The following is a 72,089-nucleotide window of genomic DNA, read 5'->3' on the forward strand; positions in this document are numbered from 1 at the left end:
ATCCATACTCTAACACGATCAATAAGTTCCTCTTTCTCCCTTCTGTCAACGACACTCTAGCTAACATGCCTCATTTTTGCATACTGTTTCACCACCCACGTCACTCTTGTTGTGTAGACTATTCTTTTGTTGCATGATTGGCCTATCTTGCCATCTTTGATATCCAATAGTATCTTCTCGTACTTTCACAATCTCTCAAACTCCGTCCCCTTCGCTACTCCCCTAACACGTTTACTACTATTTTCTACTATATCACAATCACAAAAATTCATACATTTAAGCTGATACAAAGACATCTATAAAACACTGAGTAATTACTTAATGAAAATATTAAGGACTAGAAAACATATACTTACCCTCGGCTGTTGTACTAGCCTCTGCAGGATCAGTACATGGAGGCAACTCAGCTAAACATGGGCCATTCGGAGGTTGAGTGAACAGAGTGAACCTCAGCATCATCTCTCAATGTCCAAGCTGCTGCTGCTGGCTGCAGGTATCGAAGTGTAGTCAACATCACTTTTCCTCGGCCTCTCCCTCTCTTTGATTGAGTCATTTCTTCTGCACGTTGATCTCACATTAACCTCAGTTTCCCTTAGCAAATAGCAAGTTAAACTCAACATTGAGATTACAACTACATATGGAGATAGGCAAGGGCCAAAAGTGTTTATGCCATAAAAGGATGTAGTCTACAAATAGAAATACTGAATTTGTGCAAAAGGATGAAGCCATCAAAGAATGAAGCCATGAAAGGATAAAGCCATAAACAGGAGTTTCTGACTCTGTGCAAAAGGATGAAGCCATAAAAAAGATGAAGCCATAAAAGAATGAAGCCATAAAAGGATGAAGCAATAAAATCAGTTTCTGATTCTGTGCAAAAGGATGAAGCCATAAAAAGGATGAAGCCATAAAAGAATGAAGCCATAAAAGAATGAAGCCATAAAAGGACAAAGCCATAAAAGGAGTTTCTGATTCTGTGCAAAAGGATGAAGCCATAAAAGGAGTTTCTGATTCTAATCAAAAGGATGAAGCCATCATCAAGGCCTACCAAGTAGTAAAAGCTTCACAGATTTGACGCTGGACGTTGGATATACAAGCTTGTATCTTTCCTGATATCTTATGATATCTTTCCTAGCCAAGCAAGATCACTTCTGATATCTTTCCTCTAGAGGAGCATTACATGTAAATCCCTTCAACAAAGTTTCTTGTTTGTACTAGTACTCTCAGACCCACCTAGATATTTCATGCATTGGTAATGAAAATATGCATTTCTCCCGCTTCATTTTTCCTCCTCCCGCGTAGGTGCAAAGCAACTGTCTCGACTCAAAGAATGTAATCTACTGGGTACCGAATGTCTACAAATACCAATTCTGAACTTGACTTGACAACTATGATTTAGTAGACATTACTGTTTCTTTTAACACTTGTTTAATATTATTTGGACAGCCTTGCTACAGAACGTACGTCTTTTTGTGGGGAATACTTGGGCTGCAGAGCATAGCAAGGTTGTACACTTGGGCTGTTGTGGGGAATAAATATATTTCACACATTCATAATAATGAGAAATAACATAATGTCCAGTATATATATATATATATATATATATATATATTGTTTCAAACTTTTTCTGCATACATGTTAAATGGAAAATACTGTGTCGTATGGATTTGTTGCAAAGCCATGTTTGGCTAATGCATGGTCACGTATACAATGCTATATATTTGTGGTTTATAGTACTATTTACTGGTTAAATGCTATATTTTCATCGTAACTCAATATTAGTCAAATATTAATGGCCGAAATATTTCAGCCATTAATATTTGACTAGGCTGATTGAAGGCTCGAAAATAAATCCCTAATTGATGTTGGAAAAAACTGGTTTCAGTGTTTCAATACATCTGAGACACTCTCATTAATTTGTATTTTAAAGGTTTTATTAAGTCCATTTTTTCATCCTTTAGCTTTCCAATCTCAGGTTGAAGCAAAAAAAGCAATTCCTAGAGATGATCAGAATATTCTGAGCAGAAACAATGGTAGCATGCATGGGTCTCCTAGACCTACCTGCACAAAGAAGATATTTGTAGGAGGTTTAGCATCCAGAGTCACAGAAAACGATTTTAAGAAGTACATCGATCAATTTGGGATAATAATAGATGTGGTGGTGATGTATGACCATAATACGCAAAAGCCAAGAGGATTTGGGTTCATTACATATGATTCCAAATTAGCATAAGAATAACATTCATATTGTGAAAAATGACACAGCATATTGCTAAAGGAAAATCATTCGACCCAATTCATGCCTGCATGGCTTTTCTTTCCTAGGCAATATTTAGTACTCATCCCAGTCACTTGCATTATATATAGAAACATAAAAACTTGGACACAATATGAATCATACAAAAAATTACAAAATGAATTCCACAATCAGCCATCAGTAATAAATTTTGCTTTGTATTGTTAATGCAACTACCATATTATACAACACCAATACAAATCCGATACGAAACTCACAGTTCAGCTATATTAACTACTAGTGTCATATTTCTGGTGGACCTTCTACAAATATAATACAAAACCATACAAAAGGATAATATTCGAGAAACATTTGAACCATCATCCAAATCATGGTGCTCATGCCTGCATGGATAATTGCAGCAAGTTGGGTGAAGTCTGTGCATCATTGCCTGTATCAAGCAACAACAATGGGGTTGGATAATAGGCGACAAAGTTATAGAAATTCCACAACCAACCAAACAAAGCATCTATAGATGCAGTCAACATCCAACCAAATACTTATTTTGATATGGCTTCCCAAAAATCATCAATACACAATACTTTCAAATCATACAAAGCTTCCCATTACATGCAATCAATCAAACTACACACCTTGTCTCTTACCTTTTTTTATCACCTAATAAGATCAACATAGAATCCATAAAATTTACTTATTTGGTCTAACAAACTCCATCCAATTCCACACATTTAATATATACAGATTTGTCCACAATTTAGTAACCAACACAATCACCATACTTTTCTTTGAATTACTACAACTCCATTTAAGCCCAACACTTCAATACAATCCATCTCAATCCAAACTGAAACACATTCACAACAACATCTCAATACAATGAATTAGGAAGCATAATCCTAAAACCAAACATAAGCCCAACATAGACACACAATATGAATCATTTATCACTTAAGCCCAACCTAAATCTAAAATGCAAGAAAACTAATTTGAACACAATTTGTCAAGACACTTCAACCAACATGTAGTTGGTCTTTCCAGCTTCATACACACACCAACAACAATCCCAATCAACATATCAAAACACAACACCATACACATTTGAACTTACCCCTCAATCACAAATAATATATCAGTAGCTTTTAGAAAAACCATACAAAACCATCATATCTCCAATCCTTCTAATGTAGCCTCTGCTACTATACTACCATCTCAACTCTCAAATGGCCACATGATAGTGATAATCAGGAAAGGACATTTATTGTACAAGCTGATTTAGTAGCAACCATCAACAGGAAAACAAATACACTTAGATCTAACTATAGTTGTTGTTTATTTCGCTATTACAAGAGATCTAACGATCATGAAATACTAAAACTTGTACAAATGGAGGAGTGAAGAGAGATACAATTAGGCTTGAGTAGCTACTTGAACGTCACACCTAGCCTCATTCATCTGGAAATTGCAGAAGAGATATCGTTAAATAAGAATTCAAATAGAAGGATATATAACTAATAGTAGCATGTTAAATGAATCTAATAAATAGTTCAAAAAGGTTGGGTTTAACTAATAGCAAATAAATGCACACCATCGTCAGACGAAGTCTCACTACTCGTTAAAAGATCTTCACTGCTACCAGTCTAGTTATCATTGTTCTCATCTACCAAATCATTAGTGAAGTCTTCATCAACGGGAACGGATATTGGTTCATGCAAACTTGTATTAGCAGCAAGCTGGATTGGTTCTAAGTCAGACCTATGCAAGGGAATCGTGATGCCATCAGCATCATATTGGGGTTCTACTTCAACGTAGCCCAGTTTAGTCTCTTGGAAAGCAGCAAAATCCCGATTATGCTCTTCATCGCCATCATCATTGTCCAATGATTTAATTGGAACATCATACATGTTCCTATTGGTCACCCTTTGAACGACAGACCAATTACCACTCAAACTAGTGTCTTTAAGATAAAACACTTGGGTTGCTTGACATGCAAGGGCGAATGGCTCATCCTTATACCATTTGCGAGAAGTGTTGACACTAGTTATGTGGTCCCTAACACGTATTCCTCTCTTCCTATCACCGACATCGAACCAGTCACATCTAAAAAAATATACATGACGCCAACCCATGTACCGTAATTGCAATATGTCAATCAGAACACCGTAGAAATCAATAGGCTTTGATTGGTGTTCCACTTTAACAACCACCCCACTATTCTAGGTTCAGTGATATTGTCCTTGACACGCTATGTGGAATTTGGTGCCATTCATTATGCAAGCCCCATATGAAGCAACCCATGGGTCTAGTCCACAAGCGAGTGCATATATGTCATATGAGACATAATCAGGATTTGCTGCACGCAGTTCTTGAATCTGTCCATAATGGGGTGCAACAAGTTAGAAATACTCTATAAAACATCAATATGAAATTACTTGGGCACCTTGATTCTATAGGTAACCTACTAGTGTGCGAAACCAAGATGGAAATTCTCTTTAATGTCTAGGCTTTACATTTTCAGGAGAAATTTATGTCACCTTCGTATTGTGCTCCCTATATATCGAGAAAACACAAAAATTAGTGTTATAAATGTGTTGGTTCAACTATATTTATAACCTAGAAGTAATGGAAAGCACAAAGTACTTACTCTATGTAATGACCAATCTCTGGACAATTATTTAACACGTACCAACTTGCTTTTGCAAGTACAGTCTAGTCAAATCGATTGGAGGTTGGGGAGCCCAAAGGTCGTACCTTTTGTGAGAAAACAGAGAAACATTCAGATTTTGTATCCTTATCTACATCCTTATTTTGATTGTCCCGATTATATATGGTCTCAACATCATGGATATACACGAAGCAAAAGGTCAATCATTCAACATGAACATAGGCTTAAGCAATTAACCCTTTCGGACGAGCCTTATTTCTAACATAACGCTTGAATTTTTTCAAATACTGTTCAAAAGGATACATCCATTTATATTGAACTGGCCCAGCAAGGAAAGTCTCACAGGGTAAATGAATGACGAGGTGTACCATTACATCAAAGAAGGCAAGTGGAAAAATCATCTCAAGCTTGCAAAGGATAATTGCAATGTCATATTGTATTTGCTTCAATACTTCTAATGTCAACGTCCATGCACACAAAGCCTTGAAGAAGGAACTAAACTCGGTCAATGCAAGTCGTATATCAGGTCGAAAAAACCCACCAATTGCAACTAGAAGTAATCTTTGCCTGATGACGTGACAGTCATGATTTTTCATTCTTGATATCTTTCCATCACCAACTGAAACACATCTAGAAATGTTTGATGTAAAGCCATCTGGAAATTTAATAGCAGCAAGCCATTCACAGAAACGTCTCCTCTGATATAAATCCAACCTGTAGGAGCCAATGACCATGGAGTACCCAGTAGTTGAAGGTTGTAGATGTAATTCCTTCCCTAGCCCAAGCTCCATCAAGTCCTTATAGGCAGTAGCAATGTCTTTGGTTTTTCCTTTAATATCCATCATGGTTCCTAAGACATTCCCGCATATATTTTCTTCAATATGCATAACATTGAGATTATGTCGTAAAGGCAACATTGACTAGTTAGGTAATTCGAAGAATATACTTTGTTTTGTCCAATTCAATTCATCTGGTCTGCATTTTCTCTTTCGAGAACCTTTGCCAAATTCTACATTATCAAGCTGCATAAGTTGCTATAGTACATCATGTCCCATGAGTTTTGGATGAGGCAACCGATCATCCTGCATTCCATTGAATGTAGCCTTCTTCTTTCTCCAACTATGTGCGGCGGACAAGAAATGACGATGGCCCATATAACAGTGTTTTCTCCCATGTTTCAACCACATGGAATCTATATCCTCATTGCATAATGGGCAAGCCATCTTTCCCTTTGTACTCCACCCTGATAGATTGGCATATGCGGAAAAATAATTAATAGTCCATAAAAGTGTAGCATGTAAGTGAAAGTGTTCAAACTTTGATGCATGATAGGTATATACATCTTCCTCCCATAACTCTTTTAGTTTATTGACTAAAGGTTGCAAGTAAACATCGATGTCATTTCCTAAACCTTTGGGGCCAGGAATGAGCAATAATAGTATTAAGTACGGATCTTTCATGCATAACCAAGAGGGCAAGTTATATGGCACGAGTATCACTGGCCATATGCTATAAGGTTTACTCATATTATTGAATGGGTTGAATTCATCACTGGCTAGGCCCAGTTTGACATTGCGAGCATCTTCTACAAACCAACTGTGGTCTTTATCAAATTGTCTCCACATCTTAAAATCAACAGGATATCTTAAAGTATTGTGGTCATTAACTCGTTGTTCTCTATGCCATTTCATGGATTTTGCTATATCCTTCAATATAAATAGTCTTTGTAACCTCGGTATAAGAGGAAAGTATCGTAATACCTTTAGGGGAATCTTTCCCTTTTTCCCACGAATTGTCACCCACCTTGACTCATTGCATTTAGAACAAGCTTGTTTGTCTGCACTATCTTTCCAAATATCATGCAGTCATTTGGGCAAGCGTCAATTTTAACATAACTAAAACCCAAACCACGCTCTAAGCGTTGAGCCTCATGGTATGAGTTAGGTATTTGAATTTCAGAAAAAACTGCTTTTAACAATTGTGAAACCATGTTAAATGACTTGATAGTCCACCCACCGCATGTTTTGATATGAACTAGCTTGACTATAAATGAAAGCTTTGAGAACTTTAAGCAACTTGGATAAAGTGGACGTCTCGCATCCTCTAACAATTGGTCAAAAGTTTTTGATTGCCCTTCACTCATTGAAGGCTCTGAAGTAGTATCATGTTCCCCGGATACATGGTCCATGAATGATCTAGCCGAATGTCGTCTATCATCTCATCCATATCATCAACAAAATTCTGACCTTCATTAAATGTATCTTCATCATTGTCTGACGAATTCACACTCCAACTTTCACCCTCCCCATGAAATATCTAATGTGTATAACTTGGATCAATACTAATCGTGAATAGATGATCTTCGACTTCATTGATTGGCAAGAAAAGGTTATTATGGCATCTCCGACATGGAAAACTGAAGGTAGTTCTTCCAGGTGCATGAGCTTTTGCCATTGTGAGGGGTTTAGCAATCCCTTCACCGTATTCACGTGACGTGAACCTGTTTGGCACGTGCATCCAACTCTTGTCCATTTGAACCTCAATCGATAGTATGATATTTCAACCTTAAATTATATAGTTAAGGTATCTGGTAAGAACGATTGATGAACGAAGATCAGAGTAAGGAAATGGTATCCTTATCTACCGTTGATAAAACTACATTGTAGTTAGGAGATTTGGTTGTCTTGACAGGCAAAGTGTACAACCATTAGTAATGATTTAGTAAGGTACATTCACTGGATGTACATATCAAAATGCATGGATAATTGTAATTGGGGAATGCAATATGCATAGTTGGCCATACCAGCAAGTAAATGTTGAAAGTGTCATTCACTATTTAACAAATATTCATGGAAAGCAGAAAAGACTATAACTGTGCACTAACAAGAGAAGCAGATCGCATACTCAAGTTTATGTATTGTTACAATAGGGAAAAAGAGTATAAAAACCGAGAATATAAAAACATAGTTTAATTATTGCACCCTTTGTATAACCCAAATGTATGATGAAAAAATTGGCAATAAACTGATGCACATCGTGCACCCAAATGGAAAACTTAATGTGTCAAGTAAAAATTGGTTCAAATTGTCGAATAATGCCTCGTGAAGATAATTGATCATACGGTCAAGTAAATGATCTCTAACTTTCTTGTTTTACTTGAACATGAGATCCAATAAGCATGGTTATATAAGATAGCAGTCTATAAGACTCTTAGAGCACTGGCATTGGATTCATTAAATTCATCTTCAAAATTTGATGAAAAGTACATGTTTTCCATATATCTAAAACCTCCTTATCCATAACTCCACATTGGATTAGCCATTGGATTCATCAAAATAATAATATAATATTATTTTTTTAATAATATTATTTTTTATTTTTTATAATATATTTTACAATTACACTAATATATGTTAATTAATAATTTAATTTAATACTTAAATTTTTATTTTTGAATTAATTTTTTTTCTCAACCTAATTATCCAACAAACACATTTTAACAACCATTCTTCTACCCAACAATCATATATAGAATTTATCAACACATTTACAATTCTTTCATCCAACAAACATATTACCAATATTTCTTCTACCCAATTATCATATCTAAAATTCTTGAAATCAACAAACACTTCCACAAACTCTTCTTCTCTACCTCACATCTACAATTCTAAAAGCTAACAAACACATTCATTCCACCATGCACAATATCAAGCATTCATATCCATAATTCTTGAAATCAACAAGTAGATGGTGCCAACCATTCTTCTTTTACCAATTTTTTTAGTTACAACTAATAGTCTCGGATTAAGCTCTATAAATAGATCCATCCTCTCATTACTTCCCACTCATTAAAAACCAATCTTTCTTCTTTCATTCCATCAAATACACAATTCTCCCAATTCCCTATGGATCCCTTTGAGAGTATTGATCATATGGAAGATGAAGATTATTTTGATCACGAGGAGTATATGATACAAGCAATGGCCCTACATAGACAACAACATGCAGTCGAGGGAGCATCTGCTTCACGTCGTCGTAATTCTCAACCTCGTATGTTCATCCGACGTAATCCATTGGAAGGTCATGAGCGCCTTTGGAATGATTACTTTGCTGAGCCGTCAATATATCTGCCAAACGTATTTAGGAGGAGGTTTCGAATGCATCGTAATCTTTTTTTACGCATACATTCTGCAGTTGAAGCTCACGATGATTATTTTGTCCAAAAAAGAGACGCCAGTGGGAGACTTGGATTGTCCTCCCTTCAAAAGATAACTGCAGCAATTAGGATGCTTGCATATGGGGTTACGACAGATCTTATGGACGAGTATGTAAGAATTGGAGAAAGCACCGCACGATTGAGTATGAAGAAATTTGTAAAGGCGATCGTGTCAATTTTTGGGGGTGAGTACTTGAGGTCTCCAACCAATAGTGATATAGCGAGGTTACTAGAAGTCGGACAAAACCGTGGGTTTCCAGAAATGTTGGGTAGCATTGATTGCATGCATTGGAAATGGAAGAACTGTCCTAGTGCTTGGAAAGGTATGTACTCTGGTCACGTAAATGAACCAACTATTATTTTGGAGGCTGTTGCATCTTATGATCTTTGGATATGGCATGCTTTTTTTGGTTTGCCTGAGTCTCATAATGACATCAATGTACTCGATCGATCTTTTTTTTTTGCCACGTTGGCCGAAGGTCATGCTCCTCCGTGCAACTACACAATCAATGGTCACGAATACACAATGGGATATTATCTTGCTGATGGTATATATCATTCATGGGCAACATTAGTGAAGACAATTCCTGCTCCACATGGAAAAAAGAAAAAACATTTTGCTGCTTGTCAGGAGTCTGCAAGGAAAGATGTGGAGCGAGCCTTCGGAGTACTCCAAGCTAGATTTGCAATTGTGCGTGGACCTGCTAGATATTTTCAGCCCGAGTTCTAAAAGACATTATGTACACATGCATTATCTTGCACAATATGATCGTTGAAGATGAGCGTCATCAATATCTCGGGGCTGACCAGTTTATTTACGAATCCAATGATGATACTCCACATGAGCCAATTTCACGCGATAATATACCTGAATTCATGGAGTTCATTGCTCAACATCATCGAATTAGAGATAGAGGCACTCATTCTCAACTCCAAGCTGACCTTATCGAGCATTTATGGAATTTTCATGGCCGCTCATAATTTACGAGTTATGAAGTTTATTGCCTTTGTTTATTGTCGAGTACCCGTGGAATATGCATGGAGTTCACTGTTGTTGTTTATGACTATTAAATAAGTTTATTAGTTATGATGTGTCGTTGTTTATTGTTTTAAAGCTTTTTATTGGAATATTGTTTTAAAGCTTTTTGGAATATGAATGTCATTTGAAATATTGCAAATTCATATTGATGCTTAAAAAAAATATATAATAGACAATGCACATTCTGTGGTTGCATTGTTTATTTTTAATTTTATCATTGTTGCATTGTTTATTTTATCATTTTAAGAAAATATATAAAAGACAATGCACATTCATTTGGCTAATATGCCAAAGTATGATACATATGAATGCACATTCCTTCGGTTTATTTTATCCTATCCTGTTTTGTCCTATATACTTTTATCATTGAATAGTCAAAATGTGACAAAATGTACCAGGTTTCTAAGTATTCAGATTAGCAACAAACTGAGGGAAGAAGAGAACGAAATCCACAACAAAATAAACTAACATGAGCCAAGAGACTGCTGGCTGTCCAGCCTCAACAAAATAAAGTCTCTAAAATCCACAACATCAACTAACATTCAAGAGACTGCTGGCTGTCCATATCAACAAAATAAAGTCTTTAAAATCCACAACAACAACTAACATTCACATTACAAGTGGCTGTCCAGCCTCAACAAAATAAAGTCTCTAAAATCCACAACAACATCAACTAACATGAGCCAATTTCAAGTGGCTGTCCAGCCTCAACAAAATAAAGTCTCTAATCCACAAAACATTAACTAACTGTCCAGTCATCTATTTAAAACAAAACTAACATTCAGTAGTACTAGTGGCTGCCCAACCACATGTTTTGGATATACATATGGCTGCCCAGCCACTAAATACTGGAATTTTGGGTTGTAAATGAACCAACAGTTACACACCTCCATGAGGTATGGATGGAGATGTGTCGAATGTACCTTCGGAATTATTCAAAGAGTTCTCATAAATTTTCTTCTGAATATTCAGGAAATAGGCTTGTTGCATGACGGTCATATTAGAAAGATCCTTACTCATGATCTCCGTCTTGAACTTCCTCTTATCAAGTTCTAGTTGTGCACCTCTCACTTCATCAGCCTTCGTCACCCATGCTCTCCTCTCTCCCATGAACAGTCGCCTATCAGCGGTCATTTTTTCTAACGCACCGTTGAAGTCAGCATCACATGCTTCCTGGGCCTTCCGCTTCCTCAAGTTATCTTTCTCAAGTTTTTTGCCTGGAGGCCTCTCAACATTCTCCTCCACAACGTCATCGGGAACTTCAAAAGACTGCTCATTGGCTGGACGTTTATCGGGTGGTTTTCTTCTTGTATTCAGATTGTTCATGTGTTGCTGCCATTTGGGTTGGTGTCTCAATTGACACCAACAATGCTCCACTGTGAAATTCCCCTTCTCTATCTCTTTGTACATTATTTTAGCTTTTTCAATCTGAAAAATTGAAGGAATATTGTCAAAAAAATAAATATTCGATAAAAAAATACATTATTTAAAGGAAAATGTTACATACCTTGTCTTGCTCGGTTGCACCACTTGGGTGCAATGATTCTACTTGCGCTAGAAATGCACAAAACTTGTTTGTGCATTTCTGGATCATGGACCAACGATTGATCAATGACCCTATCGAACGATTTGCAGTATTTGGTTTTTTATACTCGTGATAAAACTCATAAATTTTGTCCCACATTTGAGTGGATTTTTGATCGGTACCCCGTATGACATCAATGCTAATGTTGAGCCAACCGGATACAAGTAAGTTATCATCCTCAACAGTGAAAGATGCACCTCTCTAAACTTTTTTTGGAGAATGCCTCTTTTCACCGTGAAAATGAGTTGTTTGGATCATAACATTAGAATATTGCTCATATGTTGGAATGCAACCTTCTCCTCCACTTTGTAAGAGAGTGGTGAAGAAGGGATCCTCCTCAGATGGACTGCCCATCTTTTAAGAATCAAACAATAGATGCAAGGCAGCACAATAAGCACAAAAAATTAGATACACGGCAGTACAATAAAATAGATACTAGGCAGCACAAGAAAATAGAGCAGTGGAAGCACATTTTAAAAAAATATCAAACCATGTTGCATGTTGGTTTATACACATCATTAACATGAAGAGAGAATGAGTTTATGCTTGAATAAATACATCAAATACACAACTCAACAAAAGAGAGTCACAATTCCACAAAAACATAAATGCTTGACTGCTGCCCAGCCACTAAATACAACTCAAATACACAACTCAAATACTGGAATGCAAGTTCAGAATTAGAGATAGTGGCTGCCCAGCCACTAAATACAACTCAAATACTGGAATGCAAGTTCAGAATTAGAGATAGTGGCTGCCCAGCCACTAAATACAACTCAAATACACAACTTGGATACACAACAGCAAGTTCGGAATTAGAGATAGTGGCTGCCCAGCCACTAAATACAACTCAAATACACAACTCCACGAGTATAGGCACACGGACCTCACATTACAAGATGCATTTTATTTGTATGAAAGGATTTATTGGTTTGTTACAATGGTACCCCTAACCATAGGAAATTTTATGATACCATTCCTTCATAAAAAGTGGTTCCAATTATACAACTCTACCAAACCAACCAAAAAAAAAAAAAAAAATCTCATAACAGCCACAACCCAATGGAGTCACCTATATAGAATACTCTAGTTCATAACATCAACTTATTATGGGTATGATCTTCCACCTTCCATTGCCAAAATACAATATGTATAAAACAATCCCTACAGCTGTAACAATTTAGAAAGGACTAGTCATATCTACACTATACTACAAAAGTTCTAGTCATATCTACATTCATACAAAAGTTCTACAATTCAGCCCCACCCAATATAAGGATTTAACACAATCAGTCTAGGCTTAATATACACAATATAAGGATTTAACACAATATAAGGATTTAACACAATCAGTTACTTTATGTAATTTTATCCAACACAATCAGTCTAGGCTTAATATACACAATCAAAACTTCATGTAATTTGATTTCCTAAAGACTAATAAAACTTGAGGTTTATCCAAAAAATCATTAAAGTTGCAAACTTGTTTGTTCATAGCCTTCGGTAGTACTAGCACCAAAACGTAAAATACAGAGAGCTCTAAAATCAGAATATATCTTGAATATTAGGCATGGACGGCAGGTACAGAGAGCTCTAAAAGTTCTAGTCATGGACGGCATGGACAGAGAGCTCTAAAATCAGCATATATCTGGGCAAGAAGAGAACATTGACAGCCCCCCAAAAATGGGGCCGAATCCCCTCTTCCACCATCTAAACTAACATGAAGATCATATAAATTCATACAAAATCAATTTGTCCCCAAGAAAAAGGTCATATAAAATCATATAAATGATCATGCAAAATTTTTCATACATGCATATATGATTAATATATATATATATGAGAGAGTGAACTCACGGAGATGGAGAACGTTCAGAGCAAAGGGAGAAAGGATCGGCGACGGTGTGCCTATGGAGGTGATGGAGGTTCTGTTTCACCTGAAACACCTCGTACGAACTTCAACATCTGCTTCACGAAGATTCACGGGTCACTTTCTCGGCAAAGTTTATGATACAAGCTTCGGGAAAAACAGGAGGAAACGGAAGGAAGAAACGGAGAGGAAGAAAGGGAGCGGAAGAAAGAAAGGGAGAGGAAGAATCGAAACGGGAAGTCGAGATTTGGGAGTTTCGGGGTGGAGAAGAAAACAGAGAAGAGAGGGAAGACCGAATGGTTTGCCAGATTCGGGAAGAAAGAAAGAGAGAGGAAGAATCGGAAATGGGTTCGAGGATTTCTGGATTCCGGGGTAGAGGAAGAAGGAAGAGAAGAGGGGGAAGAAAGAACTGGAGATGTGTCGATTCAGGAAGAAAGAAAAGGAGAGGAGAGGAAGAAAGAAAGGAGAGGAATCGAAAGGGATTGGGGATTTCGGGATTTCGGGGTAGAGGAAGAATGCAGAATAGAGAGGGAAGAGAGAACGGCTTTGCGTGCGAAATAATTGTTTCGTAATAAAATAACCGGATAGATGTTGAATAGTAGGTCGCCAAGTTTGGCAATAGAGGAGAGTTCACTGTAGCTAAAAGCTTAAGATTTAAGAAAAAGGTGAATCCAATGCTAGGTATTTTGAGTTAAATTCTTCAAATTATAGACATTGGACTCATTTGCCAGTGCTCTTACATGCCACAAAGTAATTACTTTGGGGCACGTCAGAGTCATGTCAGAGTTAGAGTAATTACTTGCACTTTATCATAAGAAGCATAACATCAGAAAATTCTGAGACAAATGTTCTAAGACACTTTACTGGAATAGTAGATAAAGCTGAGTAATTCTCTTGAATTAATTTTGCACATTCCAAGTCTTGAAATACATAGTTGGATTTGGGTCTTTTCAAGATTTTGGGAATGCAATATGCATAGTTGGCCATACCACATTACCCACATTAGTTGGTTCTGTGTTTCAATGTGAACCAACTTCCTTTTACAACATGGAAATAGAGTTTTGACTCCATTAAAGTTGTGGGTATCTGCCACAGTACTGTTGTTCACAGTTTTAGGAACAACAAAGCAATATCAGCCCCTTGTTTAATAATTAAAGCGGAAAAATACGGAGTTAAAAATGTTGAGAATAAGTTATTGTTAGAAAAAACTAATTGTTTTGAATAGTTGAAAGGGATTGAAGATGGCATGTTGAATGCAAAAAAATGTACTACACCTGCCCCAAGATTCCTTCAATCCTTTACATGAAACCTCAAGTGTACCCTTAATCGAGTATGTGGTTGGAAACTCAAGAACAAACTGGATTCTCACAGCTCCAAGATGGATTTACATGAGAGAGCAGGTCTCTCCAAGATGGGTTTAGATGCCTTTAATGACAATGCATCTATAGTTCGCATTAATAAGATCAAGTCATTGCAAGAGTATAGATATTGTATGATACAATCAGTATGCCAACACAAAAATTATGCTTTCACATGGTCTAAAATATCTCAAATAATGAGTCTATGTGGAGAGCTTATAATATATTATATGTTACAAAACCCTCGGTGTTGCATAATTCATTAGCTGGAGAAAAATTATGCCATCGATTTATTATTATTTTAATCATCAAGAATAAATATAAATAAAATGAAACAATTATTACAGTAATAATTTATTCTTTTATTAAAACCCTCCTAATTCATTTGATCCAATTTGATGACAAGACAAACGTCCTGAACTTTTGCTGTATCGCTATTATAATTAATATGACTTAATATTCTTCGAAGAACAATATTATAATTATAGTTTGGATTTAATATAAAAATGGCCTTAGATTCATAGCATATGGCTGAAATTTATCAAAACAAGCATTGCGTAGGATTGGAGCTTTGATCACCGTCCGTTTAAATGAACCAAATCAAACGATATGGCAACAATTAGTAAAATTTCTTCATTTTACTCTTAGAAACTAATAATTTACACAGAATAATGTTATTTGATACAATACTGAAATGGTGAAGTATCTGAAAGCAATATATATGTTAGGCTTCTTTTTTTTCATTCTCATATTATGTTCAATTCATTAATATAATTCCTGCTATTGTAACCTGGAACCTATGGATTCGGAGGTGTAGTGCTAGGATGGAAGGCAGAGTTGATTCGGTGGAGGAGACTTCTTACAAAACTCTGGATTGCAAAACTAAGTGAGAAGTTTAGTGGAAACCAGAATTTTTCTTTCCAAGATGAGAAGATGCTTGCATGCTGATTTGAATTTTCAACCGACAGGTATAAACAAGAAAAGAATGAAGGTTGTCTACTGGCGTCGTCCAAAGCAAGGTTGGTGTAAATTAAATACTGATGGAAGTAGTAGGGGAAACCCAGGTGCAGCTGGTGCAGGGGGTGTTTTACGGGATAATAATGGTAATTTGATACAAGCTTTCTCTTCTCCTCTCGGTCGACTTGGATTGAATTATGGGTTTACTGATAGGGGTGAGAACTCTCTGTCAACTTGGATTGAATTGTGTGGAAATAGAGTTGGACTCAATGATAGTAGTCAATTCGCTTTGCTCGGCTAAGTGCCCTGTTTGCTACCTGGAGGACTATTGGCATGAACTTCTCGGATTGCTTAGAGGAAAATGCTTCACTATTTGTCACATATATACGCAAGGAAATACTACGGCAAATTATCTAGCTCGTCTTGTGTCGGAAGATGATGCTGCAACGTCTTCATGGTGTTTGAGAGGATTTTTGAGAACTGACAAAACTGATCTCCCTTGCTTTAGACAATGCTAATTTCTGTAGTGGCATGTGGTTTTTTCATTGTTTTGTTGGAAGCCTGCATTTGTTGTTTCTTTGGTAATTTCGTTGAGTTGGTTGGACATGTAACCACTGTTTTCCTCCGGCATAGGTGAGAGCTTGTAAATAAATTTGGAGACGGATCACTTTTGAACATATGGCCCAGACTCTTTAAAAAAAAAAAAAAAAAAAAATCATATATATCAATAATAGGATTTAAATTAATGCAGACAAATGTTTTGATTGTATGTCCTACATAAAACAATGAAAATATAAATAAATCCAAAGAAAAAATATCCTAAATACACAGAAATATCCTAAATAGAAACAGATTGTGTATAAAATACTCATGTGAAAGTAATGAATCCACGAAACTAAACATACAAGTTATGAAGCATAATTCCCCAACATGAGTATCCTATTCTCCCTAAAAGGTTGCATAACCATTCCACATAGTTAGAAAATGATCTCACAGCCCATCGGCTCTCAAATTTCACCAATTACAACGAAATATTGAACCAAGTTCCTTTCAATTCAACGACATTATTCGCAAATGACCAATATAAATAATTTATTTGCTTTATGAATGCTAGGGCAAATGGTAGCACATGTCAATTGGTATGGTGATAGCTTAATTTAAACCAACCCCTTAAACTTTTTTTAGGTGAATATGAAATAGAGAAATGGTCCCAAACTAAAAGTAATTGAAAGCAAGAACACACCCTTCTCTCTCTATCTAAAATTCAATTCTGTTTGGAAATATTTGAAAGAGAATTGATTAAAATGTCTAAAAATCAGAACCAACCTTCATTAGTCTGGGTGTTGGTGACCATAAGGTCGAAACCGATACCCATACCCAAGTGTTTGGATTCAAAAAATTTTTCATTCAAGATACCAATTGAGATGAAAGGACCATCCAAGGGGATTGAATCGTAATCTCTTGCACTCTTAAATTTATAATACACCATCAATATAATTTTCTTTTACTTTCTGAAAAAAATAACAACAATAGCAAACAAGAACAAACCATATCTTCAAGATAAAGAAAAACTGGTTCTTCCAACTTGAACAATAATCAGACAAGCGCATAAACAACAATTCTTCAAGAATCGGTCTAGTGGGAGATGGTACAGAATGAAACGAGATCAAATCTACGCAGAGAGGTATGGGATCAAACAATAATCTTCAAGATCAAGGACTTGAACACTGATTGGCTGCAAAAGCCCTAATCTTCAAAATATGAAACTTGAAGTGCTTCTGCACAACAAAGGAGATCGAACACCAAAGGCTCATGGTGGCATTACCATGAGAAGTGTGATGGGGCTGGGCGTGAGTTTTGATGGAGGAACTGAAGGGCAAAATCGGTGTCTAATCAGCTTGGTGGTGCAGGTCACCGTATGACAGCTGTGCTTGGGTTTGTGTGATGGCGATGAGGGGCTGGCACTGCCAATGTGGTGATGGTGCAGTGGTCGTGCACGATGCGGTGGATCAAAACAAAACAAAAGGGCAAACGACGATGGGGAAAGTGGAGGGTGAGAAGACAATGAGGATGACATTGGACTTACATCGAATTCTCACTAACTCCGTAGAGACAAGTCAATAGGCTGATCTCCCCGTACCAAGCAAAGAAGGAACTGCGCACGAGCCCAACTGAAAGTGGCCTTTTGTTCCACTAGGTCTATGTTTGTTGTAACTATGAGTTGCAACATCCTGAAAAATAGGAGTTGCGTGTTCTGGTAGAATGAGTTCTTCATCTCGAAATGGCGTGCGATATCTCTCCGTGAGAGCCTAAAAGTCCTTGTCATGGTCATCATCATGACCAACAGTTCCAACGCATCTGGTGCTTCCTTTAAGACTGTCGGCTTGTCATCAATATGGGTCCTTGCCTACCAGATATCTCTACATCTAGTGCTTCCTCAACCTGATCCATTGAAGTCTAGGACTTTGATACTTGATGAATCCCTAGTAGCTAGGCAAAGACATTTGTCAATACCTCGAACTCAACAACCTGCACAGATATGGTGTGAGTATCTTCGGACTGTGGCATGTCCCGCATTTGGATGTAGAATTCCAAGACCATCTTAGGTATATCATCCCCTTGCATGGGCGCATACGCTGGTCCACTTTTTGGCGACAAAGATGGACCACAGAGTCCTACCCTCCCAAGTAATAGAGTTGAACTCTTCAATTTTGAAATCGCATTCCCATAACTATTTGAATCCAGATCCTAGTAGGGTCCATGATTCCTTCCCTAGTACTACGTTTCTAAGTTGTGAACTATTGAGTCATTATAGATATCCTGTAAAAAAGACATAAATAAATCCATCAATATCTTTGTCATTATATAATTTTATGAACTATATCTAAAGTAATTGGTTAAAATGAAAAATGTTCGAACGGTTGTTTGAACTAGGATAAGTACGTTCACACTAGTTAAAATCATGTGAACTTATTAACTAACATTCAAATTGCAAACAATACGTGTGAACTACAGAGTTAACATGCGAATGATAAATTAAAAGTTTGAATTATATATGAGAAAGTTTGCATTATTAACATGTATTGTGCAAGCGTTAAAAGCTATATCGTTCGAACCTAACACATATTTTGGATTGCACGGACGTGCATTCAAATGTTTGGATTTAGTTCAAATGCATGACATAATGTTCAAACTTTGTCATGGGATTTGGGTATAGTACGAACGTATTATCTTATCGTTTGCACGTTATATGATTGTTGAGATTTCATATTCACATGTGAAAACTTAGAAAACTTGAAAATGGTTGTGTCAACTCAGCCATCTACAAGTCTTGTATTTCTTGGCAATAATGGACGAATGGAAACTGTAGGAATGAAGGGTACATTGCGGATACCCTTCCTATGGAGTTCATTTTCCATTTTTCAAACACCGTGGCCAGAAAATGGCAAAACCATTTTGGCACGAAATGGATTTTTGTTAACATCGAAACCCACATAAAAACTAATTCCCCACGTTAAGATTACAAAGGAGAGAGGCTCTAACCTCTTTGATTTGATGGAGACCGGTTTTGATGGCTATATGGTGGCGCTAAACTAAGGAGCATTAGTTCGATATGTTTGTTTTGGTGGAAATGAGATTTCACATTCAAATGTTGGTCATATTAGCACGTAACGTTCAAGCGTAACTTAGATTGCATTCAAATGTGTGTCTTCTCAACTTCCTTACGTGTGGATGTAAATGATAATGTGCGAATGTACATGCGAATATTTTGTACTTATAAACAACCACAATCATGGTTTGCTTCAACCTTATCATAAGGTTACATACCCCCGTTCATGACAGTTAAAGTTGCAGTGCACCTAACATGCGTATAAGAGTAAGCAATATTTGCAGCGGATAAATTCTTTTCTTCTTTAAGCAATACACATTGTACCAAAAGTACTATAGCCCAAAAATATAAACATATTTCATAAATCACATAACAAATTGATATCCAAAAGAGTTACAACAGTTGTCCTACATGTCTATAATAAAATCAATACTGGAGACGTGGCTCCATAATTACAGACTTGAGAATAAAACTACTGCACTAAATTGATGAGCCACTCACGCAACTCGTCTATGATATCTAAAATTATATCCAAAAAGTGGATAACCGAAGTTATCAGTTTCTCGTTGTCGTGCTTTGGACTATTCAACCTCGTCCAGTCTGCCGTGAGTGGGTTCTTGAGATCCTGACACATCGTCTACCATTTCGAGGGGAATAATAGTTGGGAATACCAAGTGAGATTTTTTTTAAAATCTCGACAAGTAAACTACTAAGCTTCCAACAATAAACATATGGATGCATGACAATAAAATGGCATGGATACATCATGATATGGACATAAACATGTGTGACATGACTTGGCAAACAACATGACATATGCTTGAGTTGAGAAAATAACGTGACTGCACATGGACATAACGTGACCTGATTGAACTAAATATGACATAACTTGACATGAACATGAAACCCTGTTCAACATATACATGGTTGATTAAACGTGAAACTGCGGATGCTACATAGGTCCCATTGATCTGTGTGCTCCTGCCGAAACTGCATCACATCACAGGCATCTATGGTAGCTGTGAGTACGTCATGATAATTGAACTGATTTGAAACTGATAAAGATGTAGTTGGCACCACCAGCGTTGGGTACCTTACTTCGCTCTGGTAAGTAGTTACTTAGGTCACATTCGAAGTTTGTTGACGATAGTTTGTCAACCTAGGAAATTCAACAACTAGTTTAGACACTCCAGTATGGACAAAATAGCTCCACCAGTGTGATGGCCAGAGTTTTGTCTAAACTTGGCCCTTAGAATTGTTCTAGGTTGCCATGGTATTTTAGGAGCCTTAGTTACTTTAAAAGGCCTTAGAAGCCTTTGATGTAGTAACTTAAGCCCAAAAGAAGAGTAGCTCTAGTTTACCTTAGAATTTCGGCCTTATTGGGAATTTAGGTTCGATGGTTTAAGCCCATGATCCAATTCTAAATTTTCTAAGTGTTATGTGACCCAAGAATGATATACTTTGAACCTAGTCTTGAAAGTGGGCTAAGAGGAAAAAAGAGGTGTAAGAAAGCACCAAGATGGGCTTACATGCCTAGCCCATTGCTTTTTGTCCAGAATTCAAGTTTCAAGGTAGGTTTCTTGGAAATGGGAGCCTAGGGAAGTGAAATGGTGCCTTTCTAGAAGCTTTGCATAGGAAACTGAAGAGAGGCCTTTGGGATTTCGAATTTTGCTAAGTTTTTGCCATGTGTCAAGCATGCACCAAGTTTCTAGAAGACTTTTGGGATGAGACTATATCAAGGACAAGTTTGCCCCTAAGGTTTTCAGTTAGCATACCCCCCAAGCACTCCATTCGCTTGCCACTTGTCACTTAGCGCATTTTGGACCAATGAGATGTGAAGGGTCACCCAGGGAATGAATATTGGGAAGATGAAGCAACACCTTTGGAATGGAAAAGTGAAAGGGACGGCTAGGGCTATGGCACACGCCTAATGCCACTTGTCCTCCATGCCAAGAGTTCCTTGTTGGGAATAGGTAGGGGTATGAATTCAAATCGGAACCGGACCGGTTTTACCGGTTTTGAACCAGTCCGGTTCGGGACCGGTTCTTAGAATACGAAAACCGGCCAATTCCGGTCCGGTTCTGGTTTAGAGATTTTTTGGACCAAACAAGACCCGTTGATAAAAAAAATATATTTTTATATATAAGTTTTATATAAAATATTATATATATATATATTAAATATTAATATATATAAGTTTTATATATAATGTATAATTATAAATTTATACAATAAATGTTAATTTATAATTTCATATATATATATATATTCATATATGAAATAATTTCATATTATAATTTATAAATTATTACATTAAATGTTAATACAATATATAAATAAGTTTATAAATAATACTAATAGTCTAATATTTTTAGACTATAGATTATAGTTATACTTATAATTAATACTAAAAGTTTATAACTAATACTAATATTAAATATATAATTTATAACTAATATTAATATATAACTTATAACTATACTAATAGTCTTAAAAAAATTGGAAAACCGGACCGGACCGGACCGGAAGTACCGGTTTAGGAGAGTAACCGGTGCGTAATCGGTTTTGAAAAATACAAAACCGGTACATACCGGTTCGGTCTTAAATTTTGTCCAAAACCGGACCGGACCGGACCGGTTACACCCCTAGGAATAGGAAAGGACATGCATGGTTTTACCAAGTTACCCCTTGAGAAGATGTTGACTTGTTAAAGGAAAGGAAGGGCATAAGAGGGAAATGAGATTTTCGGCCAAAGAGGGAAGCCCACACGCCACGTCCAAGAATGCCCATTCCCAATGCAATCAAAGTGGGGAACTCCAAGAGGTTTTCAATTTTTGAGAAAGGAAGAAGAATAAACCTTGTCACTTGTCCCACATGCAAGGGTTTTGATTCAAACAAGGAGCGAAGTGAAGGGTCTCTATATAAAGAGAAGGGTTAACGTCTAGGAGGCTTTTCCCTTACCATTTTACACAATTCTCTCAAGTTCCTTTGAAAGCTCTCTCTCATTTTGTTGTGTTTTCTCTCCAACCAAATAAGGGAGAATCCTTGCAAGAGAAGAATTTTGGCACTATCCAAGGATTTGCAAGGTAAGGTTCGGTTTTTCCTAAGTCTTGCTCATACACAAATCTTTTCTCAATCCAAAAATGAGATTCAAATCTCATTAGACTTTGAGAAATGATAGAACACACACTTCCTACCATTTTCTTGAAAATGATCTAGGGTTTCTAAGAGAAACCCTTGAGGCCGAATAGTGAAGGAAGGGATTTATCCTCCATGTTTCGAACATCACATGTATTCTTGGCTACCTTAGTTTTTGTTTTACCTTATGAGTGAAATGAAGAGGGTTTTAACCTAATAACCCTAGAAGCCGAATAGTTTAAGACCAAGTGATGCCCTAGAAATACACACATGCACTCAAGAAAATGAGATAGGGTTTTAGATGCTCTTTCTAATATGGTATGTTCGGATTTACAGCTTGCTAGTATTCTTTTATGAGGATTTTGTAAGTATATACTCAACCTACTATTGGTTAATACTTGTATATGATTGTGTAAATATTTTCATTACCATGTTTGTTTCGGTTGCTATTTCTTGATTGCTTGTTTGATTATATTAATATGATCTTATATCAATCTATGGAAGGAATTATATACTTTGAAATTGTAATGAATATGCCATGAAATATTTGTATATGTTTCGGTTTGCACATGTTTAAGAATGATGGAATATGTATCATGATATTTCGGCCATACCATGTCTTGAATGATTCGAATCTTAGGCAAATGTTATGATTTTAGTTTTGTTTTACTAAGTTATGATTTCTATGTTATTTGCTTGAAGATTGGAACATGCTTAAGTGATGAATTTCATGATTTTTACCCCTATGTGTTTCGGCCTAAGCAAGTTCTTATGATTCTATGAATGTGTTTGAATGTTTCATGTGTTTCATGTTAACATGCCATGAACTGAACATGTTATGCTTGGTTATTTCATACATGACATTCCATATGTCACATGTCAAGTATAAGTACGTATGTCGTAAGTTCCATGTCTCATGAATTTGGGGAAAATATTTTTAAAGAAAGGTGTTTTCCAACGAAAAGAGTCTAAATGTTTTATCACGACTCCAAGTGCTTGGGCGGGGGAATGTCATAGTGGAACTCCTCTGTCTACTCTGGAATGCTTAAGAATGGAGTGGTAACCCTTGGGTCAACGAAGAATAATCGACGAGCCTCGAATGGATTCTTTTTAAAAAATGCTGGAGCGAGGAAGCACCTAAAGCTAGTGAGTGCATAAGGCATGTAACCTGACGAAGTAAAGTCGAGTTAAGATGATTCTCTGTTTATGACGTATTCATCACGGTGTATGGACCGATGATGGTGTAGTAAATAGCAGGAACACGCGGTGCAAGGAGGGGATCCATGTTGTGTCCACCCTCTGAACAAGTATAAGAGCTCATATGATAAGGATCACTCGATGAAAATCTTGTGATATGTTTTGATAAGACAAGTTCTGAATAAGATCACGTGAATAAGAAAGTTAAGAAGTTTTTATGAAAATTTTAAGTCTCTATTACAAGTTTTTTTGTAAATGGTCAAGTGCATAAGTCAAGTACATGTCCATGCACGCATATCATGATATACTTTTTGTATGCTTGTATTAATTGTGGTATGTTATGTGATTACTTGCTGAGATATTTTGAAATCTCATTATGGTATTTTCCACTACTATTCCCCAACCGGAATGGTAGAAGTTATAACAAGTTTAGTAAGAAGTGACGATGACCAAAAGGAAGAGAACGGCACCTCCTCCAGAGAGGATTGTGCCTAAAGTGGCCATGAATCGGCCCGAGCCCTCCATCTGGGAGCGACTTGAGGCCATTGATCGAGAGATCACGGGTATACTTGAATTCATCGCAGAGTTCAAGCGGCATAACAACCGAAACAAGGATAAGGCTTTAGAAAAATGCCTGAAGCCCGAATCTTCATGAAGAGTACTAGAGTTTAAGTATTTTTCGGAAAGAAGGAAAAAAAAAAAAGAGAGAGAAGGAAGGCATCAACATTTATGACCAACTTTTGTGGACTTAGGTTTCTTTTGCGGGGATCCGGTGTTTTGGGAACTTTAAAATTATGCTTCATGTTTTCTTTTGGGATATTATGCCTTTAAGGCCTATGTTTATGTTTTGGACAATGTTTTGGGTTATGATATTAGTTTATGGTACCATGTGCTTTGCAATTGCTTATCGCATTGCTTAGTTTATCTGACTTTTATTAATTTTTCCGCTGCATTATTATTGCATACTACTAGTGTACTTAGGTGTATAACATATTATCTGTCATGTACAAGGGGTGTGTAGCCTTGTGTTACATGTCCCGGCGTCGTAGTCACCGTCCAATCCCATGCAGGGGCTGGGGGCGATACAAACAGGAAAACTCTCCATCCTAGCATTTGGGGTCATGATAAAAATAAAGGACTTTGAATGACTAGAAAATATTTTATGACATATTCAAAGCATGTGATATGGCATAACATGTAACAAAATGAACATGTGACATATTGCGTGACATATCATAGCATGTAAACAATAAGCATGAATTGTAATAAATGACATGGCATGGTATATTAATATTATAACAATTTATAATAATTATAAGTGACAAGAATAAAATAGTAACAGTCTTACCACCGTACATACAGAAATACACTAAGAGTAAGTTAGAGGTTAACTTACAATGATTAACATTACAAACAAGGAGCGTAAAAGTTGTGAACTGAATTAGATATTTCTATGGTTAGACTATTTCACTGAATATTTAGAAACATAAAAATTAATAGCGTATGGCTAAAATTGGAAAGTTACACCTATAGTTATGGGAAATTAGAATTTTGCCTCTAAAATAAAAATTTTGCATACTAACTCCAAATCTTATCAATATTTATAGTCCTCATGTAAATCTTGTCCTAAAACCACATATCAAATCAGAAGAATATAACACACAGCACAACTAGGAGGAACACTCCTTGGCCGATTCATGTTTATAGGCAAAAACATGATTTTTGTTGCAATTTGACCAACAATCAACTAACATGCTTAAACTGGTTTTTGCAACACTCAAAAATCACATCCTAGGTTTTAAAATCATGCTAAAATATCAACATTCACATTTCACAAAAAATCATAAACTCATTATATCAACAAAAGTGCCAAAACACCAAGTTTAGGTCAAATATAACCAACTCTTGATGTTCTTGGTCTAACACATTCTAAATCAACTCCAAGGACTCCGAAAGTCCATAAATACTCTCCTAACATGTTCATCAGTCAAGCCTAAGTGATAGCAAACTTGATTAAACAACCAAAATCACAAAAATACAACCTACACAATCGGTTTGCATGAAAACCTCAAAACCTTGTATAGCACGTTTTGGACTTGGAACAAAATCACTAGATGCAACAAATCATCAAGAAATATAAGCATATACCTCTCTCTCTCTCTCTCTCTCTCTCTCTCTCTCTCTCTCTCTCTCTCTCTCTCTCTCTCTCTCTCTCTCTCTCTCTCTCTCTTTTCAAGTGTTAGGGTCACATGTCCAAAAATGACACCTCCCCACCTTTATAAGAAACATTCACTTATAGCGGAAGAAAACCGTAACAAATGGAACTAGCCCACTCAAGAATCTATCAAAGAATAGAAAAGGCAGAAAGCACCCCTTAAAAACAAATAAACCCAGCAGTAACCAACCAATCATAACCTATGTCTTACATATGCCATACCTATTAAGTCTAACCTGTATAGCCCTCTCACCACACGTGGTAATTCCACAGACTCTAAAAATAGCAACTCCTCCCCCAACGCACCCACCCTTGCCAACTCATCAGCCACTTTATTCTCTTCCCTAAATATATGCTTCATAGAGAAGTCAAGACCATCCAACAAGGTCAACACCTGATCCCAGAAATCCCATAAATACCACACTATACAAACTTTATTCATCAACCAAGAAACCACAATCAAAGAATCACATTCAATATCAATGAAAGAATAACCCAACTAACGGCAGATTTTTATTCCCTCTACAACTGCCCGAAGCTCCATTTCATTATTAGTACAAGAACCAAAGAATCTTGAAAAAGAAAATACAAATCTCCCTTCATGATTCCGAAGAACTCCACCTCCCCCACCAGGTCCCGGATTCCCAAAGGAGCTGCCATCTAAGTTCAACTTCCATCTTCCAATCGTAGGCTTCATCCATTTAACACTTATAGCTTTATGGGGCTGCGGCTCCATAGGTTTTATCCCCAACCTAGCCAGAACCTGCAGATCACCAACCGAGAGCCTCTTCACCTTGGCTACTTTGGTTACAAGTAGTTGCACCCAATATATAATCGATTTTCAAACCTGCTGGACAGATTCACATTTGTCTTCCATGCGCGCAACACAGTGCCTTTGCCACACCCTCCATGTAACCACTATAGGAATTAAACCCAACAGAGTACCAACCTAAGAATTTCTGGATGCTCTAGAAAACCACAACTGAATTCTATCTCTCCAAGTTTGTTGTGCCAAGAAAGGAACACCCACCTCAACCAACACTTTCTTTGAGATTGCCTGTACAAACTCACCATTTCCAAGTACATGTTCCAAATCTTCCTCATGCCCCTCCTCACAACAATTGCACCGAGAAACAATAGTAATTCCCAGCCGACGAACTCACTCATCCACACTTAGTTACCCAAAGGATGCTTTCCATATAACAATAGACATTTTTTTTTCCAGAATGAGACTATGCCAAATCCAACTTGCCCAATCAAATCTAGGCATCTTGATCCTTAGGACCTCCCATGCCAATTTTACCGAAAATTTCCCCTACTTTTCTGGGAGCCAAATCAAGACATCCTTCTCATTTCTTAAAATTCCCACTTGTAACATAATCTCACTTGCTCTCTACGCACCCACCATCAACTCAAGTCTCTCAACATTCCTTCTATCATTTACAACCATTTCTCTAATTGTAAGGATTAGATTCTCTACCAATGCAGTCTCTTCACACAATGATCCTTGATCCATGAATTTATCAAACCACAAAGATATATTTCCAGCACAAACCTTCCATTTAGAATTTTGCAAAAGAATAGGAAGTCCCTCCACTATCCTTCTCCAAAACCTAGACCCCTTATTTTCATCAAGGGACAATGAAACATGCCCCAGTTTAACATATTTAGCTTTAAAAATTTTTTTCCAAAGAGTCTCCATGGTTAACAAGTTCCATCCAAATTTTAGAAACAAAGATCTTTGTACCTCTTCTAGATTTCTTACCCCAATACCCCCTTCCTCTACTAGCAAACACAACTTGTTCCATGCTCTCCAATGCCTCTTGGTTCTACCATCTTGCTCCCCCCAGAAAAATTTTGCAAATAGACCATTAAGCTTTGTAATTACAGCTTTAGGCACTTACAAAACCGAAAGTAAATGAAGCGGTAAAGTCGTAAGAACATGCCTCAACAGAACCAATCTTCCCCCCTGAGACAATAGTCTACTCTTCCAACCCGATAACTTCTTTTCTACTCTCTCCAGCAAAGGCATGAAATGCCTAATTTTTAACTGACCATCCACTATTGGCACCCCCAAAAACATAAAAGGGAACAACCCTTCAGAGAAAACAGTTTCCACCAATATCTCCTGAGCTCTACTTCCAGGCAAATGTTTAGAGAAAAAAATCGCAGACTTGTCATAATTCACTCTTTGCCCTGACCAGCATTCATAATCTTTCAGAACACCCATCCCACACCTAACCAACCTCCTACTACCATTTATGAAGACTATCACATCATCCGCGTACAATAGCTGATTGATTCTTGGGACATTCATGGGATGAGAAAAAGGTTGAACACCCCTCTCCAACAGCCTTATGTTTAACAATCTTGAGAAAACCTCTTCCATAAGAATAAATAGATATGGCAACAGCGGATCCCCCTGTTGGAGCCCTCGTTTTGACTAAAAAAAATCCCGATAAGTGCCATTCATCATGATTGAAAACCACACTCTAGAGACACATTTATCAATCAACTTTCAAAAAGAAACCGGGAATCCAAGAGTTCGTAACACTTGATCTAGAAATCTCCAATCTACTCTATCATACACCTTACTCATGTCAATTTTTTTAGCATGATATTACCCCCCTAACCTTCCTGTGTAATAAACCTGTCATCTCTTGTGCAAGAGAAATGTTCACAAAGGCCCCTTGTTCAGGCAAAATAATACTTCCAATCAACCCAGCCAGTCGATTAACCAGGAGTTTAGAAAACACCTTATAAATAACGTTGCAGAGACTTATAGGTTTGAACTTATCAAAACTATGTGGATTTTTCACCTTAGGAATAAGCACAATAAACGATGCGGTGAAAAATCTAGGAAATTCCATACCTTGAAAAAAGTCCTTCACAACAACCATAATGTCATCCTTCACACAATTTCAACAAGCCAAGTAAAAAGCAAACCCAAAGCCATCAGGCCCTAGGCTGCTGTCCACACCAATGGATGATAATCCCATTTTTACCTCTTCTTCTGTTGGGTCCAGCAGCAAATCCCGTATATCTGCATTTGTTAAAGGTTGAGGGAATAAGTAATCAAGGTTTGGCAATTGACCCACTTCCTCCTTAGAGAGGAAATTCTCAAAATATATCACAGCTTCCGCATGCACACTTTCTGGGGAGTCCAGGACTAGGCCATCTGAAAGCCTCATTTCTTTCACACAAGAGCTCTTCCGCCTTTGTGCGATAACCGCATGAAAGAACTTTGAATTTTGATCCCCTTCTAAACCCCACTTGATCTTTTCCTGTTGCACCAACCGAATATCTTCCCTCTTGACCCAAATCTCAAGATCTACCTTAGTCACTAAATATTCCTCTTCCACCTCCTTAGAGAAATTTGATTGTAGCACCCCCTCGAGAATCTCAATCTTTTCCTCCAACTCCCAAATAACCCCATCAACTCTTCCAAAGACCCTTGTATTCCATTCCCGAATATAAGCATACACCTCATATTCAAGTTGTAAATTAATCTAAGAATTAAACCTAGCATGACATGACAAAAAGTTCATCCAAACAACAACTCATACTTGAGAGCCTCTAGATTGAGTTTTACACAAACTGATCTTGTATGTATAAAATCACTCCATCAAAGATCTAAACCAATCTTCTTCAAAAATAAACTCTTTAACACATAGATCAAAGCCTCAAGAACAACATATGTGAAGATCAAAGCCTCAAGAACAACATATGTGAAGATCAAAGCCGTTAGATCAAGTTTCCATAACCAAAAATACAACTTCACCAAAATAGAAACAGTTTTGAGTCATCAAGTTTCTGACATTTCAAAATCATAGAAAAGTCTTTTATAAAAATATTAACATGCTATGAATCCAAGCCTAACTTTCATATTAACATGTTAACACTTCACCATAGCAAAATCTACCCAAGATTTTACCAAAAACATCACAAAGCTTTCAAAGTTTCACATAAACATTAGAACTGTGACCTTTGCATCATCCAACCAGAATTTCCCCAATCACAACTCCATGAAATTTTTTCCAATTTATACATAAATAAACTAGACTCAAAATAGAATAAAATACATGAAGATTGTGTCCCAGAAATCGGCTTACAAAGGGCTGAAAATGCAAGGGCAAAAACTACCTCAAGAGCTCTCTCAGTTTCTCTCTAGGAAAGTGATGGAAAAATGCTAAGTGTGCAATGAAAATGCATGGGGCGTTTGATATATATATATATATATATATATATAGAGAGAGAGAGAGAGAGAGAGAGAGAGAGAGAGGCTGACATGAGAGTGGTCGAGTGACCCTTGGATGAGAGGGTGGCAGCTGAAAGGAGGGGGAGAAAGGGGCTGCACAACTGCAATCTCTAGTTGCAAATTGGCCAAGTGGATGGCTAGGGTTTGTGCAAACATTTTTATTATCGTGAAGTGACTATTGGAGGCTAGCAAATGAGTGGTGTGTCAGCCATACCCTTGGCCTTGGGAAAGGGGAAAAACTTCCTCAAGAAGCTTAGCTTGATGGTGCTTTTTGGTAGGCCAAAAATGGGGCTAACCGAGTGGGCATCAATTAAGGGTATAGATATGGTTTTATTTAGGCTTTGGGTTGAATCAAATTCAAATCAAAATTTTCTTGGTCCAATGTAATTACCAAGATATAAAAGAATGGTTAAGGGTATATGAATGTATAATTTAGAGATTAATAACATGTGAAAGTGATTTAATACAAGTGATTAAACACTTAATCAAAATCGATCATTTAGAGTTTGGAAACCAAGTTTAGGGTTCCGGCCAACACATAGGAAAGGTTTTGGTTGAATTCCAATGGGTTTGGGTTTCTTTAGGATTGAAACCCTCTTTGGTTTTCTAAATAGTGTTTTGGTTGGTTGGAATAATATTTGACTTAGGTGGCATGATCACAGACTTGATTTACCCTTCATTCTCCATGTGACAAGTGTCCTATTACTATTCCAATGAATGGCTAGGATTGTGTCATGTGTCCAACCAAAAAGTAAATCTAGTGTTTCTAAGTGGATTTGAACATTCTACATGGCAATTTAATAATCATTTAAACCAGTTGCCACATAGCGCTATCTTGGGTGTAACTATTCACCTAAAAAATTATGAAATTTATTATTACACCATAACATCCGAAATAGTCACACGAGTCTAGTGGTGCGATTCATTTTGCAAAATTTGAATCTTAAGTACCTTAATTAAATAAAAAGGCCCCTATTACTATTCATCTGGAAAATGAGAAACGAAACATTGCACCTTAAAATCATAAATATTCAACTAAGGCTAATGGTGCAATTTGTTTCTCTAACTTGTACTCCTAAGTGCCTTAAATAAATAGAAAGGCAACTCTGTCATCATAGCAGGTTGGGATTCAACTATGCTTATAGACTAAAACTTAATCATCGGTCGCTCGATTCCTGAAGAATTTCACGACGTCCTCTAAAGTCTAAAGAATTCATTTGGATGCTTATAGTTATTGTTATTTTTAGGAAACATTTTTGCATTTGTCTCGTCATTTATCTACTCATCAATACATTGAAAATATCCCTAAGATCAAGAATTTATTATAAATCATAAAGGTTTAGATTTTCAGGAATTATTACAATATAGTTTAGGTAACTAAAATAAGCTACTTGAAAAACCAACAAATTTATGCAAATACTCGAAAATAAAACAAAGTATATTTAGACTTTTAAGGCCCTCACTGATGGAGGTGGCCGCACAGACCGAATTGGGCTTTTAACTATCTACTTACAGTAGTTGATGATAGATAGAGTAGGATGGAAGTTTTATGACTTTTAAAGTTTTGATATTCACTATAAGAAAATTGATCAGTTATAGTTAGTTATTTTCTGTGAAAATTATTATTTTCTATTAAAATAAGTTTGTTTTACTCGCAAATAGTCATTCTCGGCGCTTATAATTTGTCACAAATAATCATTTTTCTTGTAGTGATTGGAATTTTTATTTTGGAGGATCTTCGGTTGATGATATATCTTTGAAATAAGAGGTCAAAGAATTCACGATTAAGAAGTTTTCATTTTCAACAATTGTGAGTTTTTGGATGTCACTCGATTTTTTTTTTTTTTTTACGGGAAATAGATTTCATTTCATTCATGAAATTGAAGTTACAGCTGTGATTGATAAATACAAGAAAAAATCCAGATTACAAGCCAAACTACTAATCTGTTAGGAGCTTCCCCGCACTCAAATTTGTTTGTGACAGGTATTATCTTAATTTCTATAAGCTCTCTACTGACAAAACCTTATGACAAACAACAGAAAAAAAATTACAGACACTTGAAAACACTGGAAAACCAAAAATACTCTCGATTATTATGATAGATGCTAAGGTGTTTTTTTCATTTTGTTAAAATTTAAGAGTGAAATAGTTATTAAATTTTTATTCATGTATCCTAAAGATATTTCTAAAGTATGTGATTAAAATGAGTATGATATATAAGATAATAACAAATAAATTAACTGTATAATTAGAAATGATGTATCAAATAAATGATTCAGTCAAGTTGACCCAAAAATGATATGAATATTATTAATCAAGTTAATCGGGTTAATTTGTTTACAATTAATTCAGATTTAATTAAACTAGACAAAGCCCTATTATATATTTTGCATCCTATATATATAAGAAAAAAAAAAAAAAAAGATGAGACATATAACTAGAGTACAAAAGATAAAGCAAAGGGCGGGGACTTGAAGACTAGGGAGAGGCAGCAACCGAGAGAGGGGTTTCTGGTGTGGACTGGGATGGACTTCTATCCTTTCCTTTTATGAGAAGGGCGATTAATTAAAGACATGCATGAGCTATGATCAAACACAAGAGTTGGAGATTGACAATCTTATTACAAATAGCAACCGACTGCCGTTAATTAATAGACAGTATAAAAGCTATTTTCCTTTCCGTAAATGGGAACTTGAAATTACAAGCTCTATTAAAAAGCTGGTGTCGGATCAGCAAACTAACGCAAATATATACTAGGAATTAAAACTACTCTCATGTGTATAATAATTTGGTGATGCACGCTAAAGGACCGTGATCAAGATCAGATAGGAGGTACTGCGTATTGATCATGAGAAAATCCAAGTAATCCAACATCATGAGCTAGCACCATGATGATCATGATCAGTACTATTGTATATATTTTCCAATATCCTCGCTCGCTCTTTATGTCATCCTCAAAGTGGCCTGGCGCCTTAAGATACTTAATTCAAGCCGTCGATCGAAAGATACCAATTATCAACACAATCGAGTTGCTTTAAATTAAGGTTCCATGCACCAATTTATGAAACATATATCATTGTCATGACTTTAATTTTCTCCCGTCAACTTATCAATTAACTTTTCTGGGGTATGACTCTCCCAGCCAATAGATATTGTTCCTCTTCACTCCATGCTTTGAGACGAACGTACGTACAATAAAAAAGAAATATATAGCATACAATATATCTATAATATTTCCAAGAAAAACAAGTGAATTTAGATTTGAGTACTCGTACATCATTTATTTTCGCAGGGAGCGGTATTACTAGTGAGATAAAGACAATTTACCTTTGAGTACACATGATCTAGTTTGATCCAAATATAAGAAATTATAAAGAGGAAAAAGTAGAGATCTAGCTAGCTAGATATTTGTATGTAATTTAGTAACACTAACAATCATTCATCAACTCTTTGCTATAGGAATGGGATGAATAAACAACGCTTGCACGCGGTCCTTAGTCTCGCGGTCTCCAATGCCATGACCATCTCCATACTGATACATGAATTGGGATACCCTTGCCATGTTAATTGCGATCTTAATAAATGTTTCAGAGAATGAAGAAGTTGCAAAGCGTTCTCCATTAATCGTCTTCCACGTTGTACTAATCAAGGACTTCATGTGTTGACGAGCATCTTCCTCGCTAGCACCGGTATCTTTCATGTAGCATTGGATTGATTTAGGATTATCACCCCTCTTTAACTCGTCCTAAGTTATAAAACACATAGAAACTTGTTATCCTATGTTCATATGAAGTAGCCCAAAGAATTGTTGATAAAAGAATTAGGATAGTGTGGTTTTGCATACCGTAGATGTTCCAAGATCATCTGCAAGTCGAATAATGAATGATGACAAACGAATTATATCAGGATACTCTTTCAATAATTCCAAGGCTTCCTTTGTTATGGGATTTGTGACGAAAAAATAACAATGCACTAGTATATTTGACATTGTTATTGTGATCCATCCATATTCAAGGTATTCTTGAAGGCTTGGTGTATATCCGTTGTAAAACCAATTTACCTCCACCATATACGATCTACATAGATCTGCCCACTAATAGATTTATGGTGGATAAATAAATTAGAAGAGTTATAATAGATAATAAACTCAATCTAGTGTAAATAGTGATGAATAAAAAAGTTTGGGCCTTACTGCCTTTTTCATGTACCAAATGACATTGCATCCCTTTTCCTTGAGAGTGTCAAAAGCCATTTCATTAACTGTGTTATAGACGGAAAGGAAACAAATCTGTAGATAATATGGAAGTTGTTCCATGGCATTGACATCCCATCTAGGCCAAATGAAAAAATTACATGTAAGCATTTGCATCAAAGATAAGCAGCCATATTTGAAGTATTGGAGGTGTGCTACCATTAATACAAACCTCTCAATAGCATCCGTGAAGAGCTCAAGTTCTTCTAAAGTCCCGTAGATATCATAGACATCATCTATTACTGTCACCAATGTACCGAGCCTTGTTAACATTCTCCTCTCATATCCAAATTGTGGTTCAAATAATCCTCCTGCTGCCCATAGAAAATTCTCCACCACCCTATCCCTTGAAAAGCTCAAATCTCCAAGGCCAGTACTCCTCCACCACCTTTTGTATGCAATAAGGAAATAATATTAGTTTTAGAACTATAGCATATATTGCAATTTCTCACCTCTCTAATCTAATATGTATCAAGTGAATCTCTTTGTAGCTTTTGAGGCTGAGATCCAAGTTACAAAATGAGGATAAACATGCATTTTTACCTTGATAGTTCTTTTAGATCTTCTTGGTGGACTGCTTGTACCATATTAAAATCCAGTTCTGCAAGCTCAAGCAAGGTAGGGTTCATATCTTCTCTGCTCCTATATGCATCAATGAACCACCATGCTTCCAACCTTGTCACTCTCCAATGCAATGGAAGCTCTAGGGCGTGATTCACCATCATACAAAGATATTGATCTTTGCTTTGATCCACATACTCTTTTAGATGTTTGGTTGCAAAATCACTTGCTTTCTCCAAAATACTCACCTTGTCTCAAGTGGAACGAGGCTTCATACAAAGCTAGAATCCCTTCGATATCAACACAAAGACATTCTTTGAAATCCCCACTTTCATTGATGAAACTTTTGAAAGTCTTTGCAATCAGCAAAACTCAACAATTGTTAAAAATAAATGTGGGATAATGAATCCAATATTTATTTATTTTTGTTAAAGCATTAGTACTAGTATGTTTTTTACCTTGAGGTACATCATATCCATGTTGTCTCAACAGTCTAAACTCAACAGCTGTGGCATATAAACTTTGCTTCTTGCAAACATCACCGCTATGACGAGTATTGTGTTTTTTTTCCAATATCCTCCTTATTTGATCCTCAAAGTGATAAGATACTCCAAGTCTTTGTAAGATATCAATAAGCTCGAGTGTCTCCATCACTTTATGAAACATCATTGCTACTTCTCCCTTCAGCTTATCGATCTTTCGTGTGAATGACTCCCCCTACAAATTAAACCAATTTTGGGATAATCCAACAATAATTACAAAAACTACCGAGACAAATAATAAGAAAATAGAATCGCACACTTTACCACATATTCGCATCTTAATGATTGGATGTAATCGTAATGCCAAATGGTAGGATGGTAATTTGCTGATCGTCGAACAATAGTAGAGTCAATATTTGAGTTTTTTTCGAGAGCCATGCTTTGGAAAGGATGAGGTACATTGTCACCTTTCCCTCTTGCTAAAGCTGAGGCAGGTTGTTTAGATGGGAGCAATGTAGAGGGTCTGCAATTTCGGATTGAATCAAGAACGCTAAGACACATTGTGTAAGCCATTAGGAAAGCTTTGATTTTCTGATTAAATGGATTGTTTTAGAACATACGCTTAAGCCTTCAAGCATATGACCTTTTTATATCGATCCTTGGGTGGCTATCATCTCTTTGTGACGATATTAAGGGCACACTCTGTACAAGCTGTTTCAAAGAATCTCGTGGTCAAGCAGTCAAAGGAGGAGGCGAATTAACGAGGGTTGGAAGCTACTATATATTGCCATCTAATATATAGTTAGTACAAACAATTATTCATTAACATATTTTAAAAGCATGTACTAGTACCTCAGTATCACGCGATAGACGATGGCAGTCCCTGCAATAAAGTCCTTTTCTCTCTCAAGCAGTCGCACAACAAGTTTTCCAACACGAGTCTAAAAGTACGTTTGGATATTGAATTGAATTGAATTGAATTGAATTAATAAAATATTACTAAAATATTATTATTTATTATTATCATTTTAAGATTTAAAAAAATTAAATTATTTATTATATTTTGTGTTGAAATTTGAAAAATTTATAATGATGAATTGAAATGAATTGAGATGATTTTAAATTGCAAACGAAGCCTACATTTTAAGGATAATATTTCAAATTAGTCCTTTTCTGCTGACATTTATATTTATTTTTGTTTTTACTTAGTGATTAAAGAAGAGTTTTTTAATGATATTGTAAATTCTTTTTTTAAAAAAATATATTTAAAGTGTTAAACCAATACATGTAAAAAAAAAGTAAAAAAAAAAAAACATACCAAAATAACTAGCAGAAACCAACGGTGGTTATAGTGTTGCCCTAAAAATTAAAGAAAATGATACTCTCACCAATGGCTCTTACAGCTCGATGTTACCACTAGAATTTTTTATTTTATTTTTTTATTTTTCTTTTTACTTAGTGATTAAGGAAATATTTTTTAATAATATTGCATTTTTTTTTATTTTTTAAAAAACATTTAAAATTGTAAAAAAATACATGTAAAAAAGACAACAAAAAAAAGAAGACCAATTATACCTAACGGTAGCTCCCAGCGGGAGTTGGGAGCGGTGGACGTAGCACCGTCTAAATTTTAATGAGTTTGGCAAGTCTTCTCACCTAATTATTTAAATATTATAATTTTTTTAAATTTCAACATAAAATAAAATAAATTTTTTAATTTTTTCAAATCTTAAAATAAAAATAATATTAAAAATCATTTTTTCATCTCTTTTAGTTTTTCTATAATACTCTCAATCTATTGTGTGATACTTACTTCCCTAAGAAATACATGTAAAATATCGAACTGCAAGTCTTGATGGACCACGCACCAATGCATACAGTTTGTCCGAGACATCGTTAGGATTTCTACCATGCATTTGCACAACCTACATATTGAATAGAGTATGAACGATAATACAAGTCATTACCCGCCATTCAAACCATTTAGGGAACTCTTCTTCACATTTCTTGTCTATATCAATTTTTCATTGTTCTTTGAACTAGTTAATAAGATCACTGAAATAGAAATATAGTATATAATTTATAACTCGCATAGATTTTTTCAAGATCATTCCAATATAAACTATTAAATAAGGAGAACTTACTTCAAGTGACTTTCTATCTTAGCACAATTGTTTAGCACATACCATTGACTATTTTTAAACTCTTCTCCAAACAAATCATAACCATGCTTGCACCAAATGGACGTACGTGTTGTGGTATATTCTGCTTATCAGATATTCATCTTAATTCATGGCACACGGGACACTTGTTCAACTGTTCATTCTCTTGCCAGAATATGACACAATCAATCTTATATGCATGTATGATATTATAATCAAATCCTACACCTCGCTTCAACTGCTTAACTTCAGATTAGAAGTTTTGAGGCAATGCATTATCCGATGGAAGTGCTTCTTTAAAAAGTTCAAATAACATATCAACCGCCTTAACAAATATTCTACACAAGAATTTTATGTGAAGTAATCTCAGTATAAAAGACAACTTACTATGTCTTTTGTATCCTTTGCTGACGTTGTGAATCTATCTACAAGCGTTAGAATATGTTATGACCCACCTCACTTGCAGCTGATGTGTCAGCAACACTTTCTCCCATAAGTATATATAAGTAGTATATATATAAGTATTAGAATAAATATAAGCATATAATTAAGTATAAATAATAGTAGTATATTATATAGTAGTATTATATAAGTATATTATAAGTATTATATAAGTAGTATAAGTATATATAGTATAAATACTATATTATATAACAAATACAATAAGAATTAATAAAATATTTTTTACCTTTTGAACAGGATTTGACGTTTGAACGGATAAAATATTTATGGAATGGATACCTTCAAAATCCTACGACTCGACTAAGTTCGTGGCCGATAACGATCGATTACGGACACCTCCAAGCAGTCAAAAAATTCCCCACAGATGCTAACTTCTTTGGACCGAGCACTTTCCCAAGTTTCTGTCTTTCCGATTTAATGTCATCAAACTTAACCTTTCAAATTTTAGTACAAGAAAAATGGATATTTGTAATCATTTGTTTGCGATGAAAAAATTATTTATGATCAAAATAGGTTTATTTTAACTGTAAATAGTCATTTCGTTAGAATTAACTCGCTGTAAATAAGCAGTTTTCTTGTAATGTTTCTAAGTAAATTTATTAAAGCGTTACTTTATTTTAAAGTGATTTGATAGAGAACGATGGCATAGAATTAATTATTTCACGAGGAATTAAGATGTTAGAGAAATGAGAAAATATAAATGTAAGCCTACTGTTTATGGAAGCCGGCGCACACCTAGTGCATTGAGTGAAAAAAAAAAAAATGGGCGGTGTGCTGCGGTGTGCTGCTGATGCGCAGCACAGCCCTAGAGAAATTATCACGTGGCCGCCGGTGGTGCATGCATCTCTATATTCTATCTAATTATAGAGATAGATATAAAAGTAAATAAAAATAGCTGACTTGACACAATTTTGATAAAGACAAAAAAAAAAAAAAAAGAATATACATTTCACCCTCTGATGAAATATAGATGTTTACAATCTTTGAGCTATAAAGGATTTAGAAATGCTACCATATATACTCTCTAATTTATATCACCCACTTTACTTTCTTGACGGGGCTTTACAATATGATATCACATAGCTTATTAAAAAAATTAATGACACAAACAGAAACGAATTGAGTGAATCTAGGCTTTTAATATTTCTGTTTTTGTATTTTTGAATGTCATTTTATTTTGAATATTTATTTATTTTAATTTTTCTAAAAATTCTGCCACATGTTACGATGCTATGTTAAGAGGGTGAATTAGTGAGTGGTAGAAATTAGGAAACATAATAGCATTAGTGTAAAGAATTTGTAATGCACATAAACAATGTATTTTGATTTGATGATTAAGATTTTGTCGTATTATCTAATTTTAATTATATATATATATTAATAATTAGAATATAACAAAAATATTATTATCATTTTTTAATTAAAGTCATAATATTTTAGTTTTGACTGGCGGGCCCGGGGAAGATCTAGAAAGATGAAAACCACGTTTTTAATAAGGTCCAAAATGGGTTAAGAAAACATCATGCTTATGTGAAAGTTTTTGTCTTTGTTGGGATCAGTGTTGCATAAATTCTTTGTTCGTTGTTTGAACGTTGTATTTTTTCAATGTGCTGATGTCTGAGACGAGACTGCACCGTCGCCATCTGATAATTTTTCCATCTTCTTCGCGGAGTGGTTTCTCGATCGGCCATCGAAAATTGTCTTATACAGAAAGCTTGTGTTTTAAATATAGCAGTCTTACAAAAACATACACGCATGCATACTTAATTTGTCACCTAGTTCGTTCTTTTTGTACGTTTATCTTTATATTATATATAACCCACTACAACAAATTTTATTTTTAGTGCAACGCCCCGGTCTCACAGGAATCGAAGAGTTACTCTATATAACTTAAAACTCACAATTCATCAATATATTTATAGACTCCAAAATATAACGTCATCAGAATACTACAAAATCTCTTAATAAAATCTGCCACTTCTCAGAAATCTTCTATGAGTAATCCACTTTGCTTAACTAATCATCTCACCACAGCTCCATAATCCTGATCCTTAGCTGGTCTATTCAAAAATCATCTGAAAAATATATGGAGATAAGGGGTGAGTTATCAACAATTCAGTAAGCAGAGAACATATACCAGTGTATAAACATGAGCATTTACAGAAATCAGAATGCAGAACAAAATATTTTCATTTTCAGAGTGCGGAAGCAAAACATGTTATAAAAAATATCAGAGCGAAGATTTAGAAATAATTTCATTCAAAATATTCTTTGGCATAGCATAAATGATCATCATCATCATCAGAACATCATATCAGAACAAAGGCCATGTATAACCCCCGTGGTAGGGTTGTGCATCTGCGGATAGCCAAGCAGAACATAAAACACTCTGTCACTAAGGTGTGCACTCAAAATAGAGACCACTACTATAACTCGTGGCAGGGCCGTATCCACTATTATTACCCGTGGTTAGGCCGTATCCACTATTATTACCCGTGGTTGGGCCTTATCCACTATTATAACCCGTGGTTGGGCCGTATCCACTATTGTAACCCGTGGTTGGGCCGTATGCCACTATTATCACCCGTGGCAGGGCCATAACTGAACAGAACGGAAACAGAATCAAATTCAGAATCAGAGAGTCATGCTAAAGGTTTTCAGAAATCACGTCTTATCCAAACAGAGTACTGAACAAAAATCTTCGGAACAGAACAAAATCATATCACAACATAATTTATGTACAAATTTCATATTCGCTCTCTTTTTCAAAGTTCAGAAACAGAATGTCAAAAATAAGCTCATGTATACACCATTCATGATAGAAAATACTTTCTTCTTAAATAGAATCTCATTCGTAATGCAGAACAAATAACTGAGGTAATTTCAATTCTTTTCAAAATCAAATATGTATATTTTTCAAAAATAACCTCAGCTCATTTTATTTTAATGCAAAGTCTAATATAGGAACCCCGCTTACCTGGACTTCTTAGCTTTTCAGAATTTTCCTCAAAATGTCGAACATTTAACAATCGTCACCTATCAAATAATCAAGTAATTCCCCTAAATTTCCAATCAACCACTTATTTCGATATTTAATCTTAAACTTCCAAAATAACCTACTTAATTCCTCAAAACCTAAAATTTCATAACCTCAAAATATATCATCTTTTTCTAAAATCGTCAATGTCCATTTGATAACTTCAACTAAAAACATTTAAAAATCTAACTTATTTATTAAAGAAAACAACTTATGAAGTTTAATACTAGATAATATAATTATTCCAAAATATTTTAAAATAAACCATAACTATTTTTAAATAGACTAAATCATATCTAGAATATAAAAAATAACATTACATCAATATTGTTTACTTTTAAAATAAAACTTTACTTAATAACATGTTAAAATAATTTTCTGTAATTATAATTAAATAACAGTGTACTAATACATAATAAAAGTATAAAAGCCCATTAATATAACATGTAGTAAATGGGTATTACAGTAATTTCAATTAATCTCTTGTTTCTTCTATATTCAAAATAGTATGTAAAACCAAGTTTACGTAAATTCTTTGAGAAAAACAATACTGAATGGGTCTACGGTGCAACAGTCGGCGACTCACCGAGAAAAGGACGAGCGACGCAATGGCAGTGCTGGGCGGAGGTCGAAGGTGGCCCAGCGGCTGTAGAGCACTGAGATTGAGAGAGAGAGTAACACGATGAGGTAGACGGAGAGTGAGGGAGAGACGGAGAAAGAGAGAACGAAGTCTCACTGTGATGCAGCGAGACGTGCGACGGTCTGGAGCTGGGCGTCGACCAGGGCAGCTTCCAATCACGGGTGGCTGGGGCGTCAGCATCACTTGTAGCTGCGGCAACAGGTGGGGTGGTGGCTTACGGGCGGTGAGTTGGTTGAGCCATGACTGCTCTGTTTCGATTGTCTAAAACAGGAAAAATCCGTGGTTTGCAACTGAGACTACGGGAAGCGTTGGACGGAGGCTTTGTGTGGCTGGGCATGGTGGTTTATGGTTCCACAAAGGGCTGGGCAGAGGCCTGAGGCTTCTGGCATGCAGGGGAAACTCGTACGGGGTGGTTTCCGATCGGTTGAGCGCATACGGGAGTGGGCTTTTGTGATGGTGAGGTCATATAACAAGCTACAACGTGGTCTATTGCCGTGGGTGTGGAGGTGAAGAGACAGCGATGGTACTGCCTAGAGGTTGTGGAGGGTGGCAGCTTGTGGTGGATGATGGTTTTCGGATGGAGCTGCTTCTGCGCATCCGTGGGTGGAGATTGCCGTGGTAGTTTAGCGGCTATTCTTGATAAAGTAACAAGCAGGTACGTATCTACATATATATATTGGCGATAAAAAAAAAAAAAAACACCCTAGAGAAATGAGGGAGACGTGTGTGGGAGTTAAAGCAGAGTCGTGTGTGTGCATGCATGGAGTGGACGGAAACGATGAAACGTGCGGAAATAGAAGAAAAAAAATAACGTGCGAAGAAACTAAAATAAAATAAAATGAACTAAAAATAAACAAATACAAATAAAATAAAATTTGAGCAAGATTGGGTCAGAGTGTTACATTTAGCCATAAAATTTATTTGGATCAATTTTTTTTTTTTGTCCTTAAAAATCATTTTTAGGAATGAAATTCAAATTTCGTCCAAAAAACAGCCCGAGTTGTAAAAACCGTTTGAACCGAAATATTTAGGGACGAAATCAATCATCGCTAAAAGTGATCGTCTGTTCAAACAGTTTATTATATCTGTTCGACCAGTGTCAGTTTTCTTCAAATGGTACAAAACCTGTTTCAATGGTAGGCCTGAAAGGTTCCAATGTCCTCCTCGTGGAGTCGTACAATGCCATCATCAGGAGGCCCACCCTCAAGTACTTAAGGACCGTCACGTCGACCTACCACCTCAAAATAAAATTCCTAACTCTCTAGGGAGTGGGAGAAGTCTGAGGTGAGCAGGTGTCGGCAAGAGAGTGCTACGTGCAGGAACTGGAACAAAAGGACGAAGAACTCGCCTTGGATAGCTCTAAGAGGGCAAAATAAGCCAGAAGAGAACTTACCTCCCCGCGGGATACTATGTACCTTCCTCGTAAGTGTCAACAGGCAGGAACGGGTACAATAACAAACTACCTGAAAGACTTACCTCCCCATAGGATACAAGGGGAAAGGTAGGCCTAAAAGGTTGCATTGTCCTCCCCGTGGAGGCAAGAGTGAGTTACCCCGACCTCCACTAAGAGTCAAGAGTGAGTTTAGCACCAGCCTGGTTCTAAGCGTTACCTTTCCCTGTGACGTCAACCAGCGGGAGCGGGTCCAATAACAAACTGCCCGAACAAGTTACCACCCTACGGGATTTAACATGGAAAAGGTTAGACTAAGGTTGGCCCTATCCCTCCCGTAGAGGAGAACGGGTCCTGCCTTCAAACGCGGTCCGAATAACTTACCCCGTCTCCTATCATAGCGAAAGAGCGGACTGCACCAACGGCATCTCGAAGAAGTTACCTCCTTGGAGAACCTAAAGGGGATGGCTAATTTGAGGTAACCTGACCTCTCCTCAATGGTGTGTGGGTCTAAGCGTTAGGGATACTCGAAAAGAAGCCAAGTACAGCAAGAAGGCAGCACAAAGCGTTAATGAGGGAGAAAAAGGTGGAGACAGTGCTGCTGGATACACATAATACAGGAAAACCGCAAAAACAAAACAGTAAGGAAAAAGCGGGGAAGGTATAACCGGATATATGAGACCATTTTATTAATTATGAAGGATCACAAGGAAATTATTACAACATAAGGCCGTAAAGCACCAAGGAAAAAATTATATCATGAAGTCTCGGAGGGAAATTATTACAACACATGGCCGCAAAGCGCCAAGAAACAAATTACATCATGAAGTCACAGAGGGAAATTATTAGAAACATAAGGCCGCAAAGAGCAAAGGAACAAAAAGAAAACTTGATAAGAGGAGAAGTGTTCTAGTGGAAAGAGGCCCTTAGACGCAAGGAAACTAGACAGTAAAATTCAACCTTCTGTGTTTTAGACAGCGATGAAGATTTGCGCTGAAGATCTGAACACCACAGCGACCAAGCCGTTCGCCACTGCAGCAAAAGCACTTCTCCACTGTGAACAAGCAGGCAACGCATTCGAGCACTTGGCAGAATATCTGTAGAGATTTTGATATCTAGAGAAGCATTTGAAGTTGAGCCCCGTAAGCAAAGGGGTGAGAACGAGGAAGCACAATAAGCAAAAGGGCAAGATCGAGAACAAAGGGTCCGAGACCCCAACAACAAAGCATGGATGGTTCCATCCTCTGACACACGGACCACCACAACTAGCAGTGACCTGAGCGCCACCAGAGGACCTGTCACGCACTAGGATGTGAAGAGCCAATCAAAACTATGGAAGATAGAGAAACAATATGGAGGGACTTCAAAAGGAAAGAGAGGCAAAAGTGAGTATGATGGAAATTCTAAACTGGGAGAAGGATCCATATATAGACGGGAGTGAAACTTAACTTGCACAAATTCCATAACTCCGCGAATCACCATAAGATGCTACGTGTTTCCTCCCGGAGAGCCAGGATCCCTCGATTATCACAACCGCCATAGAACGTATTTGTTGATACGACATGCATAATTAATGCTAGCAAAGGAAGGAGCCATAATGCAGAAATCGAAGGGACACCATTAAATGTGGTAACGTAACTATCACCATATCGCCACATACGTAAAATACAAACCCTCGCTCAACATGCGACCAAGCAAGCCAGGAAGTTGGCAGGGCGTAAGAGGAATATTTCTCGGACTTAGTTTTACTATTGAAGTGCTACCCGGCTTGGGGACACTGTATAACCAACGGCGGGCAAGACAACACCCTACAATAAAGCCAAAGCGGCCATTACAAGTGCGCCATACACTGGGGCCATCTACTTATCTGCTCAAACTCGTATGGGTTTAAAAAAAAGGAAAAAAATGGAAGCAGAAATAAAGTAGGAGCAAGAATGAGAAGAAACGAAAAAACAACTGCAGGCAATTTCGGTCAAGCAATAGCGAGCAAAATCCATCGTGGCAGCTACATGCTGTGGTTTGCCTCCTTAAAAACTTGTGTGAATTTTGTCTTACTAATGCAATTATTTTATGTGGTACAACTTACCTCCCCGCTATGTAAAAAGGAAAGGTAGGCCAAAAAGGTTGCATTATCCCTCTCGTGGAGGAGTGTGGGTCGGCCCTCGACCACCAGACATATCTACCAATGTGCTCTACATCAGCGAAATCTTCAACAGCAAAACCTCCACCAAAGGAAACTCCACTAGCACCAACATACCTCCCTACGAGGTAAATGAGATAAGTCACACCAGAGGCAGCTCCATCCCTCTCGCAGAGGAGTGCGGGTCAGCCTTCGGCCACTCGACATACTCATTAGCAGAATCTCTATCAACAAACTATTTATCGATAGGAACTCCATCAATAACTCACCTCCCTGTGAAATGAAAAAGGAAGGTAGGCCTAGAAGGTTCCCTTATCCTGCTCACAGAGGAGTGCGGGTCGGCCCTTGGCCACCCGAAGAGCAAAATCTCCATCAACAAAGCGAAGGACGCCAGCGGGGTAGGCTAGGAGGAATACAAAGGTATCACCGAACACAACCGCCCAAATAATGGCTGCAAAGATTGTCGCATATGAAGAACAACTATCCACAAAAGGTAGATAAGTACAGCGTGACTGGTTGGAGGGGTAGAAAGGGGCTCTGCGGACCCCTTTACCTCGGTTACCCAAGTCGGCCACACAACAACAAAAATAAAAAAGGTAAAGGCAAAGGCAAAGGCATGGCAAGCAAAGATACATGCATTAATTAATATATCTCTTATGTACAAGCCGCAGAACAGCAAAATGCGGATACATGTAAAAAAAAAGAAAAAAAAAGGGAAAGTATAGCGAAATGAATAAAATCCCTAACTTTCTGCGTTGGGAGTATCGGCCTCAGCGACAGCAGAAGCGAGGTATCCCAACTCAACAGCTGCAGGAACAAGGTTGGCCAGATCCATTGGCACCAGCAAGGGTGTAGTTGGGTCAAGAAAGGTGTTCGACATCTCCACCTTCCCCAAATCGTGGTTGGATTTAAAAGATGTCTCCTTGGTAGGAATGTCGCCAGGCACAAGTCGTTGAAGGTACTTAGCGAAAGACCTTGAACGCAGCTTCGAACTTTGGAAAAGAAATGACCACATTGACTTGCAGCCCTCAGAAATCCCGTGTGCCCACACCTTATCACGTAGCGTCATGAACCACCTCAACTGCTTTTGCAAGGAGAGGTTGGCGTCCTAAAGACTTGTGTGCAGTTGACCCAACTGGTCAACCTCTCCCCGCAATTGCCTTGTCTCCTCCTGCTCATGGGATAGGCCGACCTGAAGGTTTTGGTTGCTCCAGTCAAGTCTCCTCTTCTTCCTACGTTTGCTTGTGCCTCCGCTAGCAACGTTCCAACTTCTTCAATCCCTTGCGCTCGCTCGAACAGTCAAGCCTCGTCTTCTCGAGTTCGAGCGTCAGCTGTTCCTTCTCTTCCTTGTCACTGCGAGCACGACCCAAACTCTCATAGGTGGTTGTCTGTGGCGCCCCCGACCCCCAGGTAAGGAAACACAGGAATCGAGACACCAGGATGATGACAACACGGTCACGCATCCCAACGAAAGTGCCATGTGTGTGTACATGCGACAGTGTACAATAAAAACAGCGCAGCGGATAAGTCAACTAAGTACCAGAATTTAAATACAAGTAAACATTAGTAAAAGGGTTTAAAAAGTTATACAGTCATCCCAAAATAAAATTTAACACATGTCCCAAAATACAAATGAGTGATCTCTAATCACTCCTCTGGCGGAGCCGACTCCTCAGGCTCACCCTCATCTTCATCTGCATCAAAATCTGCGTTACCACAAAATGGTACCGCGGGTAAGTATAACCCAAATAATCCTTAGGAATAAAATGCATTTAATGCAACCAACATGCATGCATATGACGAAATATGCATTTTCCTCAAAACATCATTTTCCCCGAAAATGATTATTTTCCAACACACGCCAAAATCTCATTTGGCCCAAAATATCCGTAAAACATTTTCCCAGAAAATGATTTACACAAAATCCAACACACACTATTTTCTCAGAAAATAGCCAATTAATCCGTTATTACCCTATGCACCATGGCCTCCCCTAGGGACCATCCGCACGTCCTGGTTTCGTAGCAATGCCCAGTTCCGCGCCCAGCGCGTTCATGCCCGATCACCCACTACGCAACAAGCGATGCCCAGTTCCGCACCCAGCGCGTTCATGGCCAGACATCCTCTAGTCCCCGCCAGCAGAACGACCACGGTGTAGGCACGAATCTCTCGTCCGATCCCATTGTCGCCAGGCGACAATCCAGGGGACGTTACTCAGTATATTCCGTTCCCGAGTAACCAAAGGAGCTCCACCGAGATTATGCCTCATCTCGGCTTGGGGTCGTGATATGCACGCACCCAAATTCCATCCTCATATGAAAACCCAGTTTTCATAAACACATGAACATGAATGCAATACACGAAAACCCAGTTTCCTTTACAAACATGATCATGCATGAAATCATGAAATGTACATGTACCGACACTAATCAACAACCATCAATAACCAACCCAATCAAATCCAACCAAACAACTTCAATCACCAATCCATCCGTCTCCCGTACTCCTCGGACTCAGTCCGGCAAAACCAATCAACAGTTTAAATACAGTGTAATGTGTTAGTGAAAAAATACATTAAATTCACAAGAATTCTTTGGAAAATACTTACAGTGCTATATAGCAATTTCCGAAGGATCACGAAGCTGCAAGAGGCGGCAACACAGCAACAGAACAATGTCAAATACACTGTGGCCGTGGGTCTCAAAGACCCACTTTTCAATGGAGACAAACGAAGACCCAAAATTGATAGGGTAGGGCCTAGGGATGTCGGTGAAGCTAGTGGTGGTGAAAGTTGGCCGTGGGTGGCGGCACAAGGGGTGGTTTAAGGCCAAAAATATCCAAAACGGAAATGGAGTTGGAGTTGGATGTGCTTCACTGGTGACGGATCGGAGGTGGGGTTGGGTCCAATGGGTTGCCAAGAGGTCAAGGATGAAGTGGTGGAAAGATGGTGGCCAATGGTGGTGCGACGGCGGCGCAGCAGTGGAAAGAGTGCGGCGGCTTAGAGAGGCTCGTGGTGGCTAACGGCGGCACGAATGGAGCTGGAAACGGAGGGGTGGCGTCGCCGGGCGGTGTCAACCACCGCCGGCGCACGGCTGCGGGCTGGGGGAGAGAAGGATCGGACGGAGAGAGAGGGAGGGGATGCGTCGCGCAGGAAGCCAGGGGAAGAAGAAAGAAAAGAAGAAAAAGAAAAGAAAAGAAGAAAGAAAAAGAGAGGAAAGAGAAAATGGAGGGAAAGAAATGAGGTCCAGTCCTCACATCTTGGGTCACGAAAATGATCCAACGGAAACGATTTTAAGACAGCTAGTGAAATAAAATATTTCAAATGCAGTGATTAACATGAAAATAAATAATTAAACCCAATAATAAGTTAATTTAATTCGAGAAGAAATTTAAACACATAACAATAATTAATTTAAAGAAAGCACTTCAAAAATAATTTTCGTAAACTAAAAATCATAAAAATAACCCAATTAAAAATCCAATAATTTTAAAACAAGAGAATAATTTTTTGAATAAATAAAAATAATTCCTTCAGTAAAAATACACTAAAATACGGGGTGTTACGTTCTCCCCCCCTTAAATAAAATTTCGTCCTCGAAATTGGCAAGGTCAACATTAAGACTAAGACAGGATCAAGATTCAACCGAGAGCAGACTTAGAACATACCGCCAAAATAGTCCGGCAAGGCCACTCTATAAGCGACAAGCCCAACCTTCTCTACGATCTAAAAAGGGCCAACATATCTTGGACTAAGCTTTCCTTTCTTACCAAAGCGCTCAACGCCTTTCATAGTAGAGACTTTGAGATAAACCCAGTCACCTACTTCAAAGGATAAGTCTCTTCTTCTTGTATCTGTGTAACTCTTCTGGCGACTTTGCGCTTCCGCCATTTTAGTCCTTATAAACTGAACTTGATCCTTCATTTCTTGAATTATCTCAGGCCCAAACAATTTGCTCTCGCCAACTTCATCCTAACACAAGGGCGATCTACACTTTCTTCCATACAAAACTTCATACAGGGCCATTTGAATGGAGGAATGAAAACTGTTATTATAAGAGAACTCAATTAGTGGCATATGATTCTCCCAACTCCCCAAAAATTCCATGACACAAGACCGCAACATATCCTCCAGAGTTTGAATAGTACGCTCTGTTTGACCGTCTGTCTGGGGGTGATACGCAAAACTAAACTTCAACTTAGTGCCTAAGGCTGCCTGCAAACTCTTCCAAAAATGGGAGGTGAACTGCAAATCCTGATCCGACACAATACTCTTGGGTACTCCATGCAAACACACTATCTCCTTGACATATAACCGAGTCAACTTACCCAAAGAGTCAGTATTATTAATAGGCAGAAATTGACACTCTTGGTCAACCGATCAACAATCACCCAAATTGAATTCTTTCCACTAGGGGTCCTCGGCAAACCCACAAAATATCCATGGAAATATCATCCCACTTCCACTCAGGATTGGGGAGAGGTTGAAGTTTACCAACAGATCTTTGATGCTCAGCCTTAACTTGACAGCACGTGGCACATTTCTCAATAAACATGACGATATCCAACATACTCGTTTTAGTCTCCCAGTGGCACATCACAACCAGTATTCCCAGGGTGACTATACTATCCAAAATCTCGTTTCCTACAAGAACCTTAATACAACATCTAGAAAATTCTAATGATCAATAGCCCTTACAATACTATGTGCTAACCTTAATCAACTCCTATGCTACAACTTCTAAATCTCCATTGAATTCTACTTTTGGTAACTTAATAGCCACTTCCAAAGTTAACCATCAACAAAACATTTCACTCAACCAAATGATTAATATTCAATTACAAGTATCTTCTCAAAATTCAAGTCACCACTAATTCCCCAAAAACAACACAATCTGAACTCCTGATTACAACAAAATACCACGCTTTTGCTGCGCACTCTGATATTCGCCACATGCATAAAATTTATGTCCTCATAAAACTAACACCATCGAATACAAGGTGGCTCCATTCCTACTAACAACAAACTCTTATCACAATTTGGTAGAAAAAATACTATCTCTTCCAAAACCACGAATTATAACTCAAATTCCTCAATTAACTCCTGCTGCCTTGATCAAAATCAAATTCCATAAAATACGTCCATAATCGACAGAAAACCAATATCAACCAACCTCAACATCCCAAATTGAAAATAAGCAACCTCAACCCAAAATACATCCATCTCATCTATGATAAGGAGCATACCTTAAAAGGCTCGATTCCAACCCGACCAACCAATAAGAGCGCCTATAAACTTCTACCTAACAACCTAAACCCAAAAGCTCATCTCCTACAGTTAGAACAACATCTAATCTAGCGGTGACTAAACTCACAACGAATCACCATTGACTTCACCAAAACATTATCAAAACTTTCTTGGTAACTCGCCCACCTATTTCTACTCCAATAAGCTAGTATTAACACGACTAATTCCTTCAATAGGACATCACTATTAAACCCCAAAGCAAGCCATACTACTCAAATCTTCAATCCACCAAAAGCCATTGCAAAACACCCAAGGATCCTAGTGCTTTATTAACCCACATACTTGATCATATTATCCAATGTTGATGCCTAAGCTTCAACTTCCAAGATCTTATCATACACCATACATGACATCCCATCAATCTCTCTTCAAGTTAAATAACAACGTCTTTAATTCAACCAACTGGGTACTCAATCTCCAAAAGAAAGTATAGCCTCAAAAATTTAAATTCCTAGGTAACCTCAAGTCACAATTAATTCCTAAAGATAATCACAATAACTATTCCCAACCATGATTTCATCGAGTAAACCACTCGACTACACACTTCGATAAACTCACCAAAAACTCCAAGCCAAGGTCTCTTGAATTACTACTATTGTGTCGACTCCTCTTCAACACCTACCCAAGCCACTTCTTCCAAGCCAAAATCTAAGACTAGGACCTTCACTCTCCGAAATTCATAAACACTCACCACTACTACGCATCAATCTCATGTACCATTAGCCAAAACCAATAATCCTCCAAACGTGCAAGTGATTATCATTACCATTTCCATCATCTAGACCTATATCCTCGAAATCAACAAGAATCATTTCCTAAATCCACACCATCTATTATCCTTAAAATTGATATGGATTAAATCCTTAACCTGTCACTGTAACCTCGAGCTACAAACAATCATTAACTGAACTAGATCAACATCTTCAATCCTCAGAAAATACACGAACTAGATCATTACCTTCCATCTCCAAAGAAATTCTCTCCTGAAAAAAAAATTCTCAACTCTCATCATCCTATTTTAATTCAGCCCTTCAGTTCTACAATTCTAAAACCTTAACCCAGATAAAAATCATTCCCCGAAATCCTCAAGATCGATGACCTTAAATCTAAAACATTCACCTTATAAAACTTGTAAATTCTAAAACTTCAAATGTTATCAAATTGTTTATCAAGTTCGGCAAGATTGAAAACTTCTAATCTAAGTAATCCCTCAATTGCTTGTTGAACCTACCAGCTTAATCCCATAAAATTATTTCCTAAAAACTATGAAGCCTCAAACCTTAGATGAACTTCTCATAAATCTAACCTTGAAATTTGTTGAACTTACAACCTCCTACCCATAGACTCACTACATAAATTCTACGGAACCTAAGACCTTAATTATCCTAAGCAATTCAGAACTATTCCCCTCCTTAGCAGCAACTTAAGTTCCTACTCCAAAGAGTTCACCCAGACCATGATGTTCGACCCTCGATATTAAAAAAACCAATCACCAAAAGTTCAGGCCTATTACACCAAATGTTCAAGCCTAACAATGGCCTTCTCAGTCGTACCATCTCCTGTCATAGCACAATCCTTAACCCGCCTTTCAATTTCGAACAAAACAAAAAAAAAATAAAACAAAATAAAATGAAATTCCATAAATACATAACATACGACAAAATGAATAAAACCAATGAAGTAGCTCACAATAAAATAATTAAAACAAATAAAATAACATACCATAAAATAAAACAATAAAATAAATAAACAAACAAGTAGTATACAATAACTAAATAAAACCAATAAAAACCACATATTTTAAATTAAATAATTTCAAATCACAATTTTAAAACTTTCTGGTACTGCACCTACAGGACATGTGGTTTTACCCAAAGCCGAACTGCTCTGATACCACCTGTGGCGCCCCCGACCGCCATGTAAGGAAACACGGGAATCGAGACACCAGGATGATGACAACATGGTCACGCATCCCAACGAAAGTGCCATGTGTGTGTACATGCGACAGTGTACAATAAAAACAACGCAGCGGATAAGTCAACTAAGTATCAGAATTTAAATACAAGTAAACATTAGTAAAAGGGTTTAAAAAGTTATACAGTCATCCCAAAATAAAATTTAACACATGTCCCAAAATACAAATGAGTGATCTCTAATCACTCCTCGGGCGGAGCCAACTCCTCAGGCTCACCCTCATCTTCATCTACATCAAAATCTGCGTTACCACAAAATGGTACCGCAGGTAAGTATAACCCAAATAATCTTCAGGAATAAAATGCATTTAATGCAACCAACATGCATGCATATGACGAAATATGCATTTTCCTCAAAACATCATTTTCCCCGAAAATGATTATTTTCCAACACACGCCAAAATCCCATTTGGCCCAAAATATCCGTAAAACATTTTCCCAGAAAATGATTTACACAAAATCCAACACACACTATTTTCTCATAAAATAGCCAATTAATCCGTTATTACCCTATGCACCATGGCCTCCCCTAGGGACCATCCGCACGTCCTGGTTTCGTAGCGATGCCCAGTTTCGCGCCCAGCGCGTTCATGCCCGATCACCCACTACGCAACAAGCGATGCCCAGTTCCGCGCCCAGCGCGTTCATGGCCAGACATCCTCTAGTCCCCGCCAGCAGAACGACCACGGAGTAGGCACGAATCTCTCGTCCGATCCCATTGTCACCCGGCGACAATCCAGGGGACATTACTCAGTATATTCCGCTCCCGAGTAACCAGAGGAGCTCCACCGAGATAATGCCTCATCTCGGCTTGGGGTCGTGATACGCACGCACCCAAATTCCATACTCACATGAAAACCCAGTTTTCATAAACACATGAACATGAATGCAATACACGAAGACCCAGTTTCCTTTACAAACATGATCATGCATGAAATCATGAAATGTACATTTACCGACACTAATCAACAACCATCAATAACCAACGCAATCAAATCCAACCAAACAACTTCAATCACCAATCCATCCATCTCCCATCGTCCTCAGACTTAGTCCGGCAAAACCAATCAACAGTTCAAATACAGTGTAATGTGTTAGTGAAAAAATACATTAAATTCACAAAAATTCTTTAGAAAATACTTACAGTGCTATATAGCAATTTCCGAAGGATCACGAAACTGCAAGAGGCGGCAACACAGCAAGAAAACAGTGTCAAATACACTGTGGCCGTGGGTCTCAAAGACCCACTTTTCAATGGAGACAAACGAAGACCCAAAATTGATAGGGTAGGGCCTAGGGATGTCGGTGAAGCTAGTGGTGGTGAAGGTTGGCCGTGGGTGGCGGCACAAGGGGTGGTTTAAGGCCAAAAATACCCAAAACGGAAATGGAGTTGGAGTTGGAGTTGGATGTGCTTCACCGGTGACGGATCGGAGGTGGGGTTGGGTCCAATGGGTTGCCAAGAGGTCAAGGATGAAGTGGTGGGAAGATGGTGGCCAATGGTGGTGCGACGGCTGCGCAACGGCAGAAAGAGTGCCGCGGCTTGGAGAGGCTCGTGGTGGCTAACGGTGGCGCGAATGGAGCTGGAAACGAAGGGGTGGCTTCACCGGGCGGTGTCAACCACCGCCGGCGCACGGCAGTGGGCTGGGGGAGAGAAGGATCGGACGGAGAGAGAGGGAGGGGATGCGTCGCGCAGGAAGCCAGGGGAAGAAGAAAGAAAAAGGGAGGAAAGAGATGTCGGTGAAACTAGTGGTGGTGAAGGTTGGCCGTGGGTGGCGGCACAAGGTTTAAGGCAAAAAATACCCAAAACGAAAATGGAGTTGGATGTGCTTCACCGGTGACAGATTGGAGGTGGGGTTGGCTCCAATGGGTTGCCAAGAGGTCAAGGATAAAGTGGTGAGAAGATGGTGGCCAATGGTGGTGCGACGGCGGCACAACAGTGGAAAGAGTGCCGCGGCTTAGAGAGGCTCGTGGTGGCTAACGGCGGCGCGAATGAAGCTAGAAACGGAGGGGTGGCGTCGCCGGTGGCTAGGGGAGCTGGGGAGCCGGGCGGTGTCGACCACCGCCGGCGCACGGCGGAGGGCTGGGGGAGAGAAGGATCGGACGGAGAGAGAGGGAGGGGATGCGTCGCGCAGGAAGCCAGGGGAAGAAGAAAGAAAAGAAGAAAAATAAAAGAAAAGAAGAAAGAAAAAGAGAGGAAAGAGAAAATGGAGGGAAAGAAATGAGGTCCAGTCCTCACATTTTGGGTCACGAAAATGATCCAACGGAAACGATTTTAAAACAGCTAGTGAAATAAAATATTTCAAACGCAGTGATTAACATGAAAATAAATAATTAAACCCAATAATAAGTTAATTTAATTCGAGAAGAAATTTAAACACATAACAATAATTAATTTAAAGAAAGCACTTCAAAAATAATTTTCGTAAACTAAAAATCATAAAAATAACCTAATTAAAAATCCAATAATTTTAAAACAAGAGAATAATTTTTTGAATAAATAAAAATAATTCTTTCAGTAAAAATACACTAAAATACGGGGTGTTACATTGCCTCCTGATCATCCACGATAAACATCGCAAGCTGAGAGGTACCCTGACGACATAAAGGCAAGATTGAGAAAAAGGAAAGAAGGAGGAAGAGAAAAATAAAAGGCGGAATCAAACCTCGTGGAAGAAAGCTGATGGGCATTTGACAACCTGGCCGATAGCTTCCTCCTGGTTTCCCTCCATGGCTAGCTGGGACAAAGAAGGAAGGGCCTCCACAAGACCTACGAGTTCAAGAGGCTAACGGTTTCTAGCACTCGATAGGTGAAGGCTAACGAAGCCAATGTTGACTTGTTAGTAGTCGAGCACCACCTGCTACCCAAAAACACTAGCACAATGTCGTCTAGGATGCAAGGTTGAACAGATTTTTTGAAAGTCATCACTATCAGAACGTGAAGTAACAGAGGAGATTGGGTGGAGAAAAGGAAAATTGAGAAGACGAGAATGGCGGGATCATCACAATATAGTCGGAGCAAGTTAGGTCCCACTCCCACCGTTTATAAAAAGAAGGTGATGATTAAACTCCCATATACTGTGAAGATCAGTGTACTCGCTGCTTCGGCTACAAGAAATGCAGTTCACGAGGCGATATCAACACGAAGAGCCGCCTAACACCCCTTCATTAATGATTTTGAAAAGATGTGATAAGCCCATCCTGGAAAGTCGCCGTCAGGAGTGACCAATCCACAGGAGCTCCAGAACGACAAGAACCTAAATAGAGTACCCGACTTTGGGAGGAAGGTAAGATTAATCATGATAAAATTTTCACTGTACTTGTCCGGTGAGAATTAGACGGGTAATTGTAAGAGGATTTTTCCCCCAAGGCCCAACTAAGCCCAGCCTGGGATGAAAAGCCACAAATCCGGCCCACTGGGAGAATCCTCTGAACGTGACCTGTAGGAGGAATGGCACAGTAAAGGATAAGACTCGTCGGTCTGAGGTCCCCCGGGTAGTGTCCAGCCATCGAATGCCCCAGTTCAATAGTCCCATCAAATATTTTTGAGTTTCCACGCCATCTATGATCAACACGGAAATAGAAACGATGATTCATAAAACATAGTTTCCTCCCCTATATAAGCCATTCCGATTGTGTGTGTTTGTTACATGTCGGGCATGCCATTTTCCCCTTAGAACTCCAACTTGACAAGTTTCCATATGTGGGAAAATCATTTATTATCCATAGGACTGTAGCATGCATCTTGAACGAAGTACCTATTGATGCATCAAATGTGTCGACCCCATTCTCCCATAAATCTTTCAACTCAGCAATCAATGGTTGTAAATGTACATCTATATCATTTCTGGGATATCTCAGACCAAGAATGAGCAAACTCATTATGAAATATGGATCCTTCATATATTTCAATTGAGGAAAATTGAACGGCATAAGTGCAACCGGTCAAGTACTATGTGAAGTACTCTTATTTTTTATTTTATTTTTTAATTTTTCTTTTTACTTAGTGATTAAGGAAATATTTTTTAATAATATTGTATTTTCTTTATTTTTTAAAAAATATTTAAAAGTGTAAAAAAATACATGTAAAAAAGACAACAAAAAAAAGAAGACCAATTATACCTAACGGTAGCTCCCAGCGGGAGTTGGGAGCGGTGGACATAGCACCGTCCAAATTTTAATGAGTTTTGGCAAGTCTTCTCACCTAATTATTTAATTATTATAATTTTTTTAAATTTCAGCATAAAATAAAATAAATATTTTAATTTTTTCAAATCTTAAAATAAAAATAATATTAAAAATAATTTTTTCATCTCTTTTAGCTTTTCTATAATACTATCCATCTATTGTGTGATACCTACTTTCCTAAGAAATAGATGTAGAATATCAAACTGCAAGTCTTGATGGACCACGCGCCAATGCATACAGTTTGTCCGATACATCGTTAGGATTTCTACCATGCATTTGCACAACCTCCATATTGAATAGAGTATGAACGAGAATACAAGTCATTACCCGCCATTCAAACCATTTAGGGAACTCTTCTTCATGTTTCTTGTCTATATCAATTTCTCATTGTTCTTTGAACTAGTTAATAAGATCACTGAAACAGAAATATAGTATATAATTTATAACTCGCATAGATTTTTTCAAGATCATTCCAATATAAATTATTAAATTAGGAGAACTTACTTCAAGTGACTTTCTATCTTAGCACAATTGTTTAGCATATACCATTGACCTTTTTTAAACTCTCCTCCAGACAAATCGTAACCATGCTTGCACCAAATGGACGTACGTGTTGTGGTATATTCTGCTTCTCTGATATTCATCTTGATTCATGGCACACAGGATACTCGTTCAATTGTTCATTCTCTTGCCAGAATAGGACACAATCATTCTTACATGCATGTATGATATTATAATCAAATCCTACACCTCGCTTCAACTGCTTAGCTTCAAATTAGAAGTTTTGAGGCAATGCATTATCCAATGGAAGTGCTTCTTTAAATAGTTCAAATAACATATCAACTGCCTTAACAAATATTCTACAAAAGAATTTTATGTGAAGTAATCTCAATATAAAAGACAACTTACTATGTCTTTTGTATCCTTTGCTGACGTTGTGAATCCATCTACAAGCGTTAGAATATGTTATGACCCGCCTCACTTGCAGTTGATGTGTCAGCAACACTTTCTCCCATAAGTATATATAAGTAGTATACATATAAGTATTAGAATAAATATAAGCATATAATTAAGTATAAATAATAGTAGTATATTATATAGTAGTATTATATAAGTATATTATAAGTATTATATATATAAATACTATATTATATAACAAATACAATAATAATTAATAAAATATTTTTTACCTTTTGAACAGGATTTGACGTTTGAACGGATAAAATATTTATGGAATGGATACCTTCAAAATCCTACGACTCGACTAAGTTCGTGGCCGATACCGATCGATTACAGACACCTCCAAGCAGTCAAAAAATACCCCACAGATGCTAACTTCTTTGGACCGAGCACTTCCCCAAGTTTCTGTCTTTCCGATTTAACGTCATCAAACTTAACCTTTCAAATTTTAGTACAAGAAAAATGGATATTTGTAATCATTTGTTTGCGATGAAAAAATTATTTATGATCAAAATAGGTTTATTTTAACTGTAAATAGTCATTTCGTTAGAATTAACTCGCTGTAAATAAGCAGTTTTCTTGTAATGTTTCTAAGTAAATTTATTAAAACGTTACTTTATTTTAAAGTGATTTGATAGAGAACGATGGCATAGAATTAATTATTACACGAGGAATTAAGATGTTAGAGAAATGAGAAAATATAAATGTAAGCCTACTGTTTATGGAAGCCGGCGCACACCTAGTGCATTGAGTGAAAAAAAAAATGGGCGGTGTGCTGCGGTGTGCGGCTGATGCGCAGCACAGCCCTAGAGAAATTATCACGTGGCCGCCGGTGGTGCATGCATCTCTATATTCTATCTAATTATAGAGATAGATATAAAAGTAAATAAAAATAGCTGACTTGACACAATTTTGGTAAAGACAAAAAAAAAAAAAAAAAGAATATACATTTCACCCTCTGATGAAATATAGATGTTTACAATCTTTGAGCTATAAAGGATTTAGAAATGCTACCATATATACTCTCTAATTTATATCACCCACTTTACTTTCTTGACGGGGCTTTACAATATGATATCACATAGCTTATTAAAAAAATTAATGACACAAACATAAACGAATTGAGTGAATCTAGGCTTTTAATATTTCTGTTTTTGTATTTTTGAATGTCATTTTATTTTGAATATTTATTTATTTTAATTTTTCTAAAAATTCTGCCACATGTTACGATGCTATGTTAAGAGGGTGAATTAGTGGGTGGTAGAAATTAGGAAACATAATAGCATTAGTGTAAAGAATTTGTAATGCACATAAACAATGTATTCTGATTTGATGATTAAGATTTTGTCGTGTTATCTAATTTTAATTATATATATATTAATAATTAGAATATAACAAAAATATTATTATCATTTTTTAATTAAAGTCATAATATTTTAGTTTTGACTGGCGGGCCCGGGGAAGATCTAGAAAGATGAAAACCACATTTTCAATAAGGTCCAAAAAGGGTTAAGAGAACATCATGCTTATGTGAAAGTTTTTGTGTTTGTTGGGATCAGTGTTGCATAAATTCTTTGTTCCTGGTTTGAACGTTGTATTCTTTCAATGTGCTGATGTCTGAGACGAAACTGCACCGTCGCCATCTGATAATTCATCTTCCTCGCGGAGTGGTTTCTCGGCCATCGAAAATTCTGTCTTATACAGAAAGCTTGTATTTTTAATATAGCAGAGTCTTACAAAAACTTACACGCACGCTTGCATGCATAATTTGTCACCTAGTTCGTTCTTTTTGTACGTTTATCTTTATATTATATATAACCCACTACAACAAATTTTATTTTTGGCGATAAAATTTATTTGGATCGATTTTTTTTTTTTTTGGTCCTTAAAAATCGTTTTTAGGAACAAAATTCAAATTTCGTCCAAAAAACAGCGCGAGTTGTAAAAACCGTTCGACCCATAATATTTAGGGACAAAATCAGTCAGCCTAAAAGTGATCGTCTATTCAAACGGTTTACTATATCCTTTCGACCAGTGTCAGTTTTCTTCAAATGGTACAAAACCTATTTGAATGGTAGGCCTGAAAGGTTGCATTGTCCTTCCCATGCAGCTATATAATGCCATCATCGGGGGAGGCCAACCCTCAACTACTTGAGGATCGTCACATCGACCTACCACCTCAAAATGAAATTCCCAACCCCCTAGGGAGTGGGAGAAGTCTGAGCTGAGCAGGTGTCGGCAAGAGAGTGCTACGTGTAGGAATTGAAACAAAAGGACGAAGAACCCCCCTTGGATAGCTCTAAGAGGGCAAAATAAGCCGGGAGAGAACTTACCTCCCCAAGGGATACTATAGGGAAATGTAGGCCTTAAGGTTGGCTTATCCCTCCCACAATGGAGTGTGGGATAGTCCTCACTAAACAACTTCAAAAAATGTACCTTCCTCGTAAGTGTCAACAGGCAGGAACGGGTACAATAACAAAATGCCCGAAAAACTTACCTTCCCATAGGATACAAGGAGAAAGGTAGGCCTAAAAGATTGCATTGTCCTCCCCATGGAGTCAAGAGTGAGTTACCCCGACCTCCACTATGAGTCAAGAGTGAGTTTAGCACCAACCTGGTTCTAAGCGTTACCTTTCCCTGTGACGTCAACCAACAGGAGCGGGTCCAATAACAAACTGCTCGAACAACTTACCTCCCTGCGGGATTCAACATGGAAAAGGTTAGACTAAGGTTGGCCCTATCCCTCCCGCAGAAGAGAGTGGGTCCTGCTTTCAAACGAGTTCCGAATAACTTACCCCGTCTCCTATCACAGCGAAAGAGAGAACTGCACCAACGGCAACTCGAAGAAGTTACCTCCTTGGGGAACCGAAAAGGGCTGGCTAATTTGAGGTAGCCTGACCTCTCCTCAATGGAGTGCAGGTCTAAGCATCAAGGCTACTCGAAAAGAAGCCAAGTAAAGCAAGAAGGCCGCACAAAGCGTCAACGAGGGAGGAAAAGGTGGAGACAGTGCTGCCGTATACACATAATACCAGAAAAGCGCAAAAACAAAACAGTAAGGAAAAAGCGGGGAAGGTACAACTGGATATATGAGACCATTTTATTAATTATGCAGGATCAAAAGGAAATTATTACAATATAAGGCCGGAAAGTGCCAAGGAACAAATTATATCATGAAGTCGCGGAGGGAAATTATTACAACACATGGCCGCAAAGCGCCAAGAAACAAATTACATCATGAAGTCATAGAGGAAAATTATTAGAAACATAAGGCCGCAAAGCACCAAGGAACAAAAAGAAAACTTGGTAAGAGGAGAAGTGTTCTAGTGGAAAGAGGGCCACCGAAGCAAGGAAACCAAACGGCAAAAATACAACCTTTTGTGTTTTAGACAGCGATGAAGATTGCGCTGAAGATCAGAACACCACAGCGACCAAGCCATTCGCCACTGCAGCAAAAGCACTTCTCCACTGTGAACAAGCAAGCAACGCGTTCGAGCACTTGGTAGAATATTTGTAGAGATTCTGATATCCAGAGAAGCATTTGAAGTTGAGACCCGTAAGCAAAGGGGTGAGAACGAGGAAGGAGAATAAGCAAAAGGGCAAGATCGAGAACAAAGTGTCCGAGACCCCAACAACAAAGGATGGATAGTTCCATCCTCTGACACACGGACCACCACAACTAGCAGTGGCCTGAGCACCACTAGAGGACCTGTCACCCACTAGGATGTGAAGAGCTAATCAAAACTATGGAAGATACATAAACAATACGAAGGGACTTCAGAAGGAAAGAGAGGCAAAAGTGAGTATGATGGAAATTCTAAAATGGGAGAAGGATCCATATATAGACGGGAGGGAAACTTAACTTGCACAAATGCCATAACTCCACGAATCACCATAAGACGCTACGTGTTTCCTCCCAGAGAGCCAGGATCCCTCGACTATCGCAACCGCCATAGAACGTATTTGTTGATACGACACGCATAATTAATGCTAGCAAAGGACGAAGCCATAATGCAGAAATCGAAGGGACGCCATTAAATGTGGAAACGTAAGTGGCACCATATCGCCACATACGTAAAATACAAACCCTCGCTCAGCATGCAACCAAGCAAGCCAGGAAGTTGGCAGGGCGTAAGAGGAATATTTCTCGGACTCGTTCGAAAAAACTAGCGAGTTAACTACACTCTAAGGGATTTAGTTTTACTATTGAAGTGCTACCCGGCTTGGGGACACCATATAACCAACGGCGGGCAAGACAACACCCTACGATAAAGGCAAAGCGGTCACTACAAGTGCAGCATACACTGGGGCCATCTACTTATCTGCTTAGACTCATATGGGTTTCAAAAAAAAAAAAAGGAAAAAATGGAAGCAGAAATAAAAGGAAGAGTAAGGAGGACAAGAAACGACAAAACAACTACAGGCAAATTCGGTCAAGCAACAGCGAGCAAAATCCGTCGTGGCAGCTACACGCTTTGGTTTGCCTCCTCAAAAACTTGTGTGAATTTTGTCTTACTAATGCAATTATTTTATGTGGAACAACTTACCTCCCCGCGATGCAAAAAGGAAAGGTAGGCCACAAAGGTTGCATTATCCCTCTCATGGAAGAGTGCGGGTCGGCCCTCGAGCACCAGACATATCTACCTATGGACTCTACATCAGTGAAATCTTCAACAGTAGAACCTCCACCAAAGGAAACTCCACCAGCACCAACATACCTCCCTACGAGGTAAAAGGGATGAGTCACACCAAAGGCGGCTCTATCCCTCTCACAAAGGAGTGCGGGTAGGCCTTCGGCCACTCGACATACTCATTAGCAGACTCTCCGTCAACAAACTATTTATCGATAGGAACTCCATCAATAACTCACCTCCCTGTGAAACGAAAAAGGAAGGTAGGCCTAGAAGGTTGCCTTATCCCAGTCACGGAGGAGTGCGGGTCGGCCCTTGGCCACCCAAAGAGCAAAATCTCCATCAACAAAGCAAAGGACACCAGCGGGGTAGGCTAGGAGGAATACAAAGGTATCAACGAACACAACCGCCTAAATAATAGCTACAAAGATTGCTGCATATGAAGAACAACTATCCACAAAAGGTAGATAAGTACAGAGTGACTGGTTGGAGGGGCAGAAAGGGGCTCTGCGGACCCCTTTACCTCGGTTACCCAAGTCGACCACACAACAACAAAAATAAAAGAGGCAAAGACGAAGGCATGACAAGCAAAGATACATGCATTGATTAATATATCTCTTATGTACAAGCCGTAGAACAAAAAATGCCGATACATGTAAAAAAAAAAAATAATAAAGAAAAAATCCCTAAGTTTCTGTGCCAGGAGTATCGGCCTCAGTGACAACAGAAGCGAGGTAACCCAACTCAACGGCTGCAGGAACAAGGTTGGCCAGATCCACTGGCACTAGCATGAGTATAGTTGCGTCAAGAAAGGCGTTCGACATCTCCACCTTCTCTAGATCGTGGTTGGATTTAAAAGATGCCTCGCTGGTGGGAAGGTCACCAGGCGCAAGTCGCTGAAGGTACTAAGTGAAAAACCTTGAACGCAGCTTCAGACTTTGGAAAAGAAATGACCGCATTGACTTGCGGCACTCAGAAATCCCGTGTCCCCACACCTTATCACGAAGCGTCATGAACCACCTCAACTGCTTTTGCCGGGAGAGGTTGGCATCCTAAAGACTTGTGTGCAGTTGACCCAACTGGTCAACCTCTCCCCACAATTGCCTTGTCTCCTCCTGCTCACGGGATAGGCCGACCTGAAGGTTTTAGTTGCTCCAGTCAAGTCTTCTCTTCTTCCCACGTCTGCTTGTGCTTCCGCTGGCGACGTTCCAACTTTTCAATCCCTTGTGCTCACTCGACCAGTCAAGCCTCGTCTTCTCGAGTTCGAGCATCAGCTGTTCCTTCTCTTCCCTGTCACAGCGAGCACTGTCCAAACTCTCCTGGGTGGTTGCCTCCTGATCATCCACAATAAACATCGCAAGCTGAGAGGTACCTTGACGACATAAAGGCAAGACTAAGAAAAAGGAAAGAAGGTGGAAGAGAAAAATAAAAGGCGGAATAAAACCTCATGGAAGAAAGCTTATAGGCATTTGACAACCCAGCCGATAGCTTCCTCCTGGTTTCCTGCCATGGTTAGCTGGGACAAAGAAGTAAGGGCCTCCGCAAGACCTACGAGTTCGGGAGGCTAACGATTTCTGGCACTCAATAGGTGAAGGCTATCGAAGCTAATGTTGACTTGTTAGTTGTCGAGCACCACCCGTTACCCAAAAACACTGGCATAATATCGGCTAGGATGCGAGGTTGAACAGATTTTTTGGAAGTCATCACTAGGTCCCACTCCCACTATTTATAAAAACAAGGTGATGATTAAACTCCCATATACCGTGAAGATCAGTGTACTCGCTGCTTCGGCTACAGCAAATGCAGTTCACAAGGCGTTATCAACACGAAGAGCCGCCTAACACCCCTTCATTAATGATTTTGAAAAGATGTGATAAGCCCATCATGGAAAGTCGCCGTCAGGAGTGACCAATCCATAGGTGCTCCAGAACGATATAAGAACCTAAATAGAGTACCCGACTTTGGGAGGAAGGCAAGACTAATCATGATAAAATTTCCACCGTACTCATCCAGTGAGAATTACAGGGTAACTGTAAGAGGATTTTTCCCCCAAAGCCCAGCTATGCCCTGCCTGGGACGAAAAGTCACGAATCCGGCCCACTGGGAGAATCCTCTGAACGTGACCTGTAGGAGGAATGGCCAGTGAAGGATGAGACTCATCGGTCTGAGGTACCCCAGGTAGTGTCCAGCCATCGAATGACCCAGTTCAACAATCCCATCAAATATTCTAGAGTTTCCACGCCATCTATGATCAACACGAAAATAGCCATGATGATTCATAAAACAAAGTTTCCTCCCATATGTAAGCCACTCAGATTGTGTGTTTGTTACATGTCGGGCATGCCATTTTCCCCTTAGAACTCGAACCTGACAAGTTTCCATATGCAGGAAAATCATTTATTGTCCATGGGACTGTAGCATGTATCTTGAACGAAGTACCTATTGATGCATCAAATGTGTCGACCCCATTCTCCCATAAATCTTTCAACTCAGCAATCAATGGTTGTAAATGTACATCTATATCATTTTCGGGTGATCTCAGACCAAGAATGAGTAAACTCATCATGAAATATGGATCCTTTATACATTTCAAAGGAGGAAAATTGTACGACATAAGTACAACCGGTCAAGTACTATGTGAAGTACTCTTATTTTCGAACGTATTAAATCCATCTGTTGCCAGCCCAAGATACACATTACGAGGTTCTACAGCAAACTATGGGTGTTCGAAGTCAAACTCCTTCCATGCTTCAAAATCGGCAGGATGTGACAAAATATTATGATTCATAACTCTATCTGATGAATGCCATGACATGTCAATAGTCGTTGCACGTGACATAAATAACCATTGCAATCTCGATTTCAATGGAAAGTTGCGTACCAGCCTTTGCGGTATATTTTGCTTCTTTGATGTCCATCTTGATTCATGGCACACGGGACACTCATTCAACTGTTCATTCTCTTTTCAGAATAGGACACAATCATTCTTACATGCATGTATGATATTATAGTCAAACCTTAGACCTCGCTTCAACTGCTTAGCTTCATAGAAGTTTCGAGGCAATGTATTTTTCAATGGAAGTGCTTCTTTTAATAGTTCGAGTAACATATCAATCGCCTTAATAGATATTCTACACATGAATTTTATGTAAAGTAGTCTCACTATAAAAGACAACTTACTATGTCTTTTGCAGCCTGGATATTGCTAACGTTGTTAATCCTTCCACAGGCGATGGAACGTGTTATGACCCGCCTAACACTTTCTCCCATAAGTATAAATGCGTAGTATATAAGTATTAGTATAAATATAAGTATGTAATTAAATATAAATAATAGTAGTATTATATAGTAGTATTATATAAGTATATTATATATAAGTATTATATAAGTAGTATAAGTATATATAGTATAAATACTATGTTATGCAACAAATAACATATTAACTAATAAAATATTTTTTACCGTTTGAACGGGATTCCTTTGACGGTCAAACGGACAAAATATTTATGAAACGGATAACTTCAAAGTCCTATGAGTCGACTCAGTTCCTGGATGAAAAAGTCTGGGGAGCAACCCCTATTTGCATCAGCCGAATCACACACATGACGTGGCCTAAACAAATTTACCACTTTCTCCCTAACCCCCCTCACCCCAAAGCCCCATCTTAGTCCCCCTCCATCTCACCACACACCCCTCCCCCTACATCTCAATCCCCTTCCATCTCTGCCCTAACCACTCCCCCTTCATCTCAGTCCCCCTTCTTTTGGTCTCCCTCTGTCTATTCCTCGTGGTTGAAGCGAGGAATCCAGTGTCGTTTTGAATCCATGAAATGTGAGTTTGGTGAAGTTGACTGGGAGACAGTTTCATCGTCTGCTTGTCTCATTGATGAAGCTTATATGTCGATGCCAGAGGATTCTCATCCTTTCTCTACTCTTTGTCTCTGTTTTCACACCCATTGTTTTCTTCTCCCAAAAGCATAAAAATCTTTCTCATGTAGGTCCTCTTAAGTAAGTAAGTGCATTTCACCTATAAGAATTTCTAGCATTAACAGTAGTACATCTTCTTGCACGGAGAATCTGATGAAAGAGTGAAACGAAAAGAACTTTCCCAATTCTTGCTTTTCTCTACTCTCTTTCTTTCTCTCTCTAAGATCGTAAAATTATTTTTCTGCTGTTAATCTGGGGCGTTTTCAAAAAGGCAAAGTGTTTCTTTTAAAGCATTAACAATAGTAAGCAAGTTTGTTTTGCGAGAAAATAGAAAAGAAAAAAAAATCCAACAACACGTTAGTTGCTTATCTTCCTGTAGATCAAGAATGACAAGATCCAGAAGTAAAAACACAACTAGAGCAAAAAGAAAAGAAAATAAAAGATATATATAAAGACGAAAAAAATTACAGCTCTATCTTTGCTTTCACAGCTCTATGTTTTTATCTACAATGCAATGAGTGGTAAAACGAGCGTTTAGGAAAGGAAAAAAAAATTGACAGCTAAGGTGTGCTACGAATCAGCCGTGAACAGTGGCTGATCCGTAGAAGAACTCCTTCCCCACTGCACTAACAATCTTGATCACTTTATGACCTGGAAAAAAAATCTTGACTTCAAATTTCTGTCTTTCCGATTTAACGTCATCAAACTTAACCTTTCAAATTTCTATGCAATTTATTAAAACATTACTTTATTTTAAAGTGATTTGAAAGAGAACGATGGCATAGAGTTAATTATTTCACAAGGAATTAAGATGTTAGAGAAATTATCACGTGGTCGCTGGTGGTGCATGCATCTCTATATTCTATCTAATTATAAGATAGATATAAAAGTAAATAAAAATAGTTGAATTGACACAATTTTGATAAAGAGAAAAAAAAATGAATATACATTTCACCCTCTGATGAAATATAGATGTTTACATTTTGCATATAATGCCATCTTCGGGAGGCCCACCCTCAATTGCTTAAGAGTCGTCACATCGATCTACCACCTCAAAATGAAATTCCTAACTCCCCAGGGAGTGGGAGAAGTCCAATGGGGGCAAGTGTCGGCAAGGGAGTGCTACGTGGAGGAACTGAAACAAAAGGACAAAGAACCTGCCTTGGACAGCACCAAGAGGGAAAAATAAGCTAGGCACCGACCAAAGAAACATTGGCAGGCTCTCATCTTCAATTCGCCTTACCCAGTTTCTAGGGGGCTAGGGTTGGTGTGCAACTCTGGAGAAGAGGATGAGCAACGATCTCCACATAGCGGGATCCCAGGCCCCTAAAATTTTGTAATGTCTCTGCAATGACCTTTACATTCTGTTTTATTTAATCCTACGTAACATTTTAGGGTAACACAAAACCTCTGTTGCACGCCCTCACATTATCCATACGGCACCAGCAAAAAAAACGAGGCTAACAAGGCCCACGACGACAAGGTCATCAACAATTTACCTCCCTGTGGGGTACTATAGGGAAAGGCAGGTCTAAGGGCGGTCTTGTCCATCCTGCAAAGGAGAGCGGGTCAGCCGATGGCGGCCTGAAAATAAAATTTACCTTCCTTGCTAACATCAATAGCCGACTGTAGGTCCAGTAACAAACTGCCCGAAAACCTACCTTCTTGCGAGACATTATAGGGAAAGGTCGGCCCAAGTGTGGCCTTATCCCTCCCATAGAGGAGAGCAGGACTGGCTCACAGCCCTCCCGAGTAAATTACCCCGACCTTCATCGCAATGAAGAATGGGATCAACACCAGCCTGACCCAACACTTACCTTTCCTGTGATATCAACGAGTGGGAGCGGGTCCTGTAATAAAATGTCTGAATGACATACCTCATCGCGGGACGCTATAGGGAAAGGTTGGCCCATGGGTGGCCTTATCCCATTCATAGAGGAGACCTCCCAAATAAATTACCTTGACTCCTATCACGGTGAAGAGCGACTAGCCAAATCACTGTCCAAACTTACCTCCCGTGACTGAGTGCGTTATAGTCCTCAGCTACCTGACTTTAGAAAATGTACCTTTTTCGTAAGTGTCAACAAGCAGGAGCGGGTATAGTAACAAACTATTTGAAAAACTTACCTCCCCACAGGATACATGGGGAAAGGTTGCCTTGTCCTCCTTGCGGAGGAGAGCAGGTTTGACCCTTGTGGCAACTTGAAAACTTACTACGACCTCTACTACGAGTGAAGAGTGAGTCTAGCACCAGCCTGGCTCAAAGCGTTACCTTTCTCTATGATGTCAACAAGCGGGAGCAGGTCTAGTAACAAACTGTCCGAACAACTTACCTCCCTACTGGTTTTAACAAGGAAAATGTCGGACTAAGGTTGGCCTTATCCCTCTCGTGGAGGAGAGTGGGTCCCACCTTCAAACGCGACCCAAATAACTTACCCTGTCTCCTATCACGACGAAAGAGAGGACTGCACCAATGGCAGCCCGAAGAAGTTACCTCCTTGGGGAACCTAAAGGGGCTGGCTAATTTAAGGTAGCCTAACCTATCCTTAATGGCGTGTAGGTCTAAGCCTTAGGGCTACCTGAAAAAGGAATAATCTACAAAAAAGAAGCCAAGTACAGTAAAAACGGCGCACAAAGCATCAACGAGGGAGGAAAAGGCGGAGACAGTGCTGTCGGATAAACATAATACCGGAAAGCCGTGAAACAAAACAAGAAGGAAAATGTAGGGAAGGTACAGCCGGATATATAAGACCATTTTATTAATTATGTAAATTATTGCAACATAAGGCCGCAAAGCACCAAGGAACAAATTACATCATGAAGTCATGGAGGGTAATTATTACAACATAAGGCCTCAAAGCGTTAAGGAAAAAATTACAACATGAAGTTGGAGAGGGAAATTATTAAAACATAAGGCCACAAAGCTCCAAGGAACAAAAAGAAAACTTGACAAGAGGAGAAGTGTTCTAGCGGAAAGAGGCCCTTGGACGCAAGGAAACCAGACGGTAAAATACAACCGTCTGTGTTTTGGACAACGACGAAGATAGCGTTGAATATCGGAACACCACGGCAACCAAGCCGTTTGCCACTGCAGAAAAAGTACTTCTCCACTGTGAACAAGCAGACAGTGAGTTCGGGTGCCTGGCAGAATATCCGAAGAGATTCTGATATCCAGAGAAGCTTTCGAAGTTGAGCCTAGTAAGCAAAGGGGCAAGAATGAGGAAGCACAATAAGCAAAAGGGCAAGAACCAAAACGAAGGGTCCGAGACCCCGACAACAAAAGATGGATGGTTCCACCCTTCGACACACGGACCACCACAACCAACAGTGGCCCGAGCGCCACCAGAGGACCTGTTGCCCACTAGGATGTGAAGAGTCCATCAAAACTATGGAAGATAGAGAAACAATACGAAGGGGCTTTAGAAGAAAAGAGAGGCAAAAGTGAGTATGATGGAAATTCTAAACTGGGAGAAGGATTCTTATATAGGCGGGAGGGGTGCTTAACTTGCCCAAAAGCCATAACTCCAAGAATCACCATAAGACACCACATGTACCCTCCCAGAGAGCTAGGATCCCTCAATTATCACAACCGCCATAGAACATATCCGCTAATACGACGTACGGAATTAATGCCATCAATGAACAGAGCCATAATGCAGAAATCGAAGGGACGCCATTAAATGTGGAAACGTAACTGGCACCATATCACCACATACGTAAAATACAAACCCTTGCCTAGCATGTGACCAAGCAAGCCAGGAAGTTGGCAGGGTGTAAGAGGAATTTTTCCCAGACTCGTCCAGAAAAACTAGCAGGGTAACTACACTATAAGGGATTTAGTTTTACCATTCAAGTGCTACCCAGCTTGGGGCACCGAATAACCAACAGTAGGCAAGATAGCACCTTACGGCAAAGGCAAAGTGGCCACTACATGTGTGCCATACACTGGGGCCATCTACTTATCTGCTCAGACTCGTAAGGGTTTAAAAAAAAAAAGAGGAAAGAATGGAAGCGAAAATAAAAGGAAGAGCAAGGAAGAGAAGAAATGACCAAACAACTGCGGGCAATTTTGGTCAAGCAACATCGAGCAAAATCCATTGTGGCAGTTAGACGTTGTGGTTTGTCTCCTTAAAAACTTGTGCGAATTTTGTCTTGCTAACGCAATTATTTTCTGTGGTACAACTTACCCCATTGGCGAAGGAGTGCGGGTTGGCCCTCGACCACCCGACATATCTACCAATGGACTCTACATCTGTGAAATCTTCAACAGCAAAGTATCCACCAAAGGAAATCCACCAGCACCAACCTACCTCCTTGCGAGGTAAAAGGGACAAGTAACGCCAGAGGCAGCTCTATCCCTTTCGCAGAGGAGTGCGGGTCGGCCTTCGGCCACCCGACATACTTATTAGTGGAATCTCCATCAACAAACTATTTATCAATAGGAATTCCATCAACAACTCACCTCCCCGTGCAGCGAAAAGGGAAGTAGGCATAGAAGGTTGCCTTGTCCCGCTCACAGAGGAGTGCAGGATGGTCCTTGGCCACCCGAAGAGCAAAATCTCCATCAATGAAGTGAAGGACACCAGCAAGGTAGGTTGAGAGGAGTACAAAGGTATAATCGAACACAACCACCCAAATAACGGCTGCAAAGATTGCAACATATCAAGAACAACTATCCAATAAAGGCAGATAAGCACAACATGACTGGCTGGATGGGTAGATAGGGGCTCTGCAGACCCCTTTACCTCGGTTACCCAAGTCGGCCACACAACAAAAATAGAAGAGGCAAAGGCGAAGGCATGGCAAGCAAAGATACATGCATTGATTAATATATCTCTTATGTGTAGGCCGCAGAACAACAAAATGCGGATACATGTAAAAAAAAGAAAAAAAAAAGAAAAAGAGAAAGAATAGCAAAACGCATAAAATCGCTAAGTTTCGGCACAGGGAGTATCGGCCTCAGTGACAACAGAAGCAGGGTAACCCAACTCAACGACTGTAGGAATAAGGTTGGCCGGATCCACTGGCACCGACAAGGGTATAGTTGGGTCAAGGAAAGTGTTTTGCATCTCCACCTTCCCCACATTGCGGTTGGATTTAAAAGATGCCTCGCTGGTGGGAATGTCGCTAGGCGCAAGTTGCTGAAGGTACTTAGCGAAAGACCTAGAACGCAGCTTTGGACTTTGGAGAATAAATGACGGCATTGACTTGCGGCCCTCAGAAATCCCATGTCCCGACGCCTTATCACAAAGCATCATGAACCACCTCAGCTGCTTTTGTAGGGAGAGGTTGGCATCCTAAAGTCTTGTGTGCAGCTGTCCCAACGGGTCAACCTCTCCCCTCAATTGCCTCATCTCCTCCTGCTCACTGGATAGGCCGACCTGAAGGTTTTGGTTGAGTTGCTCCAGCAAGGTTTTCTCTCTTCCCACGTCTGCTTGTGCCTCCACTGGCGACATTCCAACTTCTTCAATCTCTTGCGCCCACTTGACAAGTCAAGCCTCATCTTCTTGAGTTTGAGCTTCAACTGTTCCTTCTCTTCCCTGTCACTACGAGCTTGGTCCAAACTCTCCTGGGTGGCTGCCTCCTAATCGTCCACGATAAAGGTCGCAAGCTGAGAGAAAGG

At 38.5% G+C, this 72,089-nt stretch overlaps 2 protein-coding genes across 2 annotated transcripts; one reads left to right on the plus strand and one right to left on the minus strand.

Moving 5' to 3' along the window:
* The first annotated feature begins 8,824 nt into the window (after positions 1-8,824).
* LOC108988288 lies at positions 8,825-9,865 on the plus strand. The gene has a single exon (XM_035691422.1). The coding sequence runs from the start codon at positions 8,825-8,827 to the stop codon at positions 9,863-9,865; it is 1,041 nt and encodes a 346-aa protein (XP_035547315.1).
* Positions 9,866-11,053: 1,188 nt separating this feature from the next.
* Positions 11,054-11,768, minus strand: LOC118348881 (glutathione S-transferase T2-like). The gene is made up of 2 exons (XM_035691423.1): positions 11,682-11,768; positions 11,054-11,602 (listed from the first exon to the last, which is right to left on the minus strand). The coding sequence occupies exons 1-2, from the start codon at positions 11,766-11,768 to the stop codon at positions 11,054-11,056; spliced, it is 636 nt and encodes a 211-aa protein (XP_035547316.1).
* Positions 11,769-72,089: the final 60,321 nt, after the last annotated feature.

The sequence above is a fragment of the Juglans regia genome, chromosome 7, assembly GCF_001411555.2.
Source record: "Juglans regia cultivar Chandler chromosome 7, Walnut 2.0, whole genome shotgun sequence".
NCBI classification, from domain to species: Eukaryota; Viridiplantae; Streptophyta; class Magnoliopsida; order Fagales; family Juglandaceae; genus Juglans; species Juglans regia.

Excerpts from the sequence above, each read along its gene's own strand:
- LOC118348881 (XM_035691423.1), bottom strand. The coding sequence starts at position 11,768 with ATGATCCAGAAATGCACAAACAAGTTTTGTGCATTTCTAGCGCAAGTA. Across the intron at positions 11,603-11,681 it reads GTGCAACCGAGCAAGACAAG|ATTGAAAAAGCTAAAATAAT; the intron begins GTATGTAACATT and ends TCAATTTTTCAG.
- LOC108988288 (XM_035691422.1), top strand. The coding sequence starts at position 8,825 with ATGGATCCCTTTGAGAGTATTGATCATATGGAAGATGAAGATTATTTT.